Raw genomic sequence first — 72,089 nt, 5'->3', positions numbered from 1 at the left:
GAATTGAAACCAAAAATGATTTCCCCAAGTAAATGTCAGACACTAAACCATGAATCTGGAACCCCAAGAAGGATAAATGTCCATGAAAACTATACATAGGTATACCATTTTCAAATTATGAAAATTAAAGATTAAAAAGAATCCTGAAAGAAGCCAGAGGGAAAAAAATCACTATACCCATAGAGGAGCAAGGATAAGAATTAGAAGTGAAATCATCTCAGAAACCATGCAAGCAAAAAGAGAGTAGAGTGAATCATTTAAAGTATTGAGGGGAGGTGGGAGGATTACTTGAGCCCAGGAGTTCAAGACAATTGGAAAATATAACAAGATGCTGTTAAAGATTTTTTTTTAAGTGAAGGAGATATAAAGACTTTCCTAGATGAAGAAAAATAGAGGGAATCTTTTGCCAGTTGACTTGACTTCTGAGAAATATTAAAATAAGTTATTTAGAGAGGAGGAAAATGGCACAGGTCAGAAACTTAGATCAACATAAAGAAAGAACATCAAAAAAGGAATAAGTAAAAATAAAATAAAAACTTTCTGTATTCTTAACTGATCTAATGACTGAAGTTTGTTCAAAATAAAAGTATAAACTACGCATTCAAATACACACACATTTTTGTATGCTACGTATAAGTGAAATGAATGACAGCAATGACGCATGGAATATGAGGAGTAGGATTACTTTGTTATTATAAAGTATTCACATTATCTGTGAGGCAGAATAGTGTTAATTGAAAGTGTTTGGATGAGTTGTAAAGCTATATTGCAAACTATGACAATCAAAAATTAAGGATAACTGATATGCTAAGAAGAAAGAGAAAACAGTCATAAAAAAATGCTCAACTATAAAAGAATGAAGGGCAAGTATAGGAAAGTAAGAACAAGGGCAGCAAACAGAAAAGAGTAACCAGTATGGAAATATTAATTCAACTATATCAATAATCATTTTTTAATGTCAAAGGTCTAACTCCACCAATTAATGCACCTGTGTATGGAGGAGTTTTCTGAATTGTTAGATGTTCCATAGTCATTCATAGGGAAATGCAATTTTGTGAAGACACCTATTTTTCCTACTTAATCTACTAATTCAATGCCATCACAATCAAAATTCCAGAAAGTCATTTCATAGATATTGAAAAACTGATTCTAAAGTTTACATAGGGAAGCAAAAGCCCTCCCTTCCTCAGCCTGCAAGGTAGCTGGAATTACAGGTATGTACCACTGCACCTGGCTCATTTCACTTTGTTAATGTGAGAACCAGCAGAGAAGATAAAAGGTTCCCCATGCTCTTGAGGAGAGGAGAAATAACTACAGTTCATAAAAGGGATACCTTTAAAAATGACTAGGTTAAATACAATATGATTGACTCTCTAAAGGATTTTAAAAGATATACTCTTGAAGATAACCTCTCAACTAGTATATAAAATCATAAGGCCTTATTGGATCCTGCAGCTAATATCTAACCTTAGAAGTTTGTAATCCATCCATGCCTTCATCTATTGTGATTATCAGTCAAGTATACAGTATTAGATGGGAATCCAGAGTGACAAATGAGGGTCAATTAATTATTGAAGGGTAGATCTTACTTTTTATTTTATCAGCATTATTAGAAAATATACCGGAATGATTTTTTTGATTAATGAATTGTAATTTTGTTTCTTCCCGAATTGGAGAGGATTTTTTCACCTTCCTTAATACATAGTACACTGCTCTGTATTTTACTTTAACTTAGAATTTTAAGAATGGCAGTGGTGTGCTGACCGAGATTATGAGGGGTGGCTAACGATTTCAAGGCATCATAAGCATCCACTTTGATCCTACTTGAACACATGTTCATTCATTTATTCAACAAGCACTGATTTAGTGATTATACCTGCCAGTCACGTTGTCAGCCATTGGGCCCACAAGGTGAAATATGGGTCTTTGACTTATAACTAAATCCTAAAATCACAGTTCAGATTCAGGCATACACAGTTTACTGGTACGGCAGTGTTTGGAAGGGTACCAGTTACATGAGAACTGCTGAAGGGTAAAGATTCTGAATGCTAGAAGAAAAATGAAAAGTGGAGTAGAGAGACAAGAATAGAATTTCACTGTCATCCATCTCCCCTCCCCACAATGTATATATATATTCACTAATAACACATTCCTGGCCTGTTTGAACAGAGTTTGAGTTTTATAGGGAGAAGAGTTTTAAGTTGAATATGAGGAAGGTATTTTATGAGAGATGTTAAAAGACAGAAAAAGGGGCTGGGGAGATAGCTCAGCTGGTAGAGTGCTTGCCTCACAAGCACAAGGCCCTGAGTTCAATCCCCAGTACTGCAAAAAAAAAAAAAAAAAAAGAAAGACAGAAAAAGAAGCAATACTGTTTTGGTTCTCAAGGGATAATGGGGAACACAGAGCAATAAAGGTATAAACTCTCCCCTTTCCAAAAGAATATCACATACCTCAAAGGATTCCACCTAATCAGTTTTGGCACTGTTGATAGGGATTACATTTTGGCATAAATGCCACTGTTTTCACAGAAGCACTGGCAGTCATGATATTGATCAGGCTCCCACAAAGGTCTTCATGAGTAAAAAATGTCATCAAAAAGGGCTGGAGATGAAGAAAAAGAGTATCAAAGACACCATCTATTATACCTGGTCTACTTATCTGGGAGCATTTTGAGAGTTCCTCTGAAAAATTCTATACATGACAAATATGAGAGGAGTAAGATTTTTTAAAGAAATTTGCAGGGCATATGATAGAGCAGACATTAGTATTTCCCTCCATATCTATAATCACTTTCTCTCTGTGGGTTGTAATAGGATTCTCCAGTTTTTCCTCAGCTCATGAGGAAATATTTCCCAGTTTTCTTTTCAAGTAAAATTGGTCTGGTCACTAAAATCTAGGCAATAGTATGTATACAGAAAATAAGATGAGTAAAACTGGCTGGGTGTGCTGGCATACGCCGGTAATCCCAGTTGCTCAGGAAGCTGAGGCAGGAGGATTGTGAATTCAAAGTCAGCCTCAGCAAAAGTGAGGTGCTAAGCAACTCAGTGAGACTGTGTCTCTAAATAAAATACAAAATATGGCTGGGGATGTGGCTCAGTGATCGAGTGTCCTTGAGTTCAATCCCCAGTAACACCCCCCTACCACCACCACCACCAAACGAGTAAAACTTCTGGGAAGTATCCTTGAAGGGAAGTAAAATGTCCGCATTTGATGGCTGAAGCAAAGACAGCCATCCTGGATGCTTATGTGGGGGCCACGTGGTAATTTGGACACAGCAACTAGAAAGGGCCTACACTGGAGCACCACAGCAGATCTGAACTGACCACTCCTGGAATTTAGAAAAAGAAATGCAAAGAGAAATTAAGCCCTATTTTGTTTAAACTACAAGTCTTTATCACTGCCAATGGGTACAGGAATTAAGATGAGATGTGGATGGTTACTATTAACGTGATCCCATCAGTAACCCCATATTGCTGAAGATTATGTTATCCAGATATACTCAATGAATTTCTAGCATTGTGTGTGATGGCGTGATCATAAAAACAAAAGCAGACAACTGAGTTTACATTAGAGAAATTGTGAAATTTTTTCCTAATTACTGTCTGACCCATACTCTTTATCCCCAATGCTTTGGCATAAGAGGAGAACAACAAAAAATTCAAATATAAGGATTAGAAGAAACAACTCTTAGATTGGAAATTACAGTTTGGGAAGACATATTTATGACATTTATGAGCCTGGAAGACCACAGAAATTTATTGTACTTCATTAGGCTCACATGATTCTTCTTAGTACTGAGACCATTAGGAGCAGAAGTGAGGCTCTTTGATCATACTTTTGCCTCCCTGAGCCTCAAGCTAAGACCAAAACTGAGATTACTAGAGCTCTGTGTCCTCCATATCAATCCTATCACTTATAACCACAGGTCACAAGAAAGCTTTGAGACATACCAGAATTGCAATGAGGTATGTACTGAATTTGTGAGTTGAATAACAAAATTTGCAAGTTAAGTTTAAAAGCTTAAGGAAGACTAATGAGTTTAATTTTTTTTATTTTATCCAACTTAATTCTCATCTTCAAAACCAGAATAACTTCTGAATATCTTTTCTAGAAAAACTATTTTGAGTGCACTAAAAATCATCAACCCTTCTGTTTTGCACACTTTATTCTTCAATAACCTGATAACATCAGCATGTTCTCAATTTTTGCTCATCACTTAGTGTGTAGAAAAATCTTCATGATGCTAATCCCAGAGACTGCCCTGGGTCTTCTGTTTCTCTCTGAAGACCAGAGGCTTAGATTAATGACCCTGTACTTACTGGCAAACTCAGGGAAACCCTGGGGCACTGCTTGCACATGATCAAAGGAGAGTTGATGGGATTAAAAATGAGGTAGGAGATATGGAACACTTTGATACGTACTGTCCACGCACACACTGACCTCTTGTTCCTCATTATCTAAGCGGGAGCAAGTACTGATTTCTTTCTTATTTCAAATAGTAATGGCAAAATAAATAAATAAATAAAAGCAACATGTCTAGGCTTCATTGACCTATAAGTATAAAACAAGGCCACACTTCCATTAAAAGATACATGTTAAATTCTTCAGATGTGCATATACTGGAATGTGTTCTCCCTTTCAGATCCTAGGGTAACTTCTGAATCTCCTAGGGGTGCTGACTTCATGCACTCTCACAGCTCCTTCCAGTTTGCCCTGCTGTTCTTTCATCCAGGAGTCATGTCTGTTGACCCTCCGGTCAGAGGATGTCACAAGCCTTACCCCCTACTGGGGAAGCTGCTTTCAACACTGTCTCAGCTTCACAGGAGGTGGCTCTACTGTATCCCATGTATTTTTAGTCCCAAGACTATACTGTGTCCATCTCTTGATTACTCAGAGCAGAACTGTGACCAGGTTGAAATGTCTACAAAACTAAATTTTAAAAAATTAAAATTAAAAAAATTTTAAAAAAATTCAAATGGCACTAAAATAAGTTTAAACTGATATCCTTATATAAACCTCTTTGTTTTGGGGAATATTTCTGAAGGATAGATTTCTTAGAAGTAAACCTCAAAGGTTACATGAGTATTTGATTTATGATAGTCACTAAAATGTACATTTAGTCAGATGCAGTGTCACACACCTGTAATCTCAGCTTCTCAGGAGCTTAAGGAAGGAGCATGGTAAATTCAAGTTCAGCCTGGACTGCATAGTGAAATCTTTTCTCAAAATAAAATGACTGGGAATGCTCAGTGGTAGCACACTTGCCTAGCATGTGCAAGGCCCTGGGTTGAAGCCCTAACTCTGCAAAAAAATAAAATTAAATAAATAAATAAATAAATTGTTTTGTTCACTTTTCTATAACTGTATTATACTTTAATTTTAATATTTTAATTTTTTCTAGAATAAAAGAAAATTTCTGTTTTAAAATCTGATGAATATGGACAAATTGTCTTCCCCAAACCTGTATCAATATACACTCTAACAGAGATTTTTTCTAAATCCTTCAAACATGTTCATCAAATATATCTTGTTCCATTCAAGTAAATAAAACATTATTAACTGGTTATTAATGAGGTTAAATATCTCATATATTTACTAGCAATTTATTATTTTCTTTAGTGAATTTCCCATTCATATCTTCTGCATGTCTTCACGCATTTATTGAATTTGGAGCACTGTACATATAATGGAGAATAATCTTCTGGTATATGTTACAAATACTTTTCTGATATGGATATTTATTTTGAAAGATTTTTATATACTTTCTCATTCAGAGGTCTTAAAATTTACGTGCCAAATTACAACCAATGATATGCCTATCTTTTAACATTATAAATAATTTTTCCTAATTTTCTGCTTGTGCTTTTATGATATTTAAATTTATTATATTTAAAATATTTAACTCATACGAAATCATTTTTAACTTTTGATATGAAGTAGAAATTCAACTTTACTGACTTTCAGAATAGAGCCTAATATGTCTCCACTTGTTTGACATTCTACTATTTAAGATTCTGGTCTGTGGAACAGGTTGTATCATGCCAAACCCTTTGCTAAAATAATTGGAACTGCTAAGGTATCAGAGAGTGCCCTGGTAACAATGAATTGTGGGATTTCAGGAAAGAAAAGCAAGGCTTTGGGGCCACCCGTGCCATATAATAAGACACACCAATTTCAAAAGTAGCATTATGAGAAACTGAGAAGAGCTTTACTCAGAATCAAAGGGCTAAGGAAACTAAAATCAAAGTTTAAAAATCTAAGATGAGGAAACATTTAATAATATGTACATATCAGCTGATAACATCTCAGCTCTGGATTAACCTGAGGAGTAAGAATGAACCAGAAATGGACCTACCTTCACAGAGACCAATTCAACGTTGAAACATTTAAAATTCTGATGAATAAATTTAGTTATGGTCTAAGTACCTCTTCCTGCAAGAAGCAAAAGGAAATCCTCATAGAGGGAAAATAACATCTTTTAGAGACTCAAAGTATCTTTATAATTTGTCACATATCATATTCAACTACACTTTAAAATCATCAAAGATACAAGAAGAAAAGTCATGAAAGAAAACCAAAAACAAAACCCATAGTGAAAACAAGGTGATGTCCTTGTAATCCACGATACAAAATTGTTAAACGAGAATTTTTAAAAGATTGATATGTTCAAATACCTGAAAGACCAGTGTCACAGTCTAGTTATGACACTACAAAATGACTTCTGAGATGCCCACTGCTGTACATGCCCAGCATCATCTCCTCCCCTTGAGCATAGGAAAGTTTGTGAATAAGGGGTAGTCATTCCAAGATCATGTTATGCTCTGTGGAACAGTCAATGTTAAGAAAAGGAGATTACCCTTGGTGGGTCTAATGCAATCAAAAAGGTTAGGCTCTGCTGAAAAAAGAGATTGAAGTGTGGGAGGGAATTATGTGGTAGGTTCTCCATTGGTGGCTTTAAAGATGGAAGGGCAACATAGTAGGTTGCTGAGTGACTCCCGGTCAACAGTCAAATAAAATCAAGGAACTCAGCCCTCCAGCCAAGAGAAACTTCTTTCTGCCAACAGCCTGGGCGATCTTGGAAGTGAATTCTACCCCAAAGTCTCCAGATAAGAATGAAGCCCAGCTGACACCTGGAGGATGAGTTAGTTGGCAGAGAACCCAGTTGAACTGTACCCAAAATTCAGGTACACAGAACCTTCAGATAATAAATATGTGCTGTTTTAAGCCACTGAATTTATGGTAACTTACTATACTACAATATAGATTTGGCAGGCAACATGAAGCCATGCCAAAGAAACATATGGTATATCAGAACTAAAAATCACAACTGAAATAAAAAACTCAATGTGTAGGTTTTAAAACAGATGCAACTGAGAAAAAAAAAAGGAATGTGGGAAACTGATGAGATTATAATATTGAGGCCAAAGTACAGAAATACAAAAGGATAAAAAATGCAGAGGAAAGAACCCATTGACATAATTTGGCCAACTTCATTCCACTGTTCCTCCCCTTTCCCATTGCTCTTCCCTCCCTCTCAATCCTTTTCCTCTAGTCCATTGTTCTCCCTTTTATTTTCATGAGATCCTGCCCCTTTTAAAAAATCATCATTCCTCTTTAACTTCTGCTTATGAGAAAGAACATTCAACATTTGACTTTCTTAGTCTGTCTGATTTCACTCAGCATGATGTTCTCTAGTTCCATCCATTTACCACAAAAATGACACAATTTTATTCTTCTTTATGACTGTGTAAAACTCCATTATCAGTTGTCTATTAGGGACATCTAGGCTGGTTCCATAACTTGACTATTGTGAATTGCACTGCTATAAACACTGGTATGCATTCATCATTTTGGTATACTGATTTAGTTCTTTTGGATAAATACCAAGGAATGAGATAGCTGGGTCATATTGCAGGTCCATTCCTAGTCTTTTAAGGAATCTCCACACTACTTCCCAAAGTAGTTGTACTAGTTTGAAGTGTCATCAGTGCATGAGTATACCTTTCCCCCCACACTTCACCACCATTTATTGTTATTTGTATTTTTGATGGTTGCCATTCTAATGGATTGAGATGAAATCTCAGATTTGCATTTCCCTGATTGCTAGGATGTTGAATATTTTTTTCATATATTAGTCAATCACTTAAATTTCTTCTTTTGAGAAGTTCAGTTCATTTGCCCGTTTATTGATTGGGTTATTAGTATTTGGGTGTTAAGTTTTTGGTGTTAAGTCTTTATATTCTATATTTTAATCCCTTGTTGGATGAGTAGCTGGCAAATATTTTCTCCCATTCTGTAGGCTCCTTCTTCACTTTCTTGTTTCCTTTGCTGTGCAAAAGCTTGTTAAATTTAATGCCATCCCAGTTAGCAACGCTTGGTTTTATTTTTTAAATTTTAGGAGTCTCATTAAGGAAATTGGTGCCTATGCTAATATGTTGGAGTGTTGACCCTATGTTTTATTCTAGCAGTGGCAGTGTTTCTGATTTAATTCCTAAGAGTTTGACCCACTTTGAGTTGATTTTTGTGCAGGGTGAGTTATAGAGATCTAGCTTCATTTTTCTACATATGGATATCCAGTTTCCTAGCATGATATGTTAAAATGCTATTTTTCTCCAATGTATGCTTTTGACACTTTTGTCAAGATCAGATGACAGAGAATCTATGTGGATTCTAGTCCATTGGTCTTCATGTCTGTTTTTATGCCAGGGCCATGCTGTTTTTGTTACTATAGAACTTAGTATAATTTGAGATCAGTTATTGGGATGACCCCAGCATCACTTTAATTGCTCAGGATTGCTTTGGCTATTCCAGTTCTTAATTCTTCCATATGAATTTTAGGACTGTTTTTTCTAGTTCTAGGAAAATTGCATTGGAGATCACATTGAACTTGTATATTTCTTTTGGTAGTATGGATATATATATATATATATATATATATATTATTATTATATTATTATTTTTTGGTGGTGGTGCTGGGAATTAAACCCAGGGCTTGTGTGTGCTAGGCAAGCACTCTACCAACTGAGCTATACCCCCAGCCCTTAGTATGACCATTTTGACAATATTAATTCTGCCTATCTGAGAGAATGGTGGGTCTTTCCATCTTTTCAGCTTTTCTTCATTTATTTTTTCAGTGTTCTATAATTTTTACTGTAGAGGTCTTTCACCTCCTTGGTTAGATTTATTCCCAAGGGTTGTTGTTTTTTTGTTTTCTTTGTTTTTGTGTTTCCTTTTGTTTTGGGGTTTTTATAAATGGAATTGTTTTTCTGATTTCTTTCTCATCAGATTCATTATTGAAGTATGCAAATGCTATTGATTTTATATGTTGATCTTGATCAGCTCTAGAAATCTTGTGGAGTAGTATTTTGGGCCTTCTACATATAGAATCATGTCATCAGCAAAAAGAGATAATTTGACTTCTTTTCCTATTTGCATCCCTTTAATTTTTCTCTTGCCTGTTTGCTCTAAGAGTTTCAAGAACTATAGTGAATAGGAGTGGTGAGAGTGGACATCCTTGTCTTGTTCCTGATTTTAGAGGAAGTGTTTTCAGTCTTTCTCCATTCGGTATGGTATTTTCTGGATTTTTCAAAAGACTATTTCTGCATCTATTGAGAAGAGCATGTGATTATTGTCATTAGTTCTATTTATGTGAAGAATTACACTTATTGATTTATGTATTACACTTATTGATTTATGTTGAACTAACCTTGCATCCCTTGGATGAAACCAAGTTTATTGTGGAGTACAATCTTCTTAATGTTTTTGAATGTAGATTGCTATATTTTATTAGGAGTCTTTGTGTCTATGGTAATCAGGGACCTTGGTCTGTAGTTTTCTTTCTTTTACATGTCTTTAACTGGTTTTGGTATCAGGGTTATATGGGCTTCATAGAATAAATTTAGTAGTAGTTCTTCCATTTATGCTTCATGGAATAATTTGAGGAGCATTGGTATTACTTCTTTTCAGGACTGGTAGAATTCAGCTGAGAATCCATCTGGTCCTGAGCTTTTGTTGTTATTGTTGTTGAGAGACCTTCTTTTATTACTGCTACAATCTCATTGCTATATATTAGTCTGTTTAGGTTTTCTATATCTCTTGGTTCAATTTAAGTAAGTTATATGTGCCTAGAAATTTCCTAATATCCTCTGTATTTTCTAATTTATTGAAATGTAAGTGTTCAAAAATAATTCCTAATGATCCTCTGGATTTCAGCAATGTCTGTGTTGATATCTCCTTTTTCATCTCTGATTTTGTTGATTTGGATCTTTTTTCTTTTGGTTAGTTTGGCTAAGTGTTTATCAATCTTATTTATTTTTTCAAAGAACCAACTCTTTGCTATATCAATCATTTTTATTGCTTTTTTTAATCCTCAATTTCATTTATTTTGGCTCTGATCTTAAATCATTTCCTGTCTTATGTTGGTTTTAGAATTTGTTTTTACTATTCTAGGGCCTTGAGATGTAACATTAGATTATTTATTTGAGTTTTTTAAAAAATGTAGACACTCAAAATACAATTTAAAAACCACCTCAAAGGATACAGAAAAAATTGTGAAAATTAATATTCATTTATCCTATAAATAACTATAAAACTAGAAATAGAAGAGAATTTTCTCAATCTTATAAGGGACATCTACAACAATATCTACAATGAATGCTTCCCTAATTTTGAGATTAAGGTCAAGATGCCCACTCTTACCATTGTAGACCTAGATGCTACAATCTGGTATTATTTTAAAGACATAAAGTTTATAAAAGAATAATTTTTATAGATGACATGATTTTTTATGTAGAAAATTCTCAGAAATCTATCCATGAGGAGACTAATATAATAATTTCCCTTGCAGTTATAAAATAACTGCTAGCTGGACTAGCATAACATGAGTCCTTATTTATGTCTAGTTAGATAAAAATGGGCTTTTTATGGCCCTTTCTTAGGTATGAGGAACCTTCTTGTCCCAAAACTCTTTTCAAATTTCTTCTATATCTCATTGCCCCAAATTTGCTTAGGCATTCCTATCCCTGAACCAATTACTGAAGATGACAAGAGACTACCATGATTGACTTAGATTAATAAGCAGAAAATAAAAACTGAGAAGTCACTCACTATGCTCTCTACTTCTTTAATTTTTATATCTTTTCCTCATCAAGGATTCAAAAACCTCAGTGCTAAGAATAAGTCAGAGAATGTCATTATAGTAATTATCATCTATCAGCATTTCATAGTTATTGTTGGGTAGTCCTATAGTCTGAATCTCATGCTATTGTCCAAAATTCATATATTGGAATCTAATACTCAAAGTAATAGTATTAAGAGGTGATGTCCTTAGAATGCTTAATTGTCTTGAATGAATTAGTACCTTTTGTGCCTATTCCCTGCTTCTACCATATAAGGACACAGGTAGAAGGCACCATCTCTGAAGCAAGAGCAATCCTCACCAGGACACCAGACACTAGCTTGGACTTTGCTGTCTTCAAAACTGTGATTAATGAATTTCTGTTGTTTATAAATTACCCAATCTGAGGTATTTTGTTATAGGAGTCAGAATACACTAAAAAGGATAATTTTATTTTATTGTATCTCTCAGTTAAAAAAAATAAAGGCATTATTACTCCATCTCACAGTTGAGGAAACTGCTATCAGAAGGGTTAAATAACTTGCTAAAGGTTACATAAAAATGTCAGAAATAGAGTTAAATATATATACCTAATGCTACAGTCCCAGGTCTTTTCAATCTGTAATCTAAGATACAAAGAGTAGAATTCAGTACTACTTAATCACTTCAGAGTCCTTAATACCAAATTTTTCAAACCTTTGAGAAATAATAAAGTTAACTGAGAAGTTGACTATATGTGCATGTTCCCCTATCTTTTTTTTTTTTTTTTCTTTTCTTTACATACTAACTCTAGCTTCTTCATCTTAGCCCAATATCAGTCATCACCTCTCTGGCCTTCACTCTGTCTCCATACACTTCTCTCCCCTTGATTTCATTCTTTTCTTCCTATTTCTCTCAGGTTTGTAAAACCTGTATAATTAAGTATGAATATTACTATCCTGATAATTTATAATGAATTGTCTTAGAACGGAAAGTAATTCTTTGGGGATAACAAAATCATAAGCTGCTCACACAGCAGGTAAGATCTTAAGGCCATACATGTCACAGGAGGCTAAGTAACAAATACATGACTTGAAGTTTCAGGAATCAAAGAATTTGTTTTGCTCTGAAGGGGAAGGGACAGTACAGAGGGAGAAAGTTGTAGTCCCGACGTGCATAAGTCAACAAGAAGGTGTAAGATTGAGACCTATACAGGATAAAGGACCAGCAAATTGATGAGGGTACAGGTCAATGACATTTAAAAGAAAATTGATGTAACCTGGGTAAAATAACAACTTTACTTGTCACATAAACCTCAATTTACTCTTTAACTTCCAAGTCTACCCCTGAAGGTTTTTCCTGAGTTGGGGTGTGTGTGGTGGAGGTGAGGGTAAAAACAGGAGAGACAGTTAGAAAAGAAGCTGGGTTTCAGGAATGGGTCAACATCAGGCATCGCATACAAAAAGCAGAGCAGCTCATGAGATGGAAGACTCACTTGAAGTTTACAGAAATATAAGAGAAAGGCTTTGGATTTCTTTCTTAAGAAAAGTAACAGACATCTGAGATAAACTTACTATTATGTAAATGTTCTGGGAAGGCCTAAAGGACATCCAAATCACACCTATTATCCAAGTAGGGACTTAAATATACAGAAGGATGCAAGAATAGGTTATTGACAACACCACCCTCCACTGGCCTTAATGTCCACCCTGCAGAGACCAAAGATCTGCTCATGCCCCAGGATGGAAACTCTGAGAAACAGGCTTTTTGAGGGCACTATGGGAGACTTTTCCAATCATGTATAAGTGTCCCCTCATAATCTCACCACTTTATACTGTGAACAGATACTCTGAGCAATGACCAGACAGTGCCATAGCACGCCTACTGCCTCAACTACATAAGGGCTGGCCTTGAAGAACACATGTGTACAGTTTCTGCTGTATAGTACCTTGTTTAAGTAATATAGGAGAATCCCAGTTAGGTCTTCTGCCATGACTTTCACCAGTTGTGTAACCCTAGAACAGTTATTGATTCTCCTTGTGTCTCAGTTTCTCCATCTGTAAGAAGGGGTTGGCAATACTTATCTTACCAGGGAGTGGAGAGTTATAGAAAGGTAGGAAGTAGGATCCATAGATAGTTCCTTCCAGCTACTTAGCTGAGTTGTTAAAGATTACAGAGCCCCTGTCTCTTGCCAACAAATGTTCAACATCTTTAGCAACCAGAAAAATGCAAAACAAAACTACACAGATTTTTATCTCATTTTAGTTAAAATTAACATTATTAAGAATATGAATACTAATACATGCTGGTGAGATGTGGAGGGAGGAAAAAGGAACACTTATACACTGTTGGTGGGACTGTAAATTGGTACAGCCCTGTGGAAATCTGTATGGAGGTTCCTCAAAAGACAAGGCATGGAACCACCATATAACACAGCTATACTACTCCTTGGTATTTATCCAAAAGAATAAAAGTCAGCATACCATAGCAATACATGTGTATATTGCTTACATATTGTTTATATGTTTATAGCAATTCACAATTGCCACATCATGGAACCAGCCTAGGAGTCCATAAACTGATGAATAGGTAAGGAAGATCTGGTACATATATACAATGGAGTTTATTCAGTAGTAAAGAAGAATGCAGAAAGATGGATGAAACTGGAGAACACTATGTTAAGTGAAGTAAGTTAGACTCAGAAAGTCAGGGGTCATATATTTTCTCTCATATGTGGTGATGTTAGAGAAAAAAAAAGGGGGGAACATTCTCACAAAAATAGAAGGGAGACCTATAAGAGGAGGGGACCAGAGGGAGAAAAAGGAAAGGGATAGGGGAGATATGGGGAGATGAAGTTGACCAAATCATATTATGTGCATGTGCAAATATGCCACAATGAATCCCACTAGTATGTATAATTATAATTGACCCATATTTTTTTAAATAAAAGCTCTGTCTCAGAGGGAAGTTTTATATTCCTGCACATTCCTGTCCCTTAATGTAATTCCCTCCTTTCTTCTCTTCCATTCTTATTCTCTCTGACTTTCCATGTTCTTGCTATGATTAATCCACACATACTCTGATTGTATACGGTTCTATACAGCACTTGATATAAAAGCTTGTTTTAGCATCTCCAGCTCTGAAGCAAATTACAAAACAAAGTATTGAATAGCAACAAAAAATCAGGTCAAAGTCAGGCTCAGTGTTGCGTGCCTATAGTCCCAGTTACTCAGGAAACTGAGGCAGGAGGATTGCTTGAGCCCAGGAGTTCCAGACCAGCATGCACAACGTAGCAAGGCCCTGTCTTTAAAAAAAAGCTGAAACAAGACTAACACAACTCTGATTTTTGATGATTGGCGCAGAAGAGGGGATTTGATCTCCAAGTTGTATCATTGTGGTGGTACTGTGGTCTGTCAGCAAAGACAATGATTACAAAGGATTATTTGTTACAGTTTTCCTCTAGGGATATTATATAAAACTACCCATTGTATAAATGACAAGAAGCCTATAGTACCCTAAGTAGTGGCCTACAGGTATTCACATTCTAATTGCCTAAACCTGTGAATACATTACCTTACGTGGTAAAGGGCACTTGGGATCTGATTAAGCAAAGCATTTGAGATGAGGAGATTTTTCTGTACTATTCAAGGGAGTCCATTGTAATCACAGTCTTTCCAAGAGAGAGGTGGAGGATATAAGCGAGCGTGATGACAGAAGCAGAGCGAGATGATCTGATGACAAAAGTAGATGATGAAGACATGCCACAAGTCAAAGAATGCAGGTGGCCTCTAGAAAGACAAGGAAATGGGTTTTCCCTGGAGCCTCCAGAAGGACGACAGGCCTGCTGACATTGGGATTTCAGCCCATAAAATCATCTTCAGTCTTCTGACTTCCAGAATCCTAAAACAAATTTGTGTTGTTTAAAGCCACGAAACTGTGGTAATGTGTTAGAGCAGTAACACAAAACTAATACAGAGACTTTACTACATTGAGAGTTTTGTTTTCTCCCACTGAAGAGAACATGTATGTTTAATGGGAGATGTGCTATACTTAAGACATTTTTAAAAATTATGTATATCTTAAGAAGGGTGAGTACATACACATGTGTGTACCCAGCAGCTAAGGGGCAAAACTGAAGTGGACTTCTATGGCTTCGTATGTCTAACTCTCTTCTTTTCTCCTGGGACATCCTTTTCTTTTGGGGGAGCTGTTCCACTCTCCACTCAAACTGTGTAGTTCCAGTGGTTATTGTCATTATAGTAAGATGCAATACACAGAACCCCTGTGCTTCTTGTGTCTTAAGAGACACGAGGAATTTATGAAAATTCCTCTCTTTTTGGTGTGTGTGTGCCAGGAATTGAATTCAGGGGGGTTTATCCACTGAGACCTTTTTATCACCAACCCTTTTTACTTTTTATTTTGAGACAGAGTCTTGCTAAGTTGCTTAGGGCCTTGCTAAATTACCAAGGCTGGCCTTGAAACTTTCAATCCTTCTGCCTTAGCCTCCAGAGCCACTGGGATTATAGGCATGCATCATCGCGCAGGGCATAAATTCCTCATTACTTCTTAGCCCGTTCAGGATGCATTTCTGCCATTGGCAGCCCAAAGATTTCTGATAAATTCACACTCTGTTTTTTAAGCAGTTATGGTGTAATGGTAAAACCAGACTTGGTTGTGAAATGAAATTATAAAAATGTTATGGTAAGAAACCAATGCCTGCAGAAGGGGTCAGTTCTCCTCCCCTCTTAGACTTTCTCCAGGAAGCCTACTTAACCATGGGTCCCTACCTTCTGAATTGTAAATAACTGTGCCAGGAGTCTGACTTCTCCCTCTTGAAATGTAACAGATGCCTGTGAAAAAAGTCCTTTCTTCTTATCTGTTTCTGTGAGCATGCTTTATGTTAGAGACCCTGCTCAAGGCCTTTAGCCATGTAGACTAGGAATTTTTTTTAAAGAGGAAAAAAGCCCCAATGAGAGGATGGGTCTAAGAGGATGCCAAATAACCTAAAAAGTCGTGAGAAACTGTGGATCAGGACAATTTAGAATTTTGTTTTCCTCTGGGCTCACTGGCATAAAATAAAGTTTGGAGTTCTCTCCAAGTGCTGCTTGCTGTGTCTTGAGGAGTCTGTTTCCCACAACAATGGGAGAGCCCAAAAGGCAGGACCAACTGAGGCCAACACAAGATCTCTTCTCGCTGGAGCACTTACATATTGGCATGGAGACCTCAAGAAAGGAGATTTGAGAGGCTGGGGATGTAGTTCAGTTGGTAGAGTACTTGCCTAGCATGCATATGGCCCTGGGTTCAAATCCCCCACACCACTGGAAAAAAAAAAAAGAAAGGAGATTTGGTTTTCAAATTATATTTTTTTATTGTTTGTTTTATTTAGTTATACATGACAGCAGAATGCATTTTGATTCATACACAAATGGAGTACAACATTTCAATTCTCTGGGGTACACGAGGTAGAGTCACACCATTCATGTAATCATAAATGTACATAGGGTAATGATGTCTGTCTCATCCCACCATCTTTCCTTCCCCCCACACCCCCTTCCCTCCCTCTCATTGCCCTCTACACAGTCCATAGTTCCTCCATTCTTTCCTAACCCCCCAATGCCCTTAATGTGTCAGCATCCACTTATCAGAGAAAACATTTGGCTTTTGTTCTTTTGGGATTGGTTTATCTCACTTAGCATGATATTCTCCAACTCCATCCATCTACCTGCAAATGCCATAATTTTATTCTTCTTATGGCTAAATAATATTCCATTGTGTATATATACCACAGTTTCTTTATCCATTCATCTGTTAAAGGGCATCTAGGTTGTGAATTGAGCTATTGTGAATTGAGCTGCTGTAAACATTGTTGTGACTGCATCACTTAGTATGCTGATTTTATGTCCTTTGGGTATAAACTGAGGAGTGGGATAACTGGGTCAAATGGTGGTTCCATTTGAAGTTTTCTAAGGAATCTCCTTACTGATTTCCAGAATGTCTGTTCCAATTTGCAATCCCACCAGCAATGTATGAGTGTACCTTTTACCCCACATCCTCACCAATACCTATTGTTGCTTGTATTCTTGATAATAGCCATTCTAATTGGAGTGACATGAAATCTTATGGTGGTTTTAATTTGTATTTCTCTAATTACTAGAGATGTTGAACATTTTTTCATATATTTTTGATCAATTGTATCTTCTGGGAAGTGTCTATTCAGTTCCTTAGCCCATTTATTGATTGGGTTATTTGTATTTTTGGTGTTAAGTTTTTTGAATTCTTTATAAATTCTGGAGATTAGTGCTCTTTGGGAAAGATTTTCTCCCACTCTGTAAGGCTCTCTCTTCACATTATTGATTGTTTACTTTGCTGAGAAAAAGCTTTTTAGTTTGAATCTGTCCCATTTATTGATTTTTTATTTTATTTCTTGCTTTTTGTTAAGGAAGTATGGTTCTAAGCCAAGATGATGAAGATTTGGGCCTACTTTTTCTTCTGTTTGGTGCAGGGTCTCTGGTCTAATTCCTAGATCCTTGATCCATCTTGAGTTAAGTTTTGCGCTGGGTGAGAGATAGGGGTTTTATTTCATTTTCCTGCATGTGGATTTCCAGTTTTCCCAGCACCATTTGTTGAAAAGGTTATCCTTCCTCCATTGTATGTTTTTGGCACCTTTGTCTAGTATGAGATAACTATATTTATGTGGGTTTGTCTCTGTGTCTTCTATTCTGTACCAAGGTCTACCTGCCTATTTTGATGCCAGTACCATGCTGTTTTTGTTACTATTGCTCTGTAGAATAGTTTAAGATCTGGTATTGTGATAGCACCTGCTAAGGATTGCTTTGGCTATTCTGGGTCTCTTATTCTTCCAAATTAATTTCATGATTGCTTTCTCTATTTCTATGAGTTATGTCATTGGGATTTTAATTAGAATTGCATCGAATTTGTATAGCACTTTTGGTAGTATAACCATTTTGACAATATTAATTCTGCCTATCCAAGAACATGGGAGATCTTTCCATTGTCTAAATTTCTTTTTTTCTTTTTTTTTTAATTTCTTTCTTTAGTGTTCTGTAGTTTTCATTGTAGAGGTCTTTCACATCTTTTGTTAGATTTATTCCCAAGCATTTTCTTGAGGCTATTGTGAATGGGGTAGTTTTCCTAATTTCTTTTTCAGAGGATTCATCACTTAGGAATAGAAATGCATTAGATTTATGTGTGTTGATTTTATATTCTGCTACTTTGCAGAATTCATTTATTAGTTCTAGAGGTCTTCTGGCAGAATTTTTTGGATCTTCTAAATATAGAATCATGTTGTTGGCAAAATAGTGATAGTTTGAGTTCTTCTTTTCCTATTCATATCCCTTTAATTTCTTTGATCCGTATAATTGCTCTGGCTAGAGTTTCAAGGACAATGTTGAATAGACATTTTGAAAGAACTGTCTTATTCCATTTTTTAGAGGAAATGCTTTCAGTTTTTCTCCATTTAGAATGATGTTGGCCTTGGGCTTAGCATAAATAGCCTTTACAATGTTGAGGTATTTTCTTACCATCTCTATTTTTTCTAATGTTTTGAGCTTGAAGTGGTGCTGTATTTTATCAAATGCTTTTTCTGCATCTATTGAAATAATCATATGATGCTTTTTTTTTTTTTTTGGGTGCTGGGGATCGAACCCAGGGCCTTGTGCTTACAAGGCAAGCACTCTACCGACAGAGCTATCTCCCCAGTCCCTCCTATGATTCTTAACTTTAAGTCTATTGATATGATGAATTACATTTATTGATTTCTGAATGTTGAACCAACCTTGCATCCTGGAATGAACCCCACTTGATCATGATGCACTATCTTTTTTTTTCCCCACTATCTTTTTAATTTGTCTTTGTATGTGATTTGCCAGAATTTTTTAAAAAGAATCTTTGCATCTATGTTCATTAGGGATATTAGTCTGAAGTTTTCTTTCCTTGATGTGCCTTTGTCTGTTTTGGTATTGGGGTGATACTAGCTTCATAGAATGAGTTTCGAAGGGTTCCCTTTTTTCTATTTCATAGAATAATAGAATTAGTTCTTCCTTGAAAGTCTTATAGAACTCAGCTGAGACTCCATCTGGTGCAGGGCTTTTCTGAGTTGGCAGGTTTTAATGGCTTCTTCTATTTCATTGCTTGAAATTGATCTGTTTAAATTGTGTATGTCCTCCTGTTCCATATGGATCGTATGTCTCTAGAAATTTGTCCATGTCCCCTAGATTTTCTATTTTGTTGGAGTATAGATTTTTTAAATAGCTTTTAATTATGTTTTGTATTTCAATAGTCATGATATTACAAATTTTAGTAATTTGTGTTTTCTCCCTCCTTCTCTTCATTAGTGGGCTGACGTTGCAAAGAGTGGTGAGGTTTAAGAATTTATCAATTTTGTTCATTTTATCAAAGAACCAACTTTTTGTTTTGTCAACTTTTTGAATAGTTTCTTTTGTTTTAATTTCACTGATTTCAGCTCTGATTTTAATTATTTCCTGTCTTTTACTACTTTTGGTGTTGATTTGTTCTTATTCTAGGGTTTTGCGATGTAATGTTAGGTCATTTAGTTGTTGACGTTTTATTCTTTTATTGAATGAGTTCAATGCAATGAACTTTACTCTTATTACTGCTTTCATGATGTCCCAGAGACTTTGGTATGTTGTATTGGTGTTCTAAGAATTTTTTATCTCCTTCCTGATGTTTTCTGCTATCCAGGCATTATTCAATAGCATATTAATTAATCTCCAGGTGTTGGAATAGTTTCCAGTTTTTATTGATTTCTAATTTCATTCCATTATGATTTGATAGAATACAAGGTAATATCTTTCTGGTTTTTTTGTTTGTTTGTTTGTTTGCTAAGAGTTGCTTTGTGGCATAACTTATGGTCTATTTTAGAGAAGGATCCATGTGTTGCTTGTTGAGAAAAAAAGTGTATTTGCTCATTAATCAATGGAATATTCTATATATGTCTGTTAATTCTAAACTATTGATTGTATTATTGAGTCCTATGGTTTCTAGCCAGTGGTGAGAGGTGTGTTAAAGTCACCAAGTATTACTGTGTTGTGATCTGTTTGATTCCTGAGATTAAGAAGGGTTTGTTTGACATACATAGATGCTTCATTGTTTGGGGCATAAATATTTATGATTGTTATGTCTTGTTGATTTGTGGTTTCCTTAAGAAGTATGAAATGTCCTTCTTTATCCCTTCTGACTAACTTTGGCTTGAAGTGCACTTTATCTGATATGAGAATGGAAACCCTGCTTTTTTTACTGGAGTCTGTGTGTGTGACATGTTTTTTTCTCATCCTTTCACCTTCAGTCTGTGGATGTCTTTTCCTATGAGATGCGTCTCTTAAAGATAGCATATTGTTGGGTCTTTTGTTAAATCCAATCTGCCAGTCTATGTGTTTTGATTAATGAGTTTAGGTTATTCACCTTCAGGGTTACTATTGAGATATGAATTTTATTCCTGGTCATTTTGGCCTATTTTTGGTTTTTAACTTCACTTGATTTCTCCTTTGATTGACTTTTCCTTTAGTGTAATTTCTCCCTTTCATTGTTGTTTTTTATTTCCTCCTTATGGAATATTTTGCTAAGAATGTTCTGTAGTGTAGGCTTTCTATTTGTAAATTCTTTTAACTTTTATTTACCATGGAAGGAGTTTATTTCATCATCAAATCTGAAGGTTAGTTTTGCTGAGTATAAGATTCTTGGTTGGCATCCAAGTTGTGTCAGAGCTTGAAATATGTTTTCCAGGCCCTCCTAGCTTTCAGGTCTGTGCTGAGAAGTCTACCGATATCCTATTAGTTTCCCCCTATATGTAATCTGATACTTTTCTTTCATGGTCTTTAAAATTCAATATTTTGTATATTGGGCATTTTTATTATAATGTGACTTGATATGGACCTGTTGTAATTTTGTACATTTGGTGTCCTATAAGTCTCCTGTATTTTATTTTTCATTTCATTCTTCAGGTTTGGGAAATTTTCTGATATTATTTCATTGAATAGATTGTTTGTTCCTTTGGTTTGTATCTCTGTGCCTTCCTCAATTCCAATAATTCTTAAATGTGGTCTTTTCACATTATCCCATAATTCTTGGGGGTTCTGTTCATGATTTCTTACTATCTTCTCTGTATGGTCAACTTGATTTTCAAGATTAAATATTTTGTCTTTATTGTCTGAGATTCTGTCTTCCAAGTGATCTAGTCTGTTGGTGATGCTTTCTATTGAGTTTTTAATTTGGTTTATTGTTTCCTTCATTTCAAGGGTTCCTGTTTTTTTCCCCCAGAATCTCTATTGAAATAATCTTTTGCTTCCTGCATTTGTTCTTTTAACAGTTTATTGAAGTGATCATTCATTGCCTGTATCTGTTGTCTTATATCATCCTTTACTTCATGGATCAATTTAATTATGAACATTCTGAACTCCTTTTCTGACATTTCTTATACTGTACTGTCAATGGATTCTATTAATATAGCATCTAGGTTTGTTTGGGGCACTTTTTTCCCTTGATTTTTCATGTCATTCATGTATCTTTCCCTCTACCCATGCAAATCTGAGGCAAACCTATAAACCTATAGGTTTATAGTGTCCCTGCAGGTTTCCAATACCTCACCTTTCAGGTGGAGATCAATATTAACAGCATCCAGTGCAAACAATATGCAGCCTTAAACCAAATAGCCCCTATTAAGATTTTAAGAGTATTGTCATAGTAAACAGAGATGATGTGTTTAATTATTATCTACAGCATAAACAATAGGTTTGCAATAAGATCTACACTTCTAATGGTGTGTAAAGAGGATGAGGAGGGGTGTAGGATCTAGTGTTAATGAGGTAAGAAGTGAGAACATAGAGGTACTAGATCATAGGAAGAATGAAAACAGAATCAAAGAAGATGGTTTTTCACAGGATAAAAGGGAGAAAGAGACTCTGGGGAAATAGATAAATAAGAGGAAAATAGAGCAAGAAAAATTTAAAAATAAAAAAAGTTTAAAAGTCTACAAAAGTGTCATATACTCTTCAAAACTTCTAGTCTTTAGTAGCCTGATGGGGATGTGAGCGCAGGAAATGAAAAGAGAGAGAGAAAAAAAAGGAGAAGAAAAGAGTCTTGAAGGAAAATCAAACAATTTTCTCTGTTAGAGTTCAATATCTTCTCTGCCTCTCTTCTCTTCTGATAGGCAGTGTTTTCTGGAGGTAACTCCAGGTTTTTTGCTGGTAACTTTACCCTCAGGATGATGACAGTTACTAAGGTGGGAGGATTAGACTCGGAGATGGGACTCATGGAGGCAGGGTATAACAATTGCCAGTCCCTCTGGAAGACTACACACCAGGACTCTCCTTTGAGGTCTACTTGTGTGACACAGGAGCCTGGTCTTAGCCCCTTCACTTGCCTGTGAACCCCACAATTCCTGGTCTATAATTTAGTCTCCAAATTGTATCTCTCCTGTCCCCATCCTTTTGGTTTCCCAATCAGGAACCTCTCTCCTCAGAGGTCCTGAGTGCTGCACACTGGGACCTGTGTGTCTGTCTTAGAAAGCTGTACTGCATTGGGCAAATCAGGACCAGGCATTGAAAGCTGTGTGCCAGTCATGTAGCTGCCAGTACTGGGCCAGTTGGTGTTTAGGGGATGGTGGGAGACTGGGGATTGAGGAGCCGGAGGGCCCTGTTGATTGCCAAACCAGGTGCTCAGTGGAGTCGTGGACCAGGCTGATGTCGGGTCCTAACAAGTACTCCCAAGTTTTCTCTGGGATCCCAGTGGGTGCCGGGCTAGTTGGTCGGATGAGCCAGGATCAAAATGTGCTCACACCCTTTTCCCAACTAACATCCCTTTGCAAGGTTCTCTCCTGCCTCTGCAGCAAGATGGTGGCTATTAGCACACCTAGCGAGGATACTTCAGATGCAACCAAGCCTGCAGGGCCCTTGGTGATGATCTTTCAGGTCCGGCTGCTATCCCTGGATATAAGTGACCAGGCACCAAGTTGGTGACAGCAACAGTGGCTAACCTGTAAGTACCTTGATAATGAGCTTCTAGCTTCCAGCAGGTGTCCCCAGATGGAAGTTGCTCCAACTAAAACTCTCAAAATATTTTCTTGAGCTTTGCATATCAAGGTAAGAGATTTACCTATAAAATAAAACTACTATAGTAGGCTGATTCATTACTTCTAAAGATTTATAGACCTAATACCTGGAGCCTGTGAATGTTACCTTGATAGGGAAAAAGGTCTCTGCAGATGTGATTGAGTCAAGGATATAGGATGAAAAGATTGTTCTGGCTTATTAGGGTGGGTCTTACCTATGATCTCAAGTATCCTTATAAAATCCTTTTAAGAAGGAGGCAAATGGAGATTTGACCAAAGACAGTAGAGAAGGCCATGTGACAGAAGAAGAGGAAAACAGGGTCAGGGAGAGAAGATGCTATACCACTGGCTTTGAAGAGAGCTGGGAGCTAGGAGCCAAGAATTGCAAGGAATGCAGTTCTAGAAGCTGGAAAGGGTCAGGAAACAGATTCTTCTCTAAAGACTCCAGAGGGAATAGTTCCCTACAAATGCCTTGGTTTCAGTCCAATGAAACTGGTTTCAGATTTCTGGCCTCTGGAACTGACACGAGTGATGAGAAACAGGGCCAAGTTCCATTTCCCCAGATGTTGAATATTTAACACCCAAGAAATGCTGAGGCAAGTGTAGAAATAAGTTTTATTTACAGGATAGAACAGAGATAGTCTTCAAAGAGAAGGGACCCCAGCTGGGTGTCCGAGGAAGTGGGTGTCCTGCCCCTTTTATACAGTTTAGAATTTCTTTGTTCTCATGGCCTCTCTTTCCCCATCCTGCCTATGTGTCTAGTGGTGGGTCAAAGATGGGAAATAAACCTTCCAGGGGTGCCTCTCCATGTCTGCCCAAACAGGTAGGAAAGGAGCCACCCAAGAGGTACTTCATTAACAACTCCTAGAACTCCCCACATGGAAGAATAGTTCTCTGGAGGCAGGTACTCTTTGCAACAGGTGGAAAAGAAGAAGGTGTCCTGAAGTTTTAACATTTTATTTCCTCGTGAATCAGCCTCCATCTTTCTGATCCAATCATTTATTACCTATACTGTCTTTTCATCCCCCATCCTCAGAACTACAGAAACAAGTAATTTGTTAAAGCAATAACAAGAAATAAGTTAGTCACTTTTTTTCCATTGCATTTTTGGGTTATGCTATCCACTTACATTTCAAAACATTAAATGAAATTCAACGTTTAAGTGTTTACATCATATTATCCTCCTCTATGAAAACATTAAAGATCATTTTTTTCCAGTATGAGGGAAAATTGTGCTTCTCCTGAGAAAAGACAAAATGACTTTTTAAAAAATTTTTATTTATTTATTTATTTATTTATTTATTTATTTATTTATTTTTGTGATGCTGGGGATTGAACTCAGGGCCTTGTGATTGGACTTTTATTTTTGTACGTGATGGGTATGTACTACACAATGATTGCATAAGCATTTGCAATTATCTCGATACACAAATCCATATAAGTGAAGAAATAGCTCCTCCTGCAGACAGAGTAGGGAAGAATAGTTTGTCCTGGCTTTGAACTTTACAGCAATACAATCAAAATCTTTATTGGTTTTAGATGTATCCTTTTTGCTCTCCGTTATATTTAGCATATGCAATACATATGAAGCATATAGTTGCAGTTTTCCTTTTCACTGCTCCGTAGTATTCCCTTTTGCTATCATACTGCTATTTATTCATTCTTCTACCATTGATGGTCAATAATATTGCTTCAGGTTCAGGATTGTCATGAACAATACTACCAAGAATATTCTTCTACATATCTCCAGATATATTTGAAAGAGGGTTTACCTATGCTGTATAACCAGGAATTGAATTGCTGGGTATATTCTTTATATGTTTTGTCTATTTTTGGCATGTTATAATGTTTTAACATCTTTAAAATATCTTTCTGGCAGAGGAGAAACTGCTTCTCCCAGGACTCCTTAATGAAGGATTCAACTATAAGAATTTGATATGCAGATTTATCAATCCAGAGCTATACCTCTGCCTTAGTCAGCTCAGGACTAGGTGACAGGTTGACATCTCAAGAGTTTAAAGTTCCCCAAATTATTCAAAACTAGACAGTACTAAACTGTTTATTCTGTCTGTCTCGACTTTCCCACAGAAAACCCCAATAAATGCCTCCCCCTTGCCCCTGTCTTTTGCCACCTGATGAGAACGTGGCAGGTTGCCTGTGACCTAAGTGGCATGGGGTGGCCCCCTCTAGGACCTGTGACTATAATAAATTTTGTTTTCCAGAGCTGCTCCTATGCCCCCTCTTATAGGCCCACCCAAGTGACCATCAGATGAAAGAACAGAACACTTGCTCAAAGGATATAACAAATAAAAAACTTGATTTTCATATAATCACACATTTAAATCCTTTATGCCTAAGAATGTTTGTATCTTGTGAAGAAATTGCCTCCCTCCAAATATCAACTTCAAACACTTTCTCCTTGAATTCTTTAATCAAGCTAAAATAGGTAATTTGTATTGTATGAAAGCAAATTTCACTTTAATTCTTTCTCCTTATAGATACCCAGTTATCAACATGTCCAGACTTTCCCTGTAGCTAGGGAGTGGCTGTCATTTGTCAAATATTCAAAGCTATATGGATCTATTTCTAGGTTCTCTATTGGGCCTTATTGCTTACCTGTATCAATAGCACACTAACTTAATAACTATAACTTCATAAAAATTGTATGGTCAGTCAGTCATCTTGTTATTTTTTGAGTGTGTTGTGTCTATTATGGGGCTTCCCTGTACATTTTGAATTATCTAGTCAATCACAACGGAAATAAGCAAAACATTGATCTGAGTTTAGAAGTGTTTTCAGGACAAAATGACTGACCAGAGGCATAAGATGTGCTTATCTTGCAACACAAAAAGGATCAAAAATGAAAACTAAGCAGCTTCTATTCAGCTAGAGTATTTGGGGAAGAACATTGGAACGTGGATGAAATGGAGAAGTTGCCAAACACAGACTCTGAATGGGCTGCTAAAGAAGAAAGGGAAGTGCTTTGCATCGGTTGCTGCATCGCTTCAGTCTGGACAACTCAGAACCTCGGAACATTTTTCCCAGTGTGGGGAAAAGGTGAATGAGAGGCCCCCAGCAGCCTGCCTTGACACCATGAATTTTTGCTACTAAATTTTGTACTCCTTACACGTATTGAGTACAGCTGGGGAGCTGTTAATAAGTACCCCACTGCTCTGCTCCAAAGGCAGAGTCAGGATCAGGTAGCACCCTCCTGTACCTAGGCTGGTGCTGCACAGTGCCATTTGAGACCAAACCCGACATGCCCCACCCTCACTGTTGTGCATGACTCACCTTCCAGGCTGCTGTCATGGCTCCACCTCTGTGTAGCCCATGGTGACCGACAGACACATGCTACACTACCAGTACTGCTTCACCCAGGGACCGACAGTGTGTTCCTGCTGTCGTGCATGCACACTACACCAAACCTGTCTGCACCCATTTAGGTGGCTGTCAGGGACCAAGAAGAAGTTCTCATTCTGAGAACATTCCGACCTTTACGATAAGCAGCAGTGCCCCTCCCCGCTCCTGGCTGATAGTTCTGACAACATGGCGCCTATGGCGCCGTCCCTGCTTCTCTTCCGGGATTTCACCTTCCCACCGGCCTGAACTTGCACCCTATCAGGAGCCCAGTAGAAGAACACAGCCAACCAACCTGCACCTCGTCATACCCCTCATTCCCTCAGCATAAACACCCATGAGAACAATAAAAATTTGCAGCTTAATCAGAATTCCTGTCTTGCTGTCACTCCCTGCGTCTCTTGTCCCTTTCATTCCTTCTCTCTTAGATTCGCTGTCCTCGTTGATGTCCCGCGGGTCGGGACAGGTGGCCACATAGCAGGTGCCCATCTCCACTGCTGTGTATCACATCTACCTGGGCAGGTAGAGCATTCCCATCCTCTGTATAACCTAAAATGATAGACTCCAATCGCTCTACTGTAGGTGCCATGCCCAAAGTCAGCCATTTCAGCTTAAGAAGCTACACAAAGATGACACTTCAGTGCCCAAATGTAACCAAAGGCAACATAATCTACCAACCCACACCAAGATACATCTTCAGGAAAAAGTCCTTAATATGAAAGTCCCTGTATAGAATTAGTAGACACAACTGGTCAAATGTCAACCTTACAAATATCCATGTAGGGACATAAGTATGAGACAGCAAGGTAACATGACATCTTCAAAGGAACACATATAGCAAACCCCACAGAAAATTGATGAAATGCCTAAAGAAAGAATCAAAGAGAGAAAGAGAAGAAAAAGAAAAAAAAAAAATCAAAGGAATGATTCTAAGAAAACTCAATGAGTTACAAGAGAATGCAGACAAATGATTCAATGAAATTAGGAGAGCAATTCATGGTATGAATGATAAATTCAGCAAATAGAGATTGCTAAAAAGAACCAAACAGAAATATTGGAAATCAAGAGCACAAAAAGTCAATAAGAAAAGCAAATTAAGAGCCTCAAGAAGAGACTAGATCATGTAGAAGAAAGAATTTCTGAACTTGAAAACAAATTTTTAAAAAAAATAAGATACAATTGTATATTCAACATAACCTAAGTTTCTTCTTCCAAGTATATAGCCTAGAGAACCACTGACACATGTAGGCAAAGAAAGATGTACAAGAAAACTCATTAAATTTTAATTGGTGTAAAATATTTGAAAACCAAATGCCCACTTGCAAAGGAAAAGTAAATAACCTGATGTACTTATAACACAGAATACAATAGAAACCAAGAAACTGGGTTTACAATATTTGTAAGCAAAAATAACCAACTTGGTTTTGGCACCATTATGAAAATACAAATAACCAGGACAGAAGCAGACCTCAAACAGATCAGTAAACTTTCCTTTTTTCCATAGTGGAGTCAATCAATCAGGCACTGGGCAGGGGGAGGGGTTCAATTTCTGGGTAGGAAAATGGCCACCAGTTACAAAAGGAGACTAAGTTTTATAGTTTACAATGGGATGAATTAATCACTGGAGACTGAGGCAGAATATGTTGATTTGGACAGTCAAGAAAAAAGGTCTCAAAAGTCCAGAAATCATTTTCACTGGGAAAAGTTTAGAACTAGGTGTTCACTGCTTATCTTCTTTTTCCAGAATTCATTCTTTCCCAGAGCTTCACTATTTGCTTTTCTCCTTCCAGGACTCATCTGCAATGGGAAAGGTAAAAGTCCAGGGCCAGCATATTATGATCTGCCTCCTCCCTTCAGGACCCACTCTTGTTGGAAAGGGATGAATGTTTGCTTTTGGCGGAGACTCTATGGATTAACCCGAGAAGGAATGAAGGTTTGCTTTCTTTCCCTTGGGGCCACTGTTACTGGGAAAGGGTTTACTGGGCAAGGTTTAATGATTGCCTTTCTCCTACACCTTCCCCTGGATCAGACAGTTTTGGGTATTGTCATTTTCCATATCCTTCCATATTAGTGGTGATGATCTCAGTAACAGTGTTGTTAACGGCAAGTAGCAAAAGGGTATGTACAACATGAGATAATATGTTTATAAGCACTATTTATAGTAGTTAAATAGTTAATAAGAGCATATGAATGTCCACAGGGGAAATAGTCATCAACATTTCTCTAGTGGTTATTTCTGGGAAATAAGGAAACTATGAGAAAATAACATTAGCTGGGAAACTGGAGTTTTGAGATGAGACTAGATTCCCTGGATGGCCAATTTCCTCTGGGTTTTCATCTTGCAAATTTTGAAAAATAAAATCCAGGGACAATGACAGAAGAGAAGAGTGAACACAGCAGGATTTATTTAAGCAAAAAGAGAGAGAACTCCTGCCATGTGGGAGGGGCCTGATAGCAGAAAACCCATTTTGGTGTGCCAGTTTAGGAGTTTATGTATGGTTCTGGGTAGAGCATAGAGCAAAATATATGTAAAATAGGCATTGAAAAGGTACCAAGACTATCTTCCATCCGGGTTCACATCCACCTTCCTTCCAGTAACTTCCATCTGAGTTCACCCCCACTTTAGGTTTCCTACCTCTGGGACAAAGGAGTTGGGTGGAGTTGTCCCTGCAGGTGAGCCTCAGGGTCTTTTACCTATGAAATAGGCCTTGATGTTGCACTTTATGGTTAGCATCCAGGTGTGGCTCCTGTGTTTGAATAAGACTAACCATTGATATTCTTATTGAACTGCTTCTATATCTTTGATTTCTTTTTTAAAATGAAGAACAAGATGGGTGTGGTGGTTTATGCCCCTAATCCCAGGAAGGCAGAAAGATGGAGACCAGTGGCTCTAAACAACTTAGTGAGATCTTGTCTCAAAATTTAAAAAGGGGGTGGGGGGGAGCAGGGATATAGATCAGTGGTTCAGTGCCTGGGGTTTAATTCCAGGTACTAAAATTAAAAATGAACAATAAAAATATCTGAACCAAATATGACCAAGTATTAATATTTGTAAAGTACATGTGAAAATGTATGTGTGAGTTCTATTACTGTTTTTACTTTTTTCAGTTTGATCTATATTATCAGTTTTAAAACACACCAAAGAAACCTAAATGTACAGTCTGGAGGTGACAGATGGAGGAAAAGGAGAGTAATTGTCTCTAATTTTTTAATAGGTTTGGATAAAAAAAAACCAATAATGAAATTCAGATCATAAGATTAACATTGGAATGGTAATGTAAAAGTGGCAAGGAAATAATTAATGAATCATTAATTTTTCCCCACGTATTCATTCCTTTCCCTCCCAAATGTTAGGAGTGGTATATCATAACATCAAGGGTTAAAATTCAACTATTTTATAGAATTATATGATTTTGATTTTTATCACTTGAATGCTGATATTAACTGTTAAAGAATTTTTAAAAGATTAACATGTAAAAATTAACCATCATCCACAGAAAATTACAATTAAGTTATTGGTATATGTCCTTCTCTAACATGGGTTCATTTATGCTTTTGAAACTGAAAGCTTGGTCCTTATCCCCAATGCCAATCCAATAATGAGGACACGGTTTTGAAAGAAAAGGAAAGAGGTTTAAGGCTGAGATTCTCCCCACTAGGAGGGCCAGGTGTGTTTTAAAGGAACTCTTTAAGGGTTACATTCCAGGTGTGCTCTGATAGGGGGAGTCCCAGGGTGTCCTGATGGTAAGTTAGAATTCACTTGTTAATTTGGGAGATATTCAGTTTCCAGATCCTCAGCAGGCATTTCCTTCCTGTGGTGGGTGTGTTCAAAGGCAATTAACTAGGAGAAGAAAAAGATAACACTGTCTTCCTAATCTTGTTAGGGAGAGGGAGAGGAGAGAAGAGAGAGAAAGAGAGAGAGAGAGAGAGAGAGAGAGAGAGAGAGAGAGAGAGAGAGAGAGAGAGAGAGAATGTTCTTTAAAAAAATAAGCCTCAAAAATAAAATGTGACTTTCAAAAAAATATATAAATAAATAAGCCTCAGAGCAATGACAGCTAATTCAGAAGATGAAGGAACCATTGTTGCACTTTGACTATATCCCTTATTACTTTAAAACTTACATTTTTTTTCTTTTTCTGAACTTCATTTCCCTGACCTTCTCCTCCCTAATCTTTTCCCTGACCTTCTCCTTCCTGATCTCTCCTCCCTAATCTCATTTCTCTGAATCACTTCTTTTAAAAACCCAAGCTCCCCTTGCAGGGAGAATCACAGGCTCTGGGGCAGGAGTCCCCTGTGTTTCTCCTTTACTAGCAAAGCAAGAAAACTTTTTCCTTTGGCATCAAGAACGAGGACCATGTTTTTGGTTTTATTTCAATTTTATTAAGATAAATGCCAGCATTCTCATGTATTAAGAAAACATGAGACACTGAAAGCTTCCACTTTACAATTCCAATCATGCGACTAGTGTGCTGGTGCCATCTGGTGGCATATGTCATATACATTTGCTGAATGCAAAAGGTCAGAGCTACTGTAAATTCAGGAACTAACATGTCAGAATTGTGAGTGTAAATGTAACTTCAACTACATTGAATTATCTTTATTTTAAAGAAAAATTTGTGTTCCCAAGGCTTCATTTCTTTGCGAGCTCCATTCTCTTCATATATGGAATTGACTCCATAATTTTTTAAAGATAGCACTTACAAAAGATGAAGTGAGAAATTGGAGCTCTAGATCATTGGCAAAGCACTTGCCTAGAATGCAGGAGGCCCTAGGTTGGATGCCCAGCACTGGTGGAGGTGGGTCCATGAAGTAAAAAAAAAAAATGACAAAGCAGAGATTAAAGAATAAAGCTTTAATAACCTCCATTAGAATATTCTGAGTTATTTGGTGAGCTAATGCTTTTGTAAAACAAAAAATGATTCTATATTTAAAAAAAACCTTAAAACAATAAACACTTTGAAAAGAAATACACAAATGATGGAGGAAGATTATTACTGGGGTCAAAGATAAATTTAAAAATTTGTTTTAAAAGATGAGAAAAATATAGAATAAGATAAAATATAGAAGAGCAATCTAAGCAATCAATAATTAACGAATATAGTTCCCAAAAAAAGAAAAGAGAGGAAAACGTAAATTGAAAATTTACTGAAATATCTTTTTCAGATCCAAAGATTTGAGATTCCTAATTAAACCTCCCTACCCCAGTACAGGAGACAATGACCTATACCTAAGCACAGTAATGTGAAAAAGAACACAGGTATAAAAATATCCTAAAAATGAAACACCACTTATAATGATTCAAAATGGCATCAGGCTTTTCAGTAGTTGATGGACAACTGACTAGAAGACAGACAACTGTGAGGAAATGTATTCTCACAATTCTGAGAAGAAACTATTGGCAATCTATAATTCTAGCCCCAGAAAAACTATCAATCATATTTGAGAAGATAATACATACATTTTCAGGTATGCAAAAATTCATAGCACGTAACTCCCAAGCAAACTTTCTTATCAGTTTACTTGGGGACATGCTCCATAAATACATAAATAAAGTATTATAGTTTGGATTTGGAATGTCCCTTAAAGGCTTATGTGTTGAGGGCTTGGTCCCCAGCTGGCAACCTTTAGGAGGTAGTGGGAACTTTAGGAGGTAGGCCCTAGTTGGAGGAAATAGTCACTGAATGTGTGTCCTTAAAAGGTTATCTTGTCCCACGTTCCTTTTCTCTCACTGTCTCTCTCTTACACACACACACACACACACACACACACACACACACACAGCTACCTGGCTGCCTTGAGGTGCACAACCTCCACCTCCACCACTGAAAACTGCTATGGTCATGATGTTCTGCTTCACCTAGGCCAAAGACAATAGTCAGCCAGTCTTGCACTGAAATCTTTGTAACTGTGAACCAAAATAAATCCTTTCTAAGTTGTTTATCTTGGATATTTGTCACAGTGATGGAAAGCTGCTTAACACAGGCAAGTAAACCAAGAAAGAGGATTACAGCTTTGGAAAACACCTGTTAGAGCAGAAGCTTCAGGAGAGAAATCTTGGGGAAAGGCAAATACTTAGGACAGGAAATTCAATTTATTAAAAGAATGAATGAATTTGAGAATTGGTAGCTTGCCGAATATATAAGAAAATAAAAGGCAACAAAGAACTCCAGAAATACATAATGTTGTTTTAAAAGTTATGGTGTTATTGGACCTCTAGAAAACATTTTTAAAAATATTTTTAGTTGTAGATGGACACAATATCTTTATTTATTTGATTTTTTAAAAACTTTATTTGATTTATATAGGGTGCTGAGGATTAAAACCAGTGCCTCACATATGTGAGGCAAGTGTTTCAACCCTGAGCTACAACCCCAGTCCAACTTTTTTCAATATTTAAAATAATTAGAAATATCCTATATACATTTTCAGCTTTTAAAGGCAGTAAACATAGGTTTTTCGTTTTTTTTTTGGCGGGGGGGCTGGGATTGAACTCAGGAACACTTGACCACTGAGCCACATCCCCAGCCCTATTTTGTATTTTATTTAAAGACAGAATTTCACTGCGTTGCTTAGCACCTCACTTTTGTCGAGGCTGGCTTTGAACTTGGGATCGTTCTGCCTCAGTCTCTGAACCACTGGGAGTAAATATAATTTTAATTTTGGTTATGGAATTAATGTTAATGTAAGCAACCATGAAAATGTAGAAGTCAGGTGACTAAACTTGTAGACAGAGGAGAATAGAATGAAGGGAAAGATAAGGTCGCTAATATCATCTTACAAAATAGAGACCCACAGTACATAGGGCATAACCGAAGTAGACATTAAGAGAGTTAGTATATTATTAAATTAGAAAGGTAAAAGAGGAAGGTGAGTTGGAATTGAGCTAAATGTTAATCTGTCATAATGTGAAGTCAATAGGTACTTAATGAATTAATAGATAGGAACCTTTCTATAGCTACTAAAATGGTGCTAGAAGTGGTGTGCCTCTTAGGACTTGTATTGGAGTTGCAAAGTGGTGGGAAGAAATAGTAGCTTTTAGCTATGTACATGAACTATTTTGATAAATGGAACTATTTTGCAAAATGAGAACCTAGTGACTGAGTTTCTGTTTAGAGTGATGAAAAAGTTTTGGGAATGAATGGTGGTGATTTTTGCACGACATTGTGAATGTGATTAATGCCACTGAAATGGATACTTAAAGTGATTAAAATGGCAAATCTTATGTTACATATATTTCACCTTAATTATTTTAAAAGGTGTGAAATAAGGTGAGCATAGTATTTTGCTGAGTGTGCCTCCTAAAAATAACTTCACCTAGACAAATACCTAGTCCTAAAATTTCACAGGATGGATTTAAGTGACCATGGTTGAAAATACTAAATAATTACAGAACCAGGGAATTTTGAGGTTGATTACGAGGATAGTTGATTATTTCCGGATGTGGTGAGATACTATTAAATAGGGCCTACCCACAGAAAAAGTTTCTGTCTTACAAAATGACTTTTAACTAAATCTTTTTCTACTGTAAGATTAACATGAAAAGAGTCACTTCAAAAGTGGTTGAAATTCAGGTGTGCACACCTGTAATCCCAGCAACTTGGAGGTTACCCCAAGAGAATCATGAGTCCAAAACCAGTCTCAGCAATTCAGTAAGGCCCTAAGAAAATCACTGAGACTCTGTCTCTAAATAAAATATAAAAAAGGGCTGGGATTTGACAAAATTCAGCATACATTCACGCTCAAAATACTAGAAAAACTAGGGAAAGTAGGAGCTCACTCCCGGCGCCAAGCGGGGAGGTGTGTTAGAGCCATGGCTGCTGCCAATCCTTGGGACACGGCTTCCGCGCCCAACGCCGCAGGGCTACTGTTGGGCCACTTCGTGGCTTCAGGGTTGGTCACTGAGATCGAACCCAGTGGCAAACACTCTACCACAGAGCTACAATCCCAGGCCCCGTTGAGAGAATTTTAGGCATTGATGGGAGATGTTAAATGTATCTAAGAAAACAGTTCCTTGTTTTGAGAAATTCTCCAGGTTACAAGAAATCACAAATATTCAAGCTGAAATCTATCAGAAAAGCCTGGAAATTGAACTTCTGAAACTAGAAAAAGATGCAGCAGATGTTATTCATCCTTTCTATTTGGCTCAAAAGTGTTATGATCTACAAAGTATGAATAATCATCTGGAAGCTGTGCTAAAAGAGAAGAGGTCCCTCAGGCAAAGACTGTTGAAACCCATGTGCCAGGAAAACTTACCTATGGAAACTTTTTTTCACAGATATATGGTACATTTGCTGGAGTTGGCTGTGACTTTCATTGAGAGATTGGAAACCCATCTTGAAACAATTAGAAATATCCCTCATTTAGATGCAAATCTAAAGAAAATGAGCAAGGCTTTAGCTGAGATGGGTATTTTGGTGACTGAGACAGAAGAACTAACAGAGAATATACTCAAGTGACGAGAACAACAAAAGGAGATTTCTTCTTGTATCCCCAAAATATTAGCTGAAGAAAATTACCTTCATAAATCTGATGTTATAATTCCTCCATTACCTTTTACTTCTAAAGGTCATACCCAAACGACTAATGTCAAGTGATCATCAATTTTATTTTCCCTAATTATATGTAGTCATATAAAGTTCATTTCTAGTTGATTGTAACATACGTATTTAAAGACTTTGCCGCTAGCAATACTGAACCAGCCCTCTGTATATTGGAGTACCAAGATTTCAAATTTATTAGGACCAAGCACTTCTTTCTGATTAAAAGACTAAAAAACTAAAAAAAAAAAAAAAAAAAAAAAAAGAAAAGAAAAACTAGGGAAAGTAGGACCATACTTCAACATTGTAAAAGCTGTATATGCTAAACCCAAGGTCAACATCATTCCATATAGAGAAAAATTAAAAGCATTCCCTCTAAAAACTAGAACAGATAGGGATGCCCTCTTTTACCACTTCTATTCAACACAGTCTTTGAAACACTAACTAGAGCAATTAGACAAAAGAAAGAAATTAAAGGAATACAAATAGGAAAGAAGAACTCAAACCTCCCTATTTGCCAACCACATGATTCTATATTTAGAAGACCCAAAAAGCTCCACTAGAAAACTTCCAGAACTCATAAATGAATTCAACAAAGTAGCAGGATATAAAATTAACAGCCATATATGTTGTGTTCCTATACACCGATGACAAATCAGCTGAAAGAGAAATCAGCAGAACTATCCCATTCACAATTGTCTCAAAAAAATAAAATAAAATATTTGAGAATCAACTAACAAAAGAGGTAAAAGACCTATACAATGAAAACTACAGAGCCCTAAAGAAAGAAATTGAAGAAGACCTTAGAAGATGGAAAGATTGCTCATGTTCTTGGATAAGCACAATTAATATTGTCAACATGGCCATACTACCAAAAGCTGAATGCAGATTTAATGCAATTCCTATTCAGGTTCTGATGATGTTCTTCACAGAAATTAAAAAAAAAAAGTCATAAAATTTGTTTGGAAAAATAAGAGACCCAGAATAACCAGAGCAGTCCTCAGTGAGAAAAGTAAAGCAGGAGGCATCACAATACCAGACCTTCAATTATACTACAGAGCTACAGTAACAAAACCAGCATGATATTGGCACAAAAACAGACATAAAGAACAATGGTATAGAATAGAAGACAGAGGAAAAACCCACGCAATTATTTATTGCATACTAGACAAAGGCACCATAAACATACGTTGGAAAAAAGATAGCCTCTTCAACAAATGGTGCTGGGAAAACTGGAAATCCATATATAACAAAATGAAATTAAACCCCTATTTCTCACCCTGCACAAAACTCAACACAAAATGGATCAAGGACCTCGGAATCAGACAAGAGACCCATGACTACTAGAAGAAAAAAATAGGCCCAACTCTCCAGAATGTTGGTCTAGGAACTGACTTCCTCAACAAGACTCCTAAAGTATAAGAAATAAAATCAAGAATCACTAAATGAGATGGTATCAAATTAAAAAGTTCCTTTGCAGTAAACAATCAAGAATGAACAGAGAACCTACAGAATGGAAGAAAATCTTTGCCACCTAAACCCCAGATAGAGCATTAATCTCCATAATATACAAAGAACTCAAAAAAGTTAACACCAAAACAAACAAACAAACAAACCAACAAATCGGCAAAGAAACTGAACAAGCATTTCACAGAAGAAGAAATATGAATGGTCAATAAATACGTGAAAATGGTTCAACATCTCTAGAATTAGAGAAGTGCAAATTAAAACTACACTGAGATTTCACCTCACTCCAGTCAGAATGGCAATTATCAAGAATACCAGTACAAGGAGGTTTTCAGGATGGCAGAATAGAGGACGTCGCTTTCCTGGCTGCTCCATAAAGTGAAACCAAGAAAGCAGGCAGCTTCTTAGCAAGGTAAGTGTACAAAAAAAAAAGTGAAGGGACTTCACTGGAATTTAAAACTGAACATTCAAAGCAGATCGGGGACTCAGGAGGTTGAATATAATAAAATAAGGAAGATATCCCCAGTGGCACAGCCACTGCCGCAGCCGGACGGGAAGTACCAGCCAGAATGGTCCCTCTGTGACCATAGTAGAGGGGAAAGAAAATTAAAGGAACCAGCATTTTTGGGAGCCAAAGGTGTGTCTGGGTACAGAGCATTTAAAGACCAAGGCCATTACCCCGCAAACCTGCAAGATGCACTGCACAATATCCATGTGCAGGGAAAGAAGCCCCCAGCACTCCAGGCAGTGTGTGGAGGAAAAAGGAAGGAACCATTGTGCAGCTACTGCATGAGGGCCAGCAGCTGAGGTTGCCAATTTCTGGCAAACCTCAGTTTGGACCAAAATATAAGCTCAGTAAACACACTGCAAGATATAGAAAGTACTTAAGTGACCAGGAGAAAAATCAAACATGGAGAGGTTTACACAGTGGACAACTGGTTGTGGAAACCCACCTAGCTCTACCTCTCCTCCTCCAATCTGACTGCTTTCAGAACCGGCTGGGATATATGCATCTGGTTGGGAACTCGAAAGGGCGGGGTGGGAGAGATTGTTTGGAGACTGAACCTGAGACCAGGAAACCTGTGGTCCAAAGGTGACATAGGGGATTAAGAATTGGGTCCCCCACCACACAACTGGAACCCAGGGGAGATCCCTGGGGTAGAGTCATCCAGCACTGAAAAGTTAAAGGTGTTCTGATTTAAAATCTCCAGGCCAATTTGCATTCAGCAAATAGCCTGTATCCCTTAAGCCTAAACCCTGCCTCCAGGAATTCTGCCTATGGAATTACCTCTTTCACTCCAGCAATCCAGAGGGTGGAACACCACACTCCAGATGATCCCACCTAAAACTACTGAGAAGAGAAACTGAGAATATTTTGAACTCCAATGGAAAGAATTCTTAAACTTTTCATCAAGATCTTTTTTAAAAAAAAAAAATTCTTTTTCTCTCTTTAATTGTGACCTTAATGGTACATGGACATTTAAACATATTCATATTTGTTTTTTCTCATTTCTAGTATTTTTGAAGTGAGTTATTTTTTCGTGGGTTAGTTTTTTGTGAATTAGGATGTTTGATTAGTATATTTTATTTTGTTTTGTATTCTTTTATTTATATTTTTAATTTTTAAAAATTTTACTTTATGTATTTTTCTCCTACCTGTTTCTCTTGCTTCTCTCTTTTATTCTGCTAACAGCCAAGCTTTATTGTTCTCTCTTTCACTCTTCAAGTTTTTACTTCTTTTTTTCTTCTTCCTCATAATCATCACATCCTATATCACTTCTGTTCTCTCCCTGTCCATCATTTGAAATTATAAACCCTTGTGCAAATTTGCTGTTCTTATTGTAGGCAATAGCTGATCATATCATTTCTGTTTTTTTGTGATAATTAACATTATAGATGTCATAGAAGGAACTATTTGGTTTAATGCCCTGGTGGCTGGAGGGGATCCGCTGCCCGAGAATGGGAATTCTTTTCACCAGAATATGGAGACTGTTCAATCACCAGGAGCACAAAGTTATCATTGTTGGATTGGATAATGCAGGAAAAACTACCATCCTTTACCAATTTTCTATGAATGAAGTTGTACATACATCCCCTACGATAGGAAGTAATGTAGAAGAGATAGTGATTAATAATACACGTTTCCTAATGTGGGATATTGGTGGCCGAGAATCTCTTCGTTCTTCCTGGAATACTTATTATACTAACATAGAGTTTGTAATAGTAGTTGTGGATGGTACAGACAGAGAGAGGATTTCTGTAACTAGAGAAGAACTCTACAAAATGTTAGCACATGAGGACCTAAGAAAAGCTGGATTACTGATTTTTGCTAATAAACAAGATGTTAAAGAATGCATGAGTGTAGCAGAAATCTCCCAGTTTTTGAAGCTAACTTCTATTAAAGATCATCAGTGGCATATCCAGGCATGCTGTGCTCTTACTGGCGAGGGGTTATGCCAAGGACTTGAATGGATGATGTCGCGACTTAAGATTAGATGATCTCTACTGACCTCCTCTCATAGACTTTGCATAAACAAAGTGCTGGACTTTACCTGAAAGCTGCAAAAATTAATGGTTTAGATATATTTATAATAAACTGATTTCAGTTTTTTTCTGTAAGAAGAAAAATTAAGACCACTTATTTGAAAACAAGATGAAGTCTCACCTTCCAATTTGCTTTCTCATTAGTTCCTTCCAAAGTACTTTATTAAAGCTGTGATTGAAATTTTTCTCAATGAATCCTCTCAGGACAATGTATAGCCTGTGGTAAGTACAAAGGGAGAGGAAGATGTTTTGAACTTTAAGAGCTTTATTATCAGTATACCCCTCCCTAATTGAATGTTGTTCTCTTCTTGTTTCTAAGTCAAAATACAAATCAGCACAGATACTGTTTCCAATATTTTAAATGTCATGTTACTTATGAAAAAAAGTATTTTGCTTAAGGTTGTGTATGTATTATGTATATACCTCAAGTTCAATTTAACGACTTTGATTTATGTTCTAAAGAAAAGCAAATAACACAAAAATTGGTAATATCCTTAGTTATTGCCCTAATGAGATAAGAACTGGCATTGATGTTAAGTGCCATTTTATACTTTTCCTGTATGTTCTCTGTATTGTACTAACCAACGCCCCCCGCCAAATCATTGAACTGCTCTTAAAAAAAAAAAAAAAAGATACAGGAAAAAGCTTGACATTGTATACCTATTTTTGTTGACCCATAACACACATGGAAACATGTAATCCAACTGAGTGAAATATCTGTCAAATTCTTGGCTTTACCAGTTGACAGAATTGCACAGTGAGCATTTATCAGATTATTCCTTGTATTGGTCTAAATTACTGAATAGATTGTTAATCCATTTATCAGTCAATCATAAGTTGCGATTAAAACTATCAAGTGATTTCTTCTTAATTAAGAACTATTGTGTGAAACATGTCTACCCAGAGAGGTAACATTCTATAAATATTATTAAATAATTTAGCTACAGTCTTCTTAAGTATTAAACTATATATGTCAAGCAGTTCAAGAGAATTTGAGAGTACAAGTAAGGCATAAAAATTTTCCAAGAAACATTTTAAATTTTTTAATTTGTAGATTTCTTACTTCTTATTTTAGGAGTTGGAATACTTTTGAGTTTTTTTGTTTCTGTAAGTTGTCTTATATCTTATTTCACCATGTAAATGTATTGTTTAACAATTAATAATGGCAAATTTTTTAATGCTGTTGGCTGAAAAACTGATCAACATGATATATTATTTGTACTAAGAAATAACTTGACCCAAAATACCTTTTATTTGCTTAGGGTTTGTTTTTTTTTTTAAATGTCTGAAAATTGAAGGTATTTTTGTCATAATTGTAAACAGATTTATCCTGTATTAAAATATATACTCTTATTTGTATATCTTTTTTGCCCTGAAAATTTGAAGGTTAATCCAAACTGGCATGTTTTAGAATGTTCAAGAAAAGAAATAACTATGTTTAATACCAACCTTTTAAATTTCATGAAGATTTTGGCAGGAATTGTAGTATATACTATAAGTATTAAAAAAACAGAGAATTTCTTTCTATAAAATATAAAATGCTCAGTATCTAATCCAAGTTGGGTGTGGTATATCAGTGTTAACTTTGGATGTTTTGTGTTTTATATTTATGTTACAATTTTCAAAATGCAAATATAACATTTAATATTTCTCATGCTTTTACAAAAGTAAATCCTAAATTACTAAGCTTTGTCCATATGTATTCATACTTTTGAAATTACTTGTCGCATATTAAAAATTCCCTTAAAAACTCGAAAAAAAAAATAAGAAGGCAGAAGTTCTGAGAAAAAAAAAACAGAACCTCAAAACGGGAAGTAATAAACCAAACTAATAATTCAATAGAAAGCATCACCAACAGACTAGACCATTTGAAATACAGCACCTCAGGCAATGAAGACAAAACATATAATCCCATAGAGTTGACCACAGAGATAAGATGTTAAGAAATCTTGAACAGAACTTCCAAGAACTGTGGAATAACATGAAAAGACCAAATTTAAGATTTATTGGTATAGATGAAGACATGGAGACACAAACCAAAGGAATGCATATTTTTGATGAAATAATATCAGAAAATCTCCCAAATGTAAAGAATGAAATGGAAAATCAAATACAAGAGTCTTAAAGGACCCCAAATATACAAAATTACAACAAACCCACACCAAGTCACATTACAATGAAAATGCCTAACATACAGAATAAGGATAAAATTTTAAAGACTGCTAGAGAAAAATGACAGGTCACATTTAGAGGGAAACCAATCCAGATCTCAGCTGATTTCTCAACCCAGATTCTCAATGCTAGGAGTCCTGGAATAACATATACTAAGCTCTGAAAGAAAACGAATGCCAACCAAGACTCCTATATCCTGCAAAATTGAGCTTCAGATTTAAGGATAAAATTAAAACCTTCCATATAAACAAAAGTTAAAAGAATTTGTAACTATAAAGCCTGAACTACAGAACATTCTTAACAAAATATTCCATGAAGATGAAATGGGGGGAAAAAAGTGAAAACAAGCAAAGGGAGGAATAGTCAAACAAAGGAGAAGCCAATTCAAATTAAAAACCAGAAGTAAACCCAAATGACTGGGATTACAAATCATATCTCAATAATAGCCTTGAATGTAAATGGCCTAAACTCATCAATCAAAAGACACAGACTGGCAAATTGTATTACAAAACAAGACTCAACAATATGCTGTCTCCAAGATACATATCTCATAGGCAAAGACTTCCACAGACTGAAGGTGAAAGAATGGGGAAAAAAAAAAAAACATATCACTCACATGAATTGTGTAAACAATCAGGGATTACTATCCTCATATCAGATAAAGTGGACTTTAAGCCAAAGTTAATCAGAAGGGACAAAGAAGGCCATTTCATTCTGCTTAAAGGAATTATATATCAACAAGACATAACAATCATAAATATGCCCCAAACAATGGAGCATCTGCGTACATCGAATAAACCCTTCTCAACTTCAAGAATCAGATAGACCACAACACAATACTATGGGCAAATTTAACACGCTTCTGTCACCACTGAAGAGATCCTCCAAACAAAAACTAAATAAAGAAGCTATAGTAGTTAAAAAATACAATTGATAATTTAGACATAACAGATATATATAGAATATTTCATCCACTGATGACTGGAGACACTTTATTCTCAGTAGCACATGGATCCTTCTCTAATATAGACCATGTTATATAAATTATCACATATGTTGGCATACAATTGTAATATTACCTTAATATATTTTTAGCATCTATAGGGTTATTTTGATAGTTCCCTTTCCATTGATATTAATTTTCATGTTCTTGCTATTTTCTTGGTTAGACTTGTTTATTTTGTATCAAATTTTAGCTGAATTATTTCTTCTCTATTTCATATATTTCTTCTCATACTCCTGGTTTTTCTCCTTCATACTACATAATTTGAAAGTAATTTGTTATTCTAGCTTCTTTCTGATATAAGTACTTTGTTATAAATGTTCATCTGAGTACTGTTTCATCCTAGAGATCCTGATCTTTTAAGCTTTTATTGTCACTTAGTTCAAAGTACTTTTTATTTACTTTTCTTGTGCTTTCTTCCTTGACCTCCAAAATATTTGTAAGTGTGCCATTTAATTTTGAAATAGTTGACATGTGGGAGTGGGGTTCTATATATCTCAATGTGATTGGTTGATTGATTTCTAATGTAATAAATCATGCAGGAAATAGTCTGCATAATTCAAATTTTTAAAAGTAATGGAAATGCTTTTTATATCAATTGTATTGATTAAATACAAGTCAGAACTGATCAAATTGCATACTTCAAATATGTGCATTTTATTGTACGTCAGTTTTACCTCAATACAGCTATGGGGGGGAAAGAATACAAGTAACAATAAATGTTGGTGAGGATGTGGGGAAGAAGTTTCACTTATTTATTGCTGGTGGGATTGCAAATTGGTGCAACCTCTCTGGAAAGCAATATGGTGATTCCTCCAAAAGTTAGTAATGTAACCACCACTTGACCTGGTTATACCATTCATTGGTTTATACCCAAAAGACTTAAAATGAGCATACTACAGCAAACACAGCCATACCCATGTTTATAGAAGCTCAATTCATAATAGCCAAGCTATGGAATCAACCTACGTGTACGTCAACAGATGAATGGATAAAGAAAATGTGGTATATACACACACTGGAATATTACTCAGCTATAAAGAAAAATGGGATTGTGGCATTTGCTGGTAAGTGGATGAAACTGGAGAATATCATGCTAAGTGAAATAAGCCAGTCCCCAAAAAATCAAAGGCCAAATGTTCTCTCTGACATATGGATGCTGACCCACAACAAGGGAGGGTGGGAAGGAGAAGATTAGAAGTTCACTGGATTAGACAAAGGGGAATGAAGGAAATGGAGGGGGGATGGGAATAGGAAAGACAACAGAATGAATCAGACATAACTTTCCTATCCTTATATGTGAATACATGACCAGTGTAACTTCATATCATGTACAACCACAAGAATGGGATCCTAATTAGAATAAGTTATACTCCATGTATGTATGTATAATATGTCAAAATACACTCTACTATCATGTATATCTAAAAAAGAACAAATTATTTTAAAAAGAAAGCTAATACATAGGCCAAGATTCAAGCTGTGATAATAATAATAAAATATTTTCAAATGAAAAAAAGAAAAAACAGGGCTGGGGTTGAGGCTCAGTGGTAGAGTGCTTGCCTAGCATGTGTGGGGCACTAGGATCAATCCTCAGCATAACAAATAAATAAAATAATGGTATTGTGTCCATAGCCAGTGGGACCCAGCCTGCGTATGGGGGCAATCCATCCAGTAATTTGTTCAGGCTGGTCTAGACACTTTCAAGAATGCTAAGCATGGGAGCTGGTACACACCTACAATCCCAGTAGCTTGGAAGGCTGAGGCAGGAGGATTGTGAGTTCAAAGTCAGACTCAGCAACTTAGTGAAGCCCTAAGAAACTCAGTGAGATCCTGTCTCTAAATAAAATATAAACAAGGGAGGGGGATATGGCTCAGTAGTTAGGCAACCCTGGGTTCAATCACTGGTACGAAAAAAAAAAAAAAAAAAAAAAGAAGAAGCTAAACCCAGGTGGTAGTGCTGCCCACAGAAAGGCCTATGATTAAGCTCGAGGTAGACAAGCAAAGAAATCTGGAGGTGCTTAACAAGCTATGCACTCTGCTGCAGTTTTCCTTTAGGAGAAATTCTTGAACTACATCTTCTCTGGGTATTTTCTGAATGAGCCCAGATTCAACACATGGAATGAGACTGATGAAAATACACAGCCACCATGAATGATCCACTTAGATTCAAAGAGCTTTTCATTTTTGTTTGCAGGCTAGCAAAAAGTATACGTGCTCATGAATGTTCATGAGAACTTTTGTCATAAAGTGGAGAGAGAATCTTGGGTAAGAGGAGACACTGAGGACACTGGGAAGTGATTTAGAAATGGCTAACAAAAGTCATGCAATGTTAAAATTTTTTTTTAAAAAGGAACCATATTTTGCCAATGAAACTATCAGAGATTAAAAGATAATACCAAATTATACAAAGGATGTAGTGCCATTGTCCATTAGGTGCCCTGCAAGTGGGAGTGCATAGTAAAGTAGACCTTTAATGAAAGGCAATATGTGAATAGATACCTGAAGCTTTAATATGATTTATACTTTTGATCTGATAATTCTTCTGACTTGGAGAAATTGTTTTAAGGAAAACAAATTGATTGTTTATAGCTGGTAATCCCCTTAATGTTCAGAAGTAGGAAATTAGTTAAGCAAATCATGTTTCATTAATAAAATAAAACTTCCCTGGAAAAGCTTCGAAAGAATACTAGACAATATGGAAAATGCCATAAGGTAATTTAATTTTAAAAAGGAAAAAAAGACCTCTTTCCTGCCCTTCCTCTCCTTTCCTAAACAATTAAGTCCTAAAGCCACTAGGTGGGACACAGCAAGGTGGACATCCCTGAGGAGGGGCAACCTGGCACGGGAATAGAAAACTGAAGCCCAGGAGAGGAACTGTCCCTGCTGGTGTGGGGCGAAGGCTCCTTGGAAAGCGAGCCCAGCACTGTGAGTCAGAGTTGGAGCAGGTGAACGGGTGTCCGCTCTGAGGGGTGGCCCGGCGTGAGAAATCAGAGCCCAAATGAGGAGCACCCTGGGCCAGTCAAAGCCAGAGCCATAATGGATGATAAAGGGCTTCCATTATGGGAAGGTGAGTTATATACGTGAAAATAAATTAAACGAGAAAATATATTAAGGAAAATGTGGGAGAAGGTGTCAGAAATTTTAAAATTATAATAATGATGGAAATAGCAACTTAAACATGGAAAGGGAGGAAACAAATATGAGCCCTGTAGAGCTAGATTAGAATTAAGTATTGATGTAAACCCATGATTTTTTATATAGACACATAAAGAAAATGCATGAAAATACAAAAGGGAGAGAGACAGACAGACACCTGAGGATGAGAACTCTTGTCACATTCCCAACTCAGAGAGACTTGGAGGTCTCTCACCTTCATCATAATGAGCACATACCTTTTACCCACACCTTGGGTTCCCAATACTGGTTTCAAAATGACCTGGTTTCCTTAGAAAAATGACTGGTTTAGGGCAAGGAATATATAAAATGAACCAGGCATGGTGGCGCACACCTGTAATCCCAGACGCTCAAGAGCCTGAGGCAGGAGAATCGCAAGTTCAAAGTCATCTTCAGCAACTTAGCAGGCCCTAAGCAACTGAAAATAAAATAAAAGAATGGGATATATAGTTCAGTGGTAAAGCAGCCTTGGGTTCAATCTCCAGTACCAAAAAATTACATACATACACACAGATATAACGAGCTTGAACCATCTTGTTCTTCAAAGCAAGGAACTGCCTAAAGAATGATGGAAACATGAAATCACAGAGAAGTCAGAGTGAAAGGGCTTCCAATGACTAATGTGGGACAGATTATAACTCATAAAACATGAGTCCAGAGTAAAATAAATAAACGAATGCATTTAATTGGAATAGGTAATAAGGGATTAAATAATTTCAAAAGATATTGACCACTAAACACTAATTACAAAAAGTAAACAATAATACATTTATTAGAGAAGCCTGGCAGATTCCCCTTAATCAAGTGAACAAAGTAAACATCAATAATGGCTCAAACTGATATTGAACTGGAACCGGGAGAAAGCAGGGGAAAAACTGGCCTCATTTCTGTAACATCCCTGGCAGAGATACAGAATCTGAATCTAACAGAACAAACTCATATTGAGGGACATTCCACAAAATAATTGGCCTGGAATCTTCAAAAGAGTCAGTCATGAACCCACAAAAGCCTAAGAAGTTATCTTAGACCAAGGAGAATAAAAGAGACATGACTATTAAAAGAAATGCACCATTCTTTTTGTTATAAAGGACATCTTTGGGACCGATGGTGAAATTTGAGCAGGATCTGAGTTAGATGGTAGCACATGTCAGTGTCATGATTTTAATGAATGAGTTGTGGTTATATAGGAGAATAGCGTTATTATAACAAGAAAGACACACTAGCTACAGAAAAAGAGTTCATTGTACTGGTAACTTTTCTGTGAGTTTGATATTATCTGAAACATTTAAAATTACATTTCAAAAGTACAATGCGAAACTACATATAAAGTTTTACCCCAATTTTCTATTTAAAAACGCATATTTGTGATAAATCTAAGCTTTGAAATTTTCTTGTATGTGCCAATATGTTTATATTCTTAGGTATTATTTGTTTGCATGATACCAAATCGGTTTTTAGATTAAGCGCAAAATGTAAACCCATTAAGTTAGCTCAAATGTGTTTTGATTCACATGACTGTAAATCTGTGACAAATAAGTTAATCTGAACTTGTTGATAATAAGGATGTCTTTAAAATTTGGTAACACTTTGGTTTCTGGCCTGTTAGAATTTTTGCAATTAAATAACTTTTAAAATGTTAACTCTGCTTGATCTCCATGAGTAATCTAAAGATTGCCATTAAATACATAAACATAGAGGATAGGCATTTATAAATGTTCAGTTTTTAGAAAGCTTTCTGTTGTTTTGCTATAAAAGCCCTTTTATGAAGGATTTTCCAAGTAGAATTGAGGGTTATAAAATATTATTTATGTAGCCTAATAACAACAGTCTAAGATAAAATCTGAAGGGCTTACCTGCTTTGAGATACTGCTATTGTCCTATTTATTCTTTGCAAAAATTGGATTCTTGAGAATGTAGCTTCTCAATCATTTTGTTTTTTGAGTAATACCTTGATTCACAACTAAAATATTAGGATTTTCAGAATTCAAATATGTTGTGTTTTCTTTTGATAAATGTGTAATTCTTTTGTCTCTATATAATACTCATTGATATAAATTATTAACTATTCAACAGACTTGAAAATTTTCTTATGCAGTAAAATGTTTAGACTGAGTTTATACTAATTTCTAAAAGGGTTCATTATTAGGTATTATTTAACACATACTAGCAGAATTTCTAACTCAAGGAAATTAATTAAGTATTTGGTATTTCTTTCCTTGCTCCAAGCCTGAGATAAGCCAAAAAACTAACAGATGATTTAAAACACAAATAACCTGTGTGTGGTTTCTGTTTCTGATTTCTAGAATGTCATCCCTCTATAATGAGTAAAAAATTATGGGTTTTTTTGTTAGTGATGTTGAAAATTGATTATAAATCCTAGTAGTACTTTCTGAAATTAACGTTTTATATATCTTCATTCAGCAACCTAAATCTTATATCCATTCCCTGAATTTTGATTGTTATATTTACATTGGATATGAGAATCTGATATTAGATATCAGCTTTGAAAACTGATTTGCCTCTTTTAAGTATATTTTTACAACTGTCATGTTAGAAAAGGTTCATATTGATACACAAGCCCTAAATTTGTGATTGCTAACAATCAAATTGATATTAGCTAATCAGCCTTGAATAGATTAAAAACCTGTTTACAACTAACCTCAGTTCCTTTGCTAACCTAGAGTTACAAAATGAATTTATATAATGTTTTAATCAGCACAGTGCTTTATTGCTTTCTTTTTTCTTTAAATTTGCTTTTTTAGATATACATGACAGTATTATTTAGATATGTTTATACAAAATGGATTATATCTTATTCTAAGTGGAATCCCAGTCTTGTGGTTGTGCATGATGTGGAAATTCATTGTGGTGTTTTCATATATGTACATATGTGTCAGATTCATTCTACTGTCTTTCCTATGCCTATTCCTCCTCCCTTTCCTTCATTCCCCTTTGTTATTCCGCTAAACTTCTATTCTTTCCCTCTTCCCACCCCTTTTTGTGTGTTTGCATCCACTAATCAGAGACAAGATTTGACCTTTGGTTTTTGGGGATTGGCTTATTGACTTAGTATGATAGTCTCCCAGATCCATCCATTTACTGGCAAATGTCATAAGTCATTCTTTTTTATAGCTGAGTAATATTCCATTGTGTATATGTACCACATTTCTTCATCCATTCATCTGTTGAAGGGCACCTAGGCTGGTTCCATAGTTTAGTTATTGTGAATGTGCTGCTATAAACATTGATGTGGCTGCATCACTGTAGTATGCCGATTTTAAGTCCTTTGGGTATAAACCTAGGAGTGGGAAAACTGGGTCAAATGGTGGGTCCATTCCAAGTTTTCTGAGGAATCTCCATACTGCTTTCCAGAAAGGTGGCACCAATTTGTAGTTCCACTGGCAAGTATGAATGTAACCTTTTCTCTACATCCTGGCCAATATTTATTGTTACTTGTATTCTTGATAATTGCCATTCTGACTAGAGTGAGGTGAAATCTCAGTATAGTTTTAATTTGTATTTCTCTAATTGCTAGAGATGGTGAACCATTTTTCATGTATTTGTTGACCATTTGGTATTTATTGTCCTGTGAAATGTCTGTTCAGTCCCTTTGCCCATTTTTTGATTGGGTTATTTGGGTTATTTTTGTGTCTATGTTTTTTTTTTGTTTTTTTTTTTGTTTTTTTTTTTGAGTTCTTTATATATCCTGGAGATTATCACTCTGTCTTGGATGTAAATGGCAAAGATTTTCTCCCATATTGTTGGCTCTCTGTTCACACTTGTGATTGTTCTATTTGCTGTGAAGAAGCTTTTTAGTTTGATACTATCCCATTTATTAATTCTTGATTTTACTTCTTGTGCTTTAGGAATCTTGTTGAGGAATTCAGTTTCTAAGCCGACACAAGGATGTGTTGGGCCTACATTTTTCTTTTAGTAGGTTGGGATTTCTGGCTTTACCACCTTCTTAAAAGGTCCTTCGGAGCTGTTAAAGGTATCTTGTGCTTTGTCTGTCAAAAGTCTAATTTATATCGGTTAAATGTTGTAGAGATTTTTCACTGAAAGAAATGGATTTTTTCCTGCTTTAAATGTAGATCTTTTTATTATTACGAAAAGGTATACACATTTTTTGCATAAAAGGCTAAAAAGCATAATATAATATCAACCAAATATTAAAAGTGACTAATTTTTGATAATGTGAGTACATTTGACCATAACTTTCTTTTTCATCCTATTTTCCTAAAGTTATACAATGAATTGTATTGCTTTTTTTCTTGATGTCTCAAATCACTAGAAGAAAAACTAGACAACACAAATACATTTTTAAAAATAATTCATTAAGGAGTTCTTTCCTTTCGCTGCCACAGCTACAGTCATAAGTATGCTCAGGCTTCAGAAGAGGCTTGCTGGGCGTCCTCCACTGTGGGAAAAAGAAAGTCTGGTTGGATCCCCATGAGACCAGTGAAATTGCCAATGCCAGCTCTCACCAGCAGATCCGGAAGCTGATCAAAGATGGGTTGATCATCCACAAACCAGTGACTGTCCATTCCCGGGCTCGATGCCCGAAAAATACATTGGCTGCCCGGAAGGGCAGGTATGTGGGCATAGGTAAGCGAGAGGGTATAGCTAATGCTGAAATGCGGAGAAGGTAACCTGGATGACGAGGATGCGGATTCTGCGCGGGCTGCTCAGGAGATACCGTGAATCTAAGAAGATTGACCGTCACATGTATCACAGCCTCCACCTGAAGGTAAAGGGGAATGTGTTCAAAAACAAGCGGATTCTCGTGGAACACATCCACAAGTTGAAGGCAGATAAGGTCCGCAAGAAGCTCCTGGCTGACCAGGCTGAGGCCCGCAGGTCTAAGACCAAGAAGGCACACAAGCACCGTGAGGAGCGCCTCCAGGCCAAGAAGGAAGAGCTCATCAAGACTGCCCAAGGAGGAAGAGACCAGGAAATAAAACTCCCCTCTTGTGTCTGTACATAGTGGTCTCAGTCCTTCAAATAAAAACAAGTTTTATTTGTTAAAAAAATTCATTAATTAAAATTACCCTAAATCTTACTACCAAAACCTAACCACTGACATTTTGACAGCTATCATTCCAGAATTATTTTTACTTGCAAACATATGCAAGTATTTTTTTTTTACAAATATAGGCATATGCTTTCATGAATTGGAATCATAATAAACACCATAAACTTCTCTCATTGAATTCATTTGCAATCTTCCATGTCCATAAATTTAGGTCTTACCATCACCTTAAGGAACTGAGTATTATTTCACTGTTAAACTTCTAATGCCATTTAAAATAGAACATCTAAGGTTTTCTACTCTTTCCATTAAAAGCCATGCTGCAATAAACATCCTTGTTCCATACATCTTTATGCACTTGATATATTAACTCCTTAGAATAAATTGTGGAAAGTGGAATCCTTGAGTCAAACAGTAAGAAAAAAATGTCAGGAGTTTTGCTGCAAATTGCCCTTTGGAAATTAAGTGTATCCATGTGTGTTCTTACCAGTCCAGGACCCTGACCCTCAGCCACATTCGCCAGTGTCATCTTTCTTCTTTGTAAGGAACTTACAGGAATATAAATAATCTTTATATTTTTATATAAATAAACAACTAAACAAATACATTTCCTACTTTTATAAATGTCCTAGAAATGATACGTATTGTATGTTTTTTAACTAATATACTAAAAGTAAGTCAATTATTAGCTGAAGGGGCAGAAGAGAAGTAAAGTCATTCTTTTGTTCCCAAATTTAAAAAAAAGAAGAAGTCAAATGTGCTGGGGCACGCCTGTAATCCTGGCTACTCTAGAGGCAGGAGGCTCTCTGAAACCCAGAAGTTCAGGGTTGGCCTGTGCAAATAATGAGACCCTTTAAATAAATAAATATTATGGCACAGTTTCTAAAAGTCAGGACTGTGGAAACAAGTTACTGAGTGGCTCTGGTTCGGCGTGTCCCATGAGTTTGCAGTCATCCGAAGGCTGTTCAGTCACCTGACCTTTGAAAGGAGGCCTTAGTTACTTCCTGCTGTTGGAAGAAGACCTGAGTTCCTTTCCATAGTGTTGCTGTACTGCTCAAGGAATGGCAACTACCTTACCCCAGAGCGAGTGAAGCAAGTGCTAGGGGGAAAGACAAATTCTTTTCTTGAACTATCTCAGAAGCTCCATGCCATTACTTTTATTCCATCCAATCATTAGAATTAAATCATTAAGTTCAGCCACATTCCAGGAAAGGGAAAATAAGATTGCCTTTTTCTTTTTTTCAATACTGGGGATCAGAGTCAGGGCCTCAAACATGCTAGGCAAATGCTCCAACACTGAGCTGTACCTCTAGCTCTCAAGATCACTTTTTGAAATGAAGAGTATCAATGAATGTATAGAAAAAATTTTGAATTATCATAACTAAAAGTCAACTCTTATCAAGAGCTTCTGTAGTTTCAGATAATGATGAGAGATGGCTGACCATCCCTAGATGGAGAAAGTTGGAAACCTGGAATAGTGATAACATCATTGATTCAAGGGCAGTTGATTCCTTGGTGCACCTTCCTCTTGAGTGGTAGTGTGAGTTCCATTAAATGTGTGTGTGTGTGTGTGTGTGTGTGTGTGTGTGTGTACAGATACATTGAACACTTGCAATGTATAAGGCATTGTGTTAGTTCACCTAGGAATTCCTACTTACTGATAAACATGAACCAGAGAGTTTACTTATGCAAGATCAGCTAATAAATGTTAAAGCTAGGAGTTCAACACAAACTTGATGTGGCCCAGCTTCCTAAAACTTACAGTGCCAAGATCCCATGGGTATGCTTCACTGACATTACAGAGTTTACCCTGCCTGCCTGCCTGCCTGAAGTGAGCTTCAACGGGGGCCTCTGTCCTTCAGCTCCATAGACAACTTCAAGTAAAATGAGTTTTTTATCTCTTCCTTAGAATATGTACATTCTAAAAGCAGCTCCTGTCAGAGTTTGCCTTTAGCAAAGATATTAGGCCAGTTAGCCTAAAAACAGAGACTAAGACGGAGATTCTTGAGCTAGTGATTTTGCTTTTAGGGAGTACTCTCAGGAACTGATCTTAGGGAGTGTAGAAGGAAAAGCAAAACAGAGATGTGATTTCGACAAAAACCTAGCCTCAAACCTGACCCATCATGGAGCTCTTAAACATGATTAATGCCATAAAATTAAGGCGAGAGGTTCAGTTTCCTTTATATCTTAGTCAGTGATCAGCTTTGGGCTACCCTTGAGGAAGAACATGACCTCTTAGGCATTCCCAACAAGGAGGTCCCCACAGACTGGAAACGATTCTTTGAAGAGGAGGACATTTGTGAATTCTCAGCAAAGAATACCCACAGCAGCTGGAGCATGGTTGCACCTGCCTGGTGAAAAGGAGCCTTTATCAGCAGTTTCTCTGGATATACTTTCCTTAGTCTTCTAATACCGTTGCTCTCTGTATGCCGGTTTTTGCAGCTCTCAGAGCCCAGGGCTAGACCCAATCACATCACCCTCCTCTTCCTATCACAGTTATCTGTTCTGGTTCTCATTTATAGATATGCTCAAGGACAGACCAAGTGCTTCATCTTCTTTCTTGAATGAATACCATGCCAAACTCAAACAAAAGCATTCATAGAATAAGGGTTATTTGATTACGTTTTGATTTTCTTGTTGTCACCTGATAAAGGTGCCCCAAAATCCCTTTCATTCTTTGCAGTTAATAATTTTAAATCCTTGTGTATGGGGCTATAATGCCAAATATGAGCTTCAAGCCAGTGCAGGATAGCTGACATTCTACAACAGTGGGAACCCTAATGCCTCCTCAGTCCTATATATACAGGCAATGAACTATGATGTACCCATTTGCCTCATTGTCCCCTTTGCTTAGCCCAAATACCACCATCTTCCTCTTTCCCTTCCTCTTCCCCTAAATCTAACCTCTTACCTTATTTCTGAATCATAATCCTAATAAAGAACCAGACTAGCTCTCTTAAAAGTGACATCACTGTGATTTCAATCACTTTCTGAAAATAACTGGAGCCCAATCTGCAAACACAAAGAGGAGAGAAAGGGTAGGTCTACAGGTAAGATGTAGGGTACAGAGTCAGGAATATCAACAAATTATGTGCTATATCAAAATGTTGCTGAAAGTAGCAATGACTCTGTCCCTTGGAGTCCTTTCGGGTCCCGCTAGGGATGAAACTGCTAGATGATGAAGCTCAGTCTACTTTGCCTGGCAAGAGTGAGACTGAGCTACATTGCTGGCTGCTGCATTTTTTTTTTTTTTTTTTTTTGAGACAGTTTCTCACTAAGTTGTCTAGGCTGACCTGGATCCTCTAGCCCCAGCCTTCTGCCTCAGCCTCTCAAGTAGCTAGGATTACAGGCTACCTGTATGTTGGTAGGTATAATATAGATAAATCACAATGCCTGGCTACCACAGTTTTTAAATGTTTTCCAAAGTATCTGGAACTGAATTATATTTATCATTCCAGATCAAGCATGCACATTTCTAATCTAGACCTAGGAGACAGTTAAATGAAGGAAAAAGTACAATTTTATTCCTTCTCTCCTTATTATAAAACCATGTGTGGTATGCATTTGAAATGTGGATGAAAAAGGATACTGTGGGGAAAAAATGAAAATCTCCTATAATCCAACTAAACTCAGTAATTTGATTTTCTTTATCTGGATTTGATTATTTTTTTCAAATATTTTTTCAAAAAATATTTGCGTGCTCATCTTGTGCTTTGGAGGATGGAGGTAAGGGTTAGAAAAACAAATGTCCTAAGAGAGTTGGTTGGAGCAGCTAAGAAGGAGGTGATGGATATTAGGGCAAACTTTATCCTTTAAGAAGGTTAAGATGGCATGAAAATGTCTTCTCTCTGTCTCAAAGATTGTTAAGCAGAGAGAGGTGTTCGTCCTGAGAAGGGCCAGCAACAAAAGAAGAGCAGGGTAAGGAGTGAATTAGAGTGGCAGAGAAACATCTCTAACAAGGAGCCCTGGAAAGATGGCTTAGAGCAGAGAAGGGCTTTATGGGAGCAGGGGAGAGAATTGTTTCAATTATATCCTTTAATTTAAGATTATGTTGTCACTGGGAGAAGCATTCTGTGCAGTTTTACTTAGTATTGAGTTTCGTTTCATATTACATTATTTTCCCATGTCATTAAATAGCCTTAAAAACATTTAAGCCATGACTTATTTTACTAATCCTCTATGATTGGACCTTGTCATTTCTAATTTTTTTATTATAATTGCTGTTGATGAAATTTTTTTGTCTGTCTTTGTTCACATTCTTATTTCCTTAGGAGACTGACACTTGACAGTATGATTACTGGATCAAAGGCTATATCATACACAGTACTGATACATATTGCCAGTTTGCTCTTTCAAGCAATGTATGAAAGTGGCAACATCCTTGCCTGCACTGGATATTATATATTTTTAAATTTTTTCCATTTCAATAGGTAAACAGTGACATGTCATTGTTTTAAAATGCATTTTTTATATTAATGAAGTTAGTATTTTTTCATGTTTTTCTTGTCTTTTCATATTCTCAGACTATTTTAAACTACTTTTCTTACTAATTTATGAGTTTTCAATATATTTAAAAAAAAGAAGGAAATAAAGAAGGGAAATGGGACCCAGGCCCACAAAGATCCAAGTCCTACCTTGGGGCACCACACCCAGAGACCATCACAGCCCCAGTCAATCCCCTCACAGGCATCTTCCTACGCAGAAGACATTCCAAAGTGTAGGGAAACCCTGAGGGGCTGGGCCCAGGACAGCGCTCCTGCTTGCTCATGTCTAAGGATTGCACTGTCCCCAAGTATATAAATTTTGTTGCCATCCAAGAAATGAAATTTAAGGGGTTCTATAAGACCCCACACACTAGTCAATGCACCTGAAACTCAAGCCTGTGCTGATGGTATTGCACTTTGTGTTACAGCGCTGGCTCCAGAAGGACCCTGTCCAAATACTTACATGCTCTCTCTGAGCAGTGATCCCAGCAGTACCACTAGGTGCAGCCAACATTCACAGAGCCGCACTAGAGCTACTTAACCTCATGTAATCCTTGCAACAGTATAAAGTAGGTACTATCATTATCTCACTGTACGTAAGAAGAACCTGAGGTGCTGAGAGCTCAGAGCAACTACCGAAGGCACAACAGCTTTTAAATGGCTGTGCTGCAATTGTTTCCCATGTCTGTCTGAAATAGGACTGGGACTTACATGGGCTTGGGTCCCATTTCTTCTCTTTACAGCACCACCCCATATGTGAGGTCAACCAGAATTCTTGAAAGAGTGCTGGGACTTGCATCTGTGGGGTCATTCTGAGTCCCCAAGACCAGGCACTGGTTCCATGAGGATGGCCTGGCAAGTAGATTTCTCCCACTGGCTAGTATGATATTTCTTTTGTGGGATCATGTGAGAATGAGCCACCAGAATGGTGCTTACATACTGATTTGGGGTGATGCAAATATGTCCTAGACACAGGATGAATTTAGGACTCTGGTCCACCAATGGTTACTATTAACCCCTGGTCATATATCCCTTGTCTGTCTGAACTGGTTCTTTTCTTTTGTGGTGTACAAAACCACATTTCTTGATAATCTGAGCATAGATTATTTTATAATCTTAACTAGACGTCAGTCTTTAGGATAAATCCTCATGATAAAGGAAGCCAGGTGAAAGGTTTAGAAAACTCTAGGGAAAGAAAAGAAAGTCTAGAATAGTGTTTTCCAACTGGAAACATTAGATCTAGAAAATGCTACTAATGATGGGGGTGGGGAGATTATTTGGTGGGAATAATTACAGAAATGTTAAATATGATCTCTATTATTAGAACTCCACAAGGTATATTAATATTAAAGGCTGTGAGAAGCTCTTGAGAAAAGAAATTCATTTGCCTATGTTTAATTCTCCCAAATCATTTCAACATCTCTGTTAACAGTCTTTGAAACATTGATTCACAAAAAAAAAAAAAAAAAAAAAAAAAACTACCTTGGAAGGGATAGTAATGTAGCCCCACCATGCCTAGACCTCGTCTGATGCCCAGTCTCCAATTCAGACTAATTAAATCTATATGGCTGCAAGAGGGCCTTTGGAATTGCATTTTTCATATTTTAAAGCTTCCCAAGGTAATTCAAATAAGCTGCCAACAGTGAGTAAAATTTGTATAGAGTGTTGTGAATAAGTATCTGAGTGTGCAAATAGTAGAGGATTCATTCTTCCCAGTCACTTTTAATACACTCAGTGCTACATCACCCAAGAAGCAGTCTGTATAGCAGGGCAAACCACAGGCCAAGAAGAGAGAAAGAATTAAAGGAGAACAAGAGAGAGAAGCCAGATGGTTGACTTGCACCTGTAGTCCCAGCTACTCAGGAGACTGAAGTGGGAAGGTCCCTTAAGCACAGGAGTTAAGATCAGTTTGGGCAACATAAGGACACCATATTAAAAAAAAAAAAAAAGAAAGAAAGAAAGAAAGAGAGAGAAAAAAAAGACTGACAGCAAGAGATTGATTCTGAAAAAGCTTTATATTTCATATTTTTTAAAAAATTAAAGAAATCATCCTAGTAAAAGTCAAAATTTTAAACATATATTATGATTTAGATTGGTTGTGATTTTAAAAACTTTGAATAACGTTTTAAGAAGTGTCCATCATCATCCAGACTGTCAGGACCCATATTCATGAGGACCCAGAACCTGGAGATTCTTTTCTGCTCTTGCTCTCTCTCGCTCTCTCTCTCTCTCTCTCTCTCTCTCTCTCTCTCTCTCTCTCTCTCTCTCATTTACCTAATACCTAGTACATATGTTCTTAGCACAATGAATGCTTTAAACTGATGCAAACACATAGTCTAGGCCCTAAATTACTTAGAGTTGAATCTCATCCTTTTGAACCACTGTAAGCAAACAGGAGCGGCAAGTGAAGAGAAGGACCATAAGCCTCCATCTAAAATACCAATCAGTCATGTATGAGTTGGGAGATCCTCATCAAGGTAAGTGGGGACTGTGATTTGAATATGGTTTGTCCATAAAGTGTTCATGTGTTAGAGGACTGGTCCTCAGTGTGGCTATGTTGAGTGGTAGAACCCTTAAGGAATGGGGCCTAGTAGGAGGTGGTTAGGTCATTAGGAGCCCTGCTCTTGGTAGGGATCAATTCTGGTCTGGTGGAGGAGTTAGCTCTTACAAGAGTGGGTTGGTATAAAAGAGTAAGACTTGCCTCTTCCAAGTCTCTAGCTTCCTGTCTTGCCTGTGCTCTCTCCCTCTTGCATGTGCTCCCTCCATGATGCTCTCTGCCATGTTGTGACCCAACTAAAGGGACCCTAACCATAAACCAAACTGATGGAGTCACTGATCTTGGATTTTCAACCTCTAGAACTGAAAGTTAAATAAACCTCTTTTCTTTAGGTAGCTTCAGGTATTTTGTTATAGTAACAGAAAATGTTACTCTTTTTGAGACTGTCACTTACATGTAAAGTGGAGTAAACATAATCTACCTCCGTATAGGAATAAATTTTTTTTTTTTTTTTTTTTTTAAATATGGAACGCTTCACGAATTTGCGTGTCATCCTTGCGCAGGGGCCATGCTAATCTTCTCTGTATCGTTCCAATTTTAGTATATGTGCTGCCGAAGCGAGCACTAGGAATAAATTAAAACCAAATATATGACAGCATCTAAAAGAGTGCCTGAAATACAATCATAGATTCCTTCCTGCTTGTCTTGGAAAGAAAAGAATTCATATGAAGCCCTTGAATCATGGATTAGGCTACTCAACTCTCCTCATATTTCTGGTACTTGATTGGAGTCACAGAATTTCTTAATTCTCCTAAGTGATTCTATGCTTCATTGCAATTATTATAACTTCTGAGTAAGTACTGGAGAATCAATAAGTAGGAAATTATTGATCAATAAATGTGTTGATGAAGAATATAGAAGAATTTCATGATATAACTGCTTCCACAAAGATGCTTGTGGCATAACTAAGATCACATAGGATATACTCAAATTAATTAAGAGCTCATGAAATAGTAAACATAGGTTCACAATCCCTTACTTGAAACTTGGGGCCAAAACATTTGGGAACTTAGAATTTTTTGAATTTTTAAAAGTGATATTATGTGTGTGCATATACATACATAATATACTACTGAACCACCCACAGAAGAGCATATCTTAGGCAATATTCATGACCAAACACACTGATCTTGCCACAATAAAATGTGTAATGGTTGCATAGCATAAACAAAGATAATAAGCCTCATGTTCTCAATTTAGTCAGGTGTTATAACTAAGGGAGTTTTAAAGTCACTTTGGGAAAAAACCTTGATTTTTAGAGCTTTAGGAATTTAGGGACTGTGGATAAGGGTCCAGGGACCTGTCACAAGGCTGAAAAGAGGAGGTGAGATATCCACAAAGCCTTGTCACCATGTGACATTGGCCATAGAAGCTGTGTTTTCCTGCTGGAGCCACTAGGAGCCTGTAGAGTATCTTGTAAGTTGGTTTCTTGAGCTGATCTCCACAGTCAGATTAAAGCCTGATGGCTGAGATTCCTCCAAAGTAGAGACCAGAATGGGGAGATGGGAGTCCTCACTGAGCAGTGCAGGAGCCCTAAGAGGAGAAAGTTGGGGACCCATAAAAGGATGTAGCTGTATTTGCAAGTGAGAGAAGATAGGCTTTAATCCCTGAGCTGTCCCTGTCTTTTACTATTTCTCTCTGTACAGTGGCCTCTGGCTTCTGGATAAGGTGAAGACATGCTTGGAACCCTTTCACATTCACTCCCAGTCTTACAGCCCTGGTTTACCTACCAAATTTCTAACTCCTACTCTGCTCTTTTTTACATCTCTTTTGACTCCACTCCTCATTTTTTACCTTGTCTTAGGTGACCTTTTGATCTCCCCCCATCAGGAAGAAGAGGAGTCTACACTGGCTGTGTCATCACCTCCTGCCTCTCCTGTCTCCACCACTCAAATGTCAGGGCAGCCCACAAAGGCAGGCACACTTCCTGCCCAACACTGTTTTCAAGAGGTCATTGCCAGGAAAGGTGAGTCAGCGTATAAAGGGAAATGTTGAATGGGGGAGTCTCGGAGGACACAGAACAACACATCCAAATGGCTGTCCTCCGCAAAGAACAGGAAGGATTAAGGAAATACGGAAACAAAGGGGGCGCTGGGGGGCAGGTCAGAGTCAAGGAACTTTTTCTTCTCTCCCGTCTCCCGTGTGTGTGCAGTCCTGACTCAGGTCTCTTACCAGATAGGAAGATGAAGCCGAGGAAAACCCTAAGGGGAGGAAATCTCAAAACCAAACCACACGGTGAGTCCTCATAACTATTTTCTCAAACTTCCCCCGCCCCCGTGCTTTCTAACTACACTTATTTTTTGATATATTTGAATTTAGAGGAAATAGGCTGAGGGCAGCCACTTGCATCCTCTATTTATTCAACCCCATAGCGTCCCTGCCCTTCCCTGTTTTGTTTGTTGTTGTTTGTTTTTATTTTTATTTATTTACTTATTTTGCTTTTCCCCTTCTTAAATAGATCCAAATACATGCCAAAATTATTCTTTCACCAACTTTCCTTGTTCTTCAGCACAAGAAAGGGGCAAGGTGCTGAATGAGAATAAGACTTCCTCCCACTTCATTCATCCCATATTTAATGAGCTTCTCCTGTGAGTACTCTTCTACTGTTTATTCTTAATTTGGAGAGATAGTGCTCTCTCTTCCTCTCTGCTTCTCTTCTTCTCACTTCTTCTTTTTTTTTTTTTTTGTGGTGCTGGGGATGGAGCCCAGGGCTCTGTGCTTGAGGCAATCACTTTACCAACTGAGCTATCTCCCCAGCCCTCTTCTTCTCACTTCTGATCTACCTTCCCTCCAACCCTTCTGCCAGACTCAGTAGGACCTTCATCCTACCTGGCAAAGCAGAAGTGACTAGTATGAGCTGACTGAAAAACTCTATATCTAAAAAGATATGGAGAAAGTGAAAGAAGGGCCCCAAAAGAAAAAGAAGAGGAAAAAGAGACAGAAAAAAGAAGGGGGAAAATAAAGCAGAAGGGGGAAAATGGGGAAAGAGGGGTGGGGGTGGGAAACAAAGCAAAACGAAAATGGGAAGAAAAAGAGTCAGGAAGGGCCAGGAGAAAGAGTGCAGTTCTCGCCCCAGCATGTTCTGTCTTGACATACGCCTCTGCACCACCTGTCTGCAGACCCCTGAGCCTAGGCTCTGTTTCCAGGTTCAGGGTAAGACACATGGTCCACGTGGTTTTCTAGACACAGTCACAAACACAATCATTTTAATTGCATCCTCAACGCAGAAGTGTAGGTGTGCAAAGCCCAGGGTCTCAAGGGATTGCTGTAGAGGCTTGAGGTGGATAGCAGAGAAGAATATGGGAAACAGAAGTATTAAATAAACTCTGTCAGTTCACACTCAAAGGCACACTCAGACATGGAACAGACTAACAACCAGGCCACAAGAAGGACTTACTTATCCCCTTCCAGGACAGAGATTGGAGAGGAGAAATAGAGAACTCAGAGAAGCTGGGCATCATTACTCTCTTTAGCACCTCTAATTCCAGGAATAAAATGCAAATTGGATGACCCCTAAGGCAAAGAAGAATGACATTTTCAGAAGATGATGATAAAGAATAATTCATCTTCTCCTCCTAGAAACTTCTCTGCCAGATTACCTAAGAGGAGGAGCGCAACTTGAGAAGTGTAAGTGGAAAAGGAAAAGGAAGAGAATAAGGTAAAAGAGAAAGAAGTGGATGAGTTGCTTCACTGTATAGATGTTAACTGGAGGTTCATGGCATTGCAGGTTATGATGATGACCCTTTCCATAATGAAAGTCATATAATTGCATTTAGGAGTGACCTGGCCAGGTTTGGACAACTTGCAGAATGTTAAATCAAAGGGACGGGGGCTTCTGTGACATTTGGCCCCTTTGAGGTCACAGGCAACCACAGGACTGCTACAGACAGCTTTGACTGTGTTGAGATTCTCATGGATGAATGTGTACTCCGTTATGCAGCTGCGATTGTGCTCCTTCATCTTGTTTGCCATCATGGTATTGCATTCCCTGGCCTCTAAGCCAAGCCTAAGATCTTCTTTGTTGCTTCGCAAGAGAGTCTCATCCCTGAGCACCCTGTTTCCTCTGACCTCGTCTTCACTGGAGATGTTATCTTCTGGCCAGCCAGGTTCCCCTGTCCCATTGTTGCTGAGCACTAGGCTTTCTGTGGTTTGTATGCCCTTTCCCTTCTCAGTGGCCTCGACTTTGTCCTGTGAGTCACTGGACCAAAACTGGTTCAGTGGCTGATCACTATCCTCCAGGACCACTGAGGCCATGTGAAGCCCCAGCCCCAGGCCGAGGCCCAGGCCCAGCAGCAGCAGCAGCAGCATGAAAAAGATTTGTACAAGAGTCAGCTTCATTTTACCTGGAAGGGAAGAGGGAAATAGAAGGATATGATGTTGAGATGAAAACCGGCACCAATGGAGACTGTGCCCTCCCTAAACCCTACATCGGCTTTGGGGTCTCCCCTTGCTTTTCCACATGGCTCCACCTCCCAAAACAGTAATCCTTTGTCTTTCTCTTCCCATTTCTCTGTCCCTCCCCACCCTACTCCCGGTTTTCCTGTTAATGTATAAGGCAGATCCTGAAGATTGGGAAGGTGACCAGGAAAAGCAGTTCTGAAATTGGTTTATAGATGAGGACTAAGTGAGGAAGGCTGGCACCAATGATTCTTAAATAATCAAATTCTTAATCAAGTAATTAACTTGACTTTTGCTCATTACTATTATTTTTTTCCCCAAAAGGATAAAAAAAAAAAAATTCTTGTGTTGTGGTACACACCAGTAATCCCACTGACTTGGGAGACTGAGGCAAGGAATCACAAGTTCAAGGCCAGCCTCAGTAACTGAATGAGGCCCTAAGCAACTTAGTGAGACCTTGTCTCAAAATAAAAATAAAAACGGTTTGGGGTATGACTCAGAGGTGAAGCACCCCTGGGTTCAATCCCCAGGACCAAAAAAAAAAAAAAAAAAAGAAAGAAAGAAAAAGAAAGAAAAGAAAAAAAGAAAAATGAATACAAAAAGTACTGTAGTCTATTCAACTGAGACTGGAGGGAAGATGTCCAGTCTCAATCTTCCATTCTTACTAAAGTTACATCTTGTCATATCAGATTCCTTCCTCTGTGAAAGACCGCCTAGTACCTAGGTAGTCCTGCTAATTTGTACTTTCAGGGAAGAAGTGGAATAAGAATGAAAACACAAAAAAAAAACCCAAACAACTGACCTGCTGGAGCTTCCTTACTAATAAAGATCTTAATGAGAGCCGAAGCAATGAGAGTATCTTTGTCTTGCTAGGTCAGTATCACCCCCTATCAAAGAGAGACTTTCTCTACAAGAAAAAAAAAAAAAATGCTATAATGAACATTATTGAGACAGTTGAAAAAATTAGAATATAGTTTGTGCAGTAGATGATAATATTATTATTTCAGTGTTTCATATAATAAATTTTAAAATTAAATTCAGATTATTTAAGAGAATAGCCTTTCTCTTAGAAAATACTGAAATATTAACGTATGCATGAATAAAGTGCATGCTTATAGGAAAAAAAGAAAATTATAAAAAACTTGAGAAAAAAAATTTTAAATAATGTTTCTGAATAAAAAACATTGAGAAATTATTATTGCAACTTTTCTGTAAAGATAAAAATGTTTCCATAATTTTTTTAGTTAAAAAAAATAGAATTTCTCATGTTGTTCCCTCAGGTACACAATACAGTGACTTACATACACTCCTAAGTAGCTTCAGAGATTCTTGTATCTTCCAGTTCCTCAAATTCTTTCCTCCCAGGGTTTTCTTCTCTGTGATCAGTGACCCGGATGCTGGTCTGCATAAAAACGGTTATCTCCTATGGTTCCTGTGCTCTTAAACACAGAATGATTTCTTAAACCACTCCTCCTTCCTCTCCCCCAACCCAACACTAAACAATTATACTCAGTCAATTTGCCTTTCTGCTCCCACAAACACTTTGAAGTAAGGCTATTTGAGCAATAAGACAGATCCAGACTTCCAGGACAGGAAATGTCTCCATCCTGAAAAAGCCCAGACAGTTTTATCACTCCATCGTTCCACTCCTGAATTGCACCCACTTACCTGCGGTTTATACCAGTCTGACCTCTTGCATGAATTTCAAACCTAGTTGTCTTTTAAGTTATGTTCTTTGTCCTTTATTTGGGCCATCTCTCCAACATGGTTATTTTATTTTTTACATTTTACAATGGTATCATGACTTGATTTGAAGATTTGGAGTACATGAGTCAATTGTAAATGTTCACATACCTTTCTTTGCCTATACCTTTACCCAGCCCTTCACTCCACTCTTCTTTCCATCCTCCAACCATCAGCCATGTGCCCATAGCAACACCTAGATTTTACAAATCTGATTATTTAGCCCTAGATAAGAGATTATCCAAAGCACCACTATCGTTAATCCCTATAGGCTGGATGAATAGAGCCAGGAAAGTTACAATGTGGTTGCTAAGATTATCTTCTTTAGCAAACATTGACATCATGATACAATATTGTTAAATGTACTCTGGAGGTTCCGGTCCAGGTCTCCTACCTCCAACTGGTGCACAGGCAGCCTCGGAGCCAAACTGGTCAGGATGATCACGGACGTGCAGCTCGCCATCTTCGCCAACATGCTGGGTGTGTCGCTCTTCTTGCTTGTGGTTCTCTATCACTACGTGGCGGTCAACAATCCCAAGAAACAGGAATGAAAGTGGCGCTTTCTCCGCCCCAGGGTTCCAGGACATAAGCTGAGGCAAGATGGAGGGTGTGAAGGACCTTCACACTTCACTTCATCCCTTCTACCCATCACAACATACAAAGCAACTACACCTGGATTTTTCCAAACAACTTTTATTTCCTCAAAGTCTTCCTTAACCCTATGGAACAAGAAACTGCCACTGAATAGGGCCCAGTATAGGGGCTGCTTTTCTACTCCCTTCCCTCCCCCCAATACAAATATATTTAAAAAAAAAAATGTACTCTGGAGATCATTAAAGCACTAAAAAAAAAATCCTCTCTAGACATAAATGAGGCCTCTTAGGAATATGTTTTCCATAGTCATTCAGACCGGAGCTTTCAAATGGTGATTTGGAAAAACACTTCTATAATCCACACGGTCACCTGGGTTGACTTTCTGGAGTGCCAATGTTGATAACTTAGAACAACTAAGCAATCTTGAAACTTGCTTTGCGTGAGGAACTTGCTGCATTTCACCCTCACAATTTGCTTGTGCTGTCCCTCTTAGGTGTCTATTCTGCCCATTCACTCTGGCAAATTCTCTTTTCAACAGAAAGGGAAATGGAGAATCCTCTACTGAGCCCAGCAATAGTCTAGGGTCAGCAGGGACAATATATTCAGTTACAGGCTTCACCGGCTTCTTTATTACTGGAGTGTTCTGATTACTACTAGAGATCATTTGAAACCAACCTTTAATTGAATATGAAGAAAGGAACTAAGTCTGTGGTCTAAGAATAAACTTTAGACTTAACATATGTTTTATTTGTGATTGTGGTTATTGTTTTTTGTTTTATTTCCCCTAGGCAATAGTTTTCTCATCTTCTAAATTTGGAGTGTAGTAGCACTTATGTCACAGGGCTATTGTAAATATTACATAAGATGCTGAAGGCTAAATGTGTTAGCTTTTGTTGTTGTTCTTGCTATTTCACGGCAATTACCAACATATGCTAATTGCCCATACAATCAATACCATTTTCCTGTTTAAAAATAACTAAGGACTAAGGACCAATAGCTACAGAATAAGAACCAACACCACACTAAATACTGCTACCAACACTGCTCACTGTTTCTCCTACAAGTGTCTTTTAATATCCTAGACTATCAGAGAAGGAAGTAAGATTCATATAGATTGACTCTCTGTTTTACAAATAAAGTGACTCAAAGAGATTGATATCTCAGATGCTACAGATGAATAATGGTAGTTCTGATGACAAAATCCTTGACTTCTAGTCAGATTTAAAAAAATGTATGATTGATTGATTGATGTAGAGATAGGAGAGGCATCCTGATTAGAAAACTGATAATCCATTTAAGACTTTGATTCTAAATGTGCTATTTCTCATTGTACTGGGATCACTGAGAGATGGGAAACAACTGAGATGATCCCCATAAATCCCTAGCTTACTCCCTGTAGAGTTTTCAGGTTGCATCAGAGAGAGGGAGAACCCAGGTAGAGACTGTCAATCTCCTTGAGTTGAGGAGACAGAATTGGGGGTCCAAGAAGGCCAGGTTAACCTGAGTTCACAGGGTTCCAAAGGGGACAGAGATGCAGAGAGAATTTCAGAACTCTGGACTGGTGAGAGAGACCCCTGTGCATCTGTCAGAAAAGCTAAAATTGAAAAACCAGTGATAATGACAAACTCTGACCAGGATGCAGATCTCTGGTAGGAATATAAAATTTTATAGTTACTCTGGAAAACAACTTGGTAGATTCTTAAAACACTAAATTTGTATTTATCATACAGTCTAGAAATTGCACTCTTGGGTGTTTAAATTAGGACATTTAAAATGTAAGTATGCAAAAAAACTGTACATAAATAAAATGGCAGTTTTATGCATCTTAACCAACAACTGAGAACAACCCAAATGTCCTCCAGTAGGGGAAGGATCAAGCAAACTTTAGTATGTGTATACCACAGAATACTACTCAGCAATAAAAAGATTGAATTATTGATAAATGCAGCAGACTGGAAGGTATCAAGGGCACTTATATTGAGTGAAAAAAAAATTAGATTGTAACAAAAACAGCAGGGTACCAGCATAAAACAGACTCACAGACCAATGCAGTAGAATAGAGGACACAGAATAAACCCATACAGCTACAGTCATCTGATTCTTGACAAAGGTGTCAAAAATATATATTGGAGAAAAGACAGCCTTTTTAACAAAAGGTGCTAGGAAAATTGGATATCCATATGTTGACTGAAACTAGATTCTTATCTTCTACCCCATATAAAAATGGACTCAAAGTGGATCAAAGACCTGAGTATAAGACCTGAAACTCTGAAACTGCTAAAAGAAAACATAGAGAAAATCCTTCAGGAGATAGTGACAGGTAACAACTCCTGAATAGGACTCCTATAGCTCAGGAAACAGTAACAAGAATCAGCAAAGGGGATTGCATCAAGTTAAGAACTTCTGCATAGCAAAGGAAATAGCAGAACAAAGAGACAGCATACAGAATGAGAGTTTCTCTTCCAACAGAGACTTGATAACTAAAATATATGAAGAATTCAAATTTTAGCATCAAAGAAAAAACTCAATCAATAAATGGGCAAATGGACTAAACAGACACTTCTCCAAAGAAGAAATGCAAAGAATCAATGATTATACAAAAAATGTTCAACATCTTTGGCAATCAAGGAAATGCAAAAATCAAAATTACACTGAGATTCCATCTCACCCCAGTCAGAATGATTATCATCAAAATACAAAAACTAGGGCTAGGGATATAAGTCGAAGATAGAGAATTTGCCTAGTGTGTGTGAGGCCCTGGGTTCAGTCCTCAGCACTGCAAAAACAAACAAACAAACAAACAAACAAAAACACAATACCTTCTGGAAAGTTGGAGGGAGAGGGAAGGAACACTTACACACAGCAGGCATGTAAATTAGTACAAATTATCACAGCTACTATGGAAATCAGTGTGAAAGTTCCTCAACTAAAAATAGAACTACATGTGACCCATTTATATCGATTCTCACGATACACTTGAAGGAATGAGAGTCCTCATGCTATAGACATACCTGCATACCCAAGTTTATGCCGACATAATTCACAACAGATAACTTATGGAATCAGTCTAGGTGCCCCTCAACAGAAGAATAGATAAAGAAATGTGGTATACATACACAATGCAGTATTATCCCATCAAAAAGAACAAAATTATATCATTTGCAGAAAAATGAATGGAAAGAGCATCATGTTAAGCAAAATAAACCAGACTCAGAAAGCTAAGTATCAAAGGTTTGCTCTCATGTGGAATCTAGAAGGGAAAAAAGCCAGGGAGGCAGGGGGAGTAGGAGGGAGACTTAAGAGGAAAGAGATGGGGGAGAGGAGGAAGGAAAACAGATAAAGGTGGGGAGGGTGGCAATGATCCAAGTATGGTGTGTGCATGTACAAATATGAGATAATCATCCCATTATTTTATATATTTAATATGTACTAATAAAAAATGAAAAAGGGCTGGAGATGTAGCTTAGTGGTAGAATACCTCTGGGCTCAATCATCAGTTCCTCAATACCCTGGGTTCAATCCACAGTACAAATAATAATAATAATAACATACACACACACACACACACACACACACACACACACAGACACATATACATATGTATATAAATGGTATGGTGCCAGGCACAGTGGCTCACACATGTAATGCCAACAACTCAGGAGGCTGAGATAGGAGAAGCAAGTTCAAGGGCAACCTCAGTAACTTAGCAAGGCCCTAAGCAACCTACTGAGACCCTGTCTCTAAAAACAAAACAAAACAAAAAATGGCATGTACTGTATGATTGCTTTTATATAACATGGAAAACAGATTAGAGGCTGTCAATAGTGAAGGTGGGAACATAGGTGTGACCATACAGTTGTATCACAAAGGAGTTCTTTGTGGTGATGAAATAGATCTGTATCTTCTCCAGTTTTTTGTTTGTGTGTTTAGCAGCACTGGGAATTAAACCCAGGGTCTTCGGCACTCTAGGCAAGAGCTCTACCACTGAGTTGTATCCCCAGTCTATAGATCTTTCTCTTGATTGAGTGATGGTTGCATGAATCAACACATGTAATAAAATTACACATTATGGTAACTTCAATTTCCCAGTTTTTATATTGCACTGTAGTTAGGTAAGATGTAACCACTGGGGGAAAAATGGGACCTCTGTGTGCTATTTTGCAACTTTCCATGAATCCATAATTATTTCAAAATAAAAATGTTTTGTCTGGGAATGCAGCTCAGTAGTAGAATGTGTGCCTAGTATTTATGAGACTGAGTTCAATCCCCATCACCACAATAAATAAATACAAATTACAATTTGAGCTGTCACAAGATAGCCAAATGTAGTAGAGTCTGCAGTTCAGAAAAGTCTGGGAGACATCAGCACATAGGTATCTAAAGTTGTGAAACTAAATGAAAATGAAGAGAAGGATTTTCTTTTTTCACTTTGTTGTTTGTTTGTTTGTTTGTTTTGTGGTGCTGGTGAATTGAACCAAGGGCTTCATGATGCTAGGTAAGCTCTCTCCCCATGATATGTACCCCAGTCTTTTTGTGTTTTTAAGATGGGAGAAACTAATAGCTTGTTTGTTGATACTAAAGTTCTAATAGAGAGTAAAAACTGATAATGCAGAAGAGAAAGGAGGAATTTGTTGGGGCAATGATGAGTGCTCATACTCAGAATGAATTGCCTGGGTTTATGCATGTGACTGTGCTGTTTTCTATTAATTATACTTCTGGATAGTAAAGGAGACACACACACATGTTTGCTATGAAAGGTCAGATCCAATGACATGGTTGAGAACCACTGGTTAAAAGAATCAGTAAATGCAGAGGTCTGGCTACACAGTGCATGCATTATTTTTTCCTTCATTCTGCAATTGTGGTTGCTCCTGTCCATTAATAGTTGATTAGCTCTAAGAATCAACCTTGGTCTTAGGCTAGAAATTCTGTAGCTATGAGGAGTCTCTTGACATAGGAGACATGGGAACAGGAGAAGGGGGAAATGCTGAACAATGTCTTTATAAATCCACTCTGGTGTAGGTCCCAAATAAGCAATTATCTTCTTTTCCAGGGTTTTTGTCACTCATATGCCCACTAGATTCTCAAAAGTTCAGGAAGAAGGGGCTTTTTTTTTTTTTTTCCCAGAGACTGGCATATTACTGGGGATGACCCAACATCTAAACACCATCCCCCATCAGGTTTCCAGAGTGCTCAATAGTGTGCAGAACATAGTGTCACTTTCCCCTGACTCATCAACACAAAGGGACCTGGCCTATTAAAGATATTCAGCAGATGTCTTGATAGTAAGCACTTAGAACATTATGTAGTGAAACACTTGTAGGTCCGCTGGTTATGCCCTATTCAAGGGTGACCAACAAAGAGGAAGAGACTTAAAACCTCACCTGTACTCTGCAAAGGAAACTGGGCAAACTGGCACAGAGTTGACTTCATCCAGAGGAAGAGAACTTTCTTCTCAATCATGCAAATGTGCTGTTTCTGGGGACTAAATGGATGACTTTACATTTGAGTTCATTTCACATAAGTGACCTCACGTGGCTCTCACACCTTCTCTTCCAGATAAGAAGACCTCCTCCTTTATAGAAAAGTGAGGCCTCAAGATGTTAAGTGACTTGCCCAAAGTCATCTAGGTAGTGGGTGGTGGGGCAGAAATAGGCCCCTGATTTGCTAACTCTACCTATGGTGCCTTCTCTATATCACCTGTGTAGTTAACTGGTTTTAGTTGAAGTTATTTCCTCATGGATCTAGAGAACAACTGGTTTCCACTGATGCCAAATCTTGAATATATAAGATGGATATTTCAGTTATTAAGAATCATAACAGCCAGACAGGTGGCACAGGTCTGTAATTCCTGGGAGGCTGAGGCAGGAGGATTGCGAGTTCAAAGCCAGCCTCAGCAAAAGTGAGATGCTTAACAACTCAGTGAGACCCTGTCTCTAAATAAAATACGAAATAGGGCTGGGGATGTGGCTCAGTGGTTGAATGCCCCTGAGTTCAATCCCCGGTACCCACCACTCACCCCCCACAAAAAAAGAATCATAACAGGCCAGACATGGTGGTGCATGCCTGTAATCCCAGCAGTTTGGGAGGTTGTGGTAGGAGGATTGCTAGTTCAAAGCCAGCCTCAGCAATTTAGTAAGGCCCTAAGCCACTCAGGGAGAACTTGTCTCTAAATAAAACAAAAAGGGGCTGGGGATGTGGCTTAGTTGTTAAGCACCCCTTGGTTCATTCCCCGGTACCAAAAAAAAAAAAAGAAAGAATCATAACATCCAGGCGTGATGGCACATACTTGTGATTCCAGTAACTCAGGAAGCTGAGGCAGTTGGACTGCAAGTTCAAAGCCAACCTCAGTAATTTAGCAAGGCCCTTTCTCAAAATAAAAGGGCTGGGGATGTTACTCAGTGGTGAAGGGCCCCTGGATTCAATTTCCAGTATCAAAAATAAATTAAATAAATAAGTAAATCATTACAATTCACATTTGTAAAATAAACACACAAACCTGCTCCCATTCCATAGAACCCAAGTCTTCTACCCTCTGCCAATTCTTTCGTTCTGTTAATCCTTTTATTACCCTCTCTAATCATTGCAGTTCCTCTCTGTGCTGGGTTTTTACCTGTTGGGGCCCTGCATAGCCCTGGTCCATCTGATGGACTATTCTCTAAAGATGTTATTTCACTGTTCTTGTTCTTTATACATGAGTGAATTTGGCAGCTTCTATAGTGTTGAAGGAGTTGTGCTTAATAACATATGAACAATAAAACAGACCACGACCCGCCCACTCTGGTGTAACAGGTACTTCCAGAACCAATAAAGCCTACAGAGGAAACTCCCAGAGATCTCATGTGATAATGCAGCAGAGAAAGAAGCCTATTCATCAAACCTATGATCCCCTCTTGCAAAGAAGTTCTCTGCTTCACAAAGTGTAGGCCACCTCACTGGCATTCTGGGTGAATCCTCTATAAAAATTATTTCCATCTTTTAAAATAATATTCTAATTATTATTTTAATTACTAAATAGAGTTAAGTAATATTTGCTGCCTTTTAAAAAATAGGCTTAATTATCTTTAGAGATATTTTTGTCTAAAAACTTTTTTGAAATGGCTTATTAAATTATATATGCCAAAGAAACAAATTTCTTTAAAAGTTGCATTATTTATTTATTTATTTTGGTACTGGGAATTGAACCCAGAGGTTCTTAACTATTGAGCTACATCCCAGCACTTTACATGTTTTTATTTTGAGACAGGGTCATACTAAGTTAACTAGGACTTCTCTAAGTTGCTTTGAACTTGTAATCCTTCTGCCTCAGCCTCCTGAGCTTCTGGGATTACAGGTGTGTGCCTTGGCACCTGGCAAAACTTGCATTATTTTATTATGTACTTTTCATAACCTTTCACATTTGAAAATTATCAGTAATAAGTTAACCACTGTCATTTTAAGACTCTGTCACTTACAGGTTAGTTTTTGGTTTTCTCTAAGGTTTCTATGAAGGTTTTGCTATGAACTACAGGCCAGAGTTTTTGTCTTCTATAATGTAGGACAATCTCAGAGCCTCAGGGAAAAGAACAGCATCAGATACTTCAGACTATTGACCCTTTAAAGCTCACACTTGGATATGGTCTTTTGAGTTAACACCTCTTAGACAACTTTTAGACAAAACCAGCAGCTGACAAGATTTCCAGAACTTTTTAGTCAGACATCTCCATGAGGCTGTTAACTCCAGAATTAATAATCTAAAACTGAATGAACTAATATACAAAATTTGTAGTTATTTGATTAGAAAATTGTTTTAGCTGGGCATAGTGGCACACACCTATTCCTCAGAGACTGAGTCAGGAGGATCTCAA

General features: G+C 37.3%; 3 protein-coding genes, 1 non-coding gene and 2 pseudogenes across 4 annotated transcripts; 4 read left to right on the top strand and 2 right to left on the bottom strand.

Moving 5' to 3' along the window:
* The first annotated feature begins 34,347 nt into the window (after positions 1 to 34,347).
* Positions 34,348 to 35,259, top strand: LOC124977854 (HAUS augmin-like complex subunit 2; annotated as a pseudogene).
* A 3,206-nt stretch (positions 35,260 to 38,465) lies between these two features.
* On the top strand, positions 38,466 to 39,358 carry LOC124977346 (ADP-ribosylation factor-like protein 5A). Its single transcript, XM_047540844.1, has one exon. The coding sequence runs from the start codon at positions 38,501 to 38,503 to the stop codon at positions 39,038 to 39,040; it is 540 nt and encodes a 179-aa protein (XP_047396800.1). The 5' UTR covers positions 38,466 to 38,500; the 3' UTR covers positions 39,041 to 39,358.
* A 10,457-nt stretch (positions 39,359 to 49,815) lies between these two features.
* LOC124977470 (60S ribosomal protein L19-like) lies at positions 49,816 to 50,395 on the top strand (annotated as a pseudogene).
* Positions 50,396 to 57,965: 7,570 nt separating this feature from the next.
* On the bottom strand, positions 57,966 to 58,072 carry LOC124978583 (U6 spliceosomal RNA). Its single transcript, XR_007107551.1, has one exon. It is a non-coding gene; the product is annotated as a U6 spliceosomal RNA (small nuclear RNA).
* Positions 58,073 to 61,194: 3,122 nt separating this feature from the next.
* Rnase10 (ribonuclease A family member 10 (inactive)) lies at positions 61,195 to 61,845 on the bottom strand. Its single transcript, XM_047542157.1, has one exon. The coding sequence runs from the start codon at positions 61,843 to 61,845 to the stop codon at positions 61,195 to 61,197; it is 651 nt and encodes a 216-aa protein (XP_047398113.1).
* A 1,252-nt stretch (positions 61,846 to 63,097) lies between these two features.
* LOC124978090 (dolichyl-diphosphooligosaccharide--protein glycosyltransferase subunit 4) lies at positions 63,098 to 64,947 on the top strand. The gene has a single exon (XM_047542158.1). The coding sequence runs from the start codon at positions 64,086 to 64,088 to the stop codon at positions 64,197 to 64,199; it is 114 nt and encodes a 37-aa protein (XP_047398114.1). The 5' UTR covers positions 63,098 to 64,085; the 3' UTR covers positions 64,200 to 64,947.
* Positions 64,948 to 72,089: the final 7,142 nt, after the last annotated feature.

The sequence above is a fragment of the Sciurus carolinensis genome, chromosome 2, assembly GCF_902686445.1.
Source record: "Sciurus carolinensis chromosome 2, mSciCar1.2, whole genome shotgun sequence".
Classification (NCBI taxonomy): domain Eukaryota; kingdom Metazoa; phylum Chordata; class Mammalia; order Rodentia; family Sciuridae; genus Sciurus; species Sciurus carolinensis.
This window is presented reverse-complemented; position numbering and strand designations above follow the sequence as displayed.

What these genes read in the sequence shown, in the direction of transcription:
- LOC124977346 (XM_047540844.1), top strand. Translation starts at nt 38,501, where the DNA reads ATGGGAATTCTTTTCACCAGAATATGGAGACTGTTCAATCACCAGGAG.
- Rnase10 (XM_047542157.1), bottom strand. Translation starts at nt 61,845, where the DNA reads ATGAAGCTGACTCTTGTACAAATCTTTTTCATGCTGCTGCTGCTGCTG.
- LOC124978090 (XM_047542158.1), top strand. Translation starts at nt 64,086, where the DNA reads ATGATCACGGACGTGCAGCTCGCCATCTTCGCCAACATGCTGGGTGTG.